The sequence below is a fragment of the Ictidomys tridecemlineatus genome, chromosome 13 (assembly GCF_052094955.1).
Source record: "Ictidomys tridecemlineatus isolate mIctTri1 chromosome 13, mIctTri1.hap1, whole genome shotgun sequence".
Taxonomy (NCBI): domain Eukaryota; kingdom Metazoa; phylum Chordata; class Mammalia; order Rodentia; family Sciuridae; genus Ictidomys; species Ictidomys tridecemlineatus.
The window spans coordinates 60773012-60845100 of NC_135489.1; the positions used below are offsets into that span (position 1 = coordinate 60773012).

Genomic DNA, 72089 nt, shown 5'->3' on the forward strand with positions numbered 1-72089 from the left:
AAAGGAATGATCAAAAAAGAAGATATAATGATAAGAAGTATTTATGCCCAAAGTGTTGATGCACTTAATTACATGAAACAAACACTTCTTTAGTACAAGTCTAGTTAGACCCCAATACAATGATATTGGGTGATTTGAATATACCCCTCCTACAATAGATAGGTCATCCAGACATAAAATCAATGCATACAATTGTGATTTATACAATACTATAAATCAAATGAGTGCATAATATGTCTATATAATATTTCATCCAACAACAGCTGAATTTTTGTTCTTCAGGAACTCGTGGTATTTTTCCCAAAATAGGCCATATTTGAGGAAAATAAGCAAATCTTGATAGAAACAAAAAAAATTTATATTGTCCTTGGTACCTTATCAGGTCATAATGAAATGAAATTCGAACTCAATAGCAGGAAAAAAGTATAGAAACCACATAAAAACATGGGTATTTAACGATTATCTTTTAAATGAATGGGTCATAGAAAAATGAGATCAGAAATAAATAAAATCTAGAATAGATAATAAATAAAATCAAGAATAGAGATACAACATACTAAAATCTCTGTGACACTATGAAGGCAGTTTTAAGAGGAGAACATTTAGCATTAAGTGCCTATATACATACACACATGTACACATACACAATAACAGCACACAAAAAAAAAATCAGAATGATCCCAAATGAACAATCTAATGCTACATGTCAAAGTCCTAGAAATACAGGAACAAACTAATACCAAAACCAATGGAAAACAGAAAATAATAAAAATCAGAGCCAAAATCAATGAAATAGAGAATTTAAAAAATACAAAGGATCAATGGACTAAAGAATTGGTTCTTTGAAAAGATAAATAAGATTAATAAACCTCTAGCCAATTTACCTGAAAGAAAGAAAAGACGCAAATCAACAAAATTAGAGATAAAAAAAGAGAGATCATCACAGACATGTCTAAAATTCAGAGGACCTTTAAGGTCTATTTTAAAAACTTATATTCAATAAATTGGAAGATCTAGAAAATATTTACAAATTTCTAGACACATATGTCCTTCTCAAATTGAACCAAAGAGATATAGGAAATATAAACAGATCAATAGCAAGCAATGTGATTAAAGCAGCAATTAAAAGTTATTGAACAAAGAAAAGTCCACCTGAGTTCTATCAGACTCTTAAATAACTAATGTCAATTCTCCTCATATTCTTATATGTAATAAAAAACAAGAATACTCTCAAACTCATATTATGAAGGCAGTATCATCCTGATACCAAAAGCACAAAAACACACATCAAGGAAAGAAAAATACAGACCAAGATCCCTGATGAACATACGTGGAAAAATATTAGTAAAACATTAGCAAACCATGTTCAAAAACACATTAAGAAGATTATATACCATGATTAAATTAGACTCATCCAAAGGATGCAATATTGGTTCAATATGCATAAATCAATGTAATTCATCACATAGACTCAAGAACAAAAATTGCACAATCATCTCTACAGATGCAGAAAAAGCCTTTGGCAAAATTAACCACCCAGTTATGTAAAAAGCATTGAAGAAATTAGGGATAGAAGGAAATTACCTAAATATCATAAAGTCTATATATGACAAATCCAAACCTAATTTAAAAACTGAAAGCTTTTCCTCTAAAATCAGGAACAAGACAAGGATGTCTACTCTCACCACTCCTATTCATTATAGTTCTTGAAATTCTAGCCAGAGCAATGAGGCAAGAGAAGAAAATTAAAGGGATGCAACTAGGAAATAAAGAAGTCAAACTATTTCTGTTTGCTGGTGACATGATCCTATACACAGAGGACAGCCCCCCTGCAAATATATATATATATATATTTTCCCCCCTACCGGAAGATGTCTACATCTTCCATTTAAATACAAATAAATCAACAAATTCAGCAAATCAGCAGGATTAACATACAAAAAAAATCAATAGCTTTCCTATGTGTCAATGATTAACCTACCCAGAAAAAAATCAAGGAAACTGGGCTGAGGAGGTGGCTCAAGCAGTAACACGCTCACCTGGCATGCATGGGGCACTGGGTTAGATCCTCAGCACCACATAAAAATAAAATAAAGATGTTGTGTCCACCAAAAACTAAAAAATAAATATTAAAAAAACAAGGAAACTACTTCATTCACTGTAGCCTCAAAAAAAAATACTTATGAATAAATGTAACAAAGTAAAATACCTCTACAATGAAAATGGTAAAATCCCTCTACAATGAAAATTATAAAATACTGAAGAAATAAATTAAAGAAAACCTTAGAAGATGTAAAAACTGAACATGTTTTAGGGTAGGTAAAATTAAAATAATCAAAAAGACTATATCTCCAAAAGCAATCTAGAGATACATATCAAATACCAATGTTAATCCTTACAGAACCAGAAAAAAAGTGTTCTAAAATTTTTATGCAAGAACAAAAGGCTCAGAATAGCCAAAGCAATCCTGAGCAACAAAAGCAAGGTTGGAGGCATCACAATAACTGATCTCAAATTATATTACAGAACTATAATTACAAAATCAGTATTGGCATAAAAATAAATATGAAGATTAAGCTGGGTGGGGTGGCACACTCCTATAATCCCAGCATTTTAGGAGGCTGTGACAGAAGGATGGGGAGTTCAAAGCCAGCCTCAGCAAAAGCCAGGCCCTAAGCAACTCAGTAAGACCTTGCCTCTAATTATAATACAAAATAGGGCTGGGGATGTGGCTTGTGGTTCAGTGCCCCTGAGTTTCATCCCTGGTATCCCCACCCAAAAAAAAAAATGAAATAAATACAAAGATCAATGGAATAGACTAGAGGACACATAGACAAACACACCAGACATAAACACAGTCATCATTTGACCAAGTTGCCAAAAACATACATTGGAAAAAAACAAAACTCTTTTAACAAATGGTGATGGGAAAACTATGTATCTATTTGTAGAAAAATGAAACTAGATCCCTATGCCTCCTGCTCCACAAAAAATCAACTCCAAGTGGATTAAAAAAAAAATAAAAACATAGGAATTAGACCAGGAGCATTAAAACTCCTAGAAGAAAAAATAGGTTCAAGGAAAGAAAAGTACACACCAAGATCCCTGATTGCAAAAATACTAGTAAAACATTAGCAAACCATGTTCAAAAACACATTAAGAAGATTGTACACCATGATTAAGTTAGATTCATTCAAAGGATGCAATATTGGTTCAATATCCTTAATAAGACTCCTAAAGCTCAAGAGATAAAAACAAGTATCAATGTGCAATGTCATTGAATTTAAAAGCTTCTGCACAGCAAAGGGAGTGCCCTCTAACCCACCGGATGCTTCAGCGAAGAAAACATGAGATTCCAGCAGCCGACTACACCATGGCTCAGCAAAGGAATTCATTAAGAGTGTAAAGAAAGAGTGTACAGAATGGGAGAAAATCTTTGCCAGTCACTCTTCTGACAGGGGGTTAATATCCAGAGTATATAAAAACTGAAAAGGATTTGGGTCCTACATATGGGGGAGGGTCTTTGAATAACCACATTTTTCTTTTTCTTTGTCCACACACCCCAGGCGGTAAACTGGCCTGAAACTCCAAACAACGTGGGCTGAGATCATGGCTACATCTTCCGGCTGCCCGCTGTGGGAACTAGGCCTCACTGAAGCTGGGGTCTTCCCTGAGGGTCTTTGTGGCCAAGAGCCATGGCTTGGCCGCAGTGTCCTGTGTTCTTCCCTGAAGCATCGGGTGGGTTAGAGGGCACTCCCGCCTGCCCAAAGCTCAGCTTTTTTATGGGCACCTACTCAGCTGTCTCAAGAGCAGCTTGAGGCTAAAGAAAAAACAAGATCTCGGAGGTCATGGCAGACCTCACTGGTCTCCTCCCAAAGAGAAGCCCCACCTGGATACAGGTACTGAAAAGAATGGATATCTCAGTTGTTAGAGAATTTTGGAAATGGAAGTTTTTTTCCTGAGATCCATGTGGTGCAGTATCCATTGGATATGAGACCAAAGGGAAAAAATGTCAAATGCCCTGGCCATTCAGGTGGATCCTGAGGAAAAATTAAATATGATGCAATTGCTCAAAAATGACAGTCAAAAGACAAGGTCATTTATAGCAAATTCACTGACCTGGTTTAAAGAAGGTTATGAATATAGATGATCCAGAAAAGACCTGCTGAAGAAGATATTAAAGAGATAACAGAAAAGTCAAGGGTAGCCTTAGAGAAATCAGTAAGCAAAAAGTTTGCCGCAGCCATGCCAATACCAGCAGCTGATAAACTGGCTCCTGCTCAGGACATCCCCTACACACCATCTCAGCAGGGAGTAGCTTTCAACTCTGGAGCTAAACAGATGGTTATTTGAATGATAGAAATGCAGAATGACCCAATGGTACCTTCAAGATTCAAGGTTAATAAGAAAATTCCCTACACCTGTCTTGCATTCTTCCTACACCTGTCATGCATTCTCCTAGTCAAAAGGTTACTGTGAAGGAACAACAAGAGTGGCAGATTCCTCCTTGTACTTCCAACTGGAAAAATGCAAAGGATTATAAAATTTCATTTGATAAATGTCTAGCTGCTGATGGAAGAGGACTTCGGACAGTAAACATAACAGAGAATTTTGCCAAACTGGCCAAAGTGCTCAATGTTGCTGATCGGAAGGTTCATGAAGCTGTGGAAATGGAAGCACAAGTAGCAAAAGATGGCTCAAAAAAAAAAAAAAAAAAAAAAAAAAGGAGAACTAAGAAGGAAAACTTTTTTAAAAATGGCCCCAAAAACCAGAGAGAAGAGAGCAGGATCAAGACCTGTGTGGAAAAAGAGGATAGTTAGGCACATGAGAGAGATGAAATCGGTCATGGTAGACAATAAGAGAAACTGCATGACTGGAATATTCTTAGGGCAGCTTCTAATAAGAGGTCAAAGCTGTAGAGAAATGAGAATAGAAATATCAGTGAAGTCATTACTCTTGGTGTTCCTAGTCCTTGGAATTCTAATGAAGTGCATTATAACCAAGAGCTTTTCAACCAATCCAAGGGTATGGACAGTGAATTCCTAGGTGCAGAGAATGAAATTTACAATGTTTATGATCAAGCCTGGAGAGGTGGTAAAGATATGGCCCAGAGTATTTATAGGCTCAGTAAAAATCTGGACAAAAACATGTTTGGTAATGACCTAGAAACCAGAATAAAAACCAACAGATTTGTTCCTGACAAGTTTTCTGGTTCAAACCTTAGAGAGGTCAAGAAGACCAGTTCAGTTGAAAGAAAATCTTTTGGGTTTTGGCAAGTTTTTGGAAGAAGCCAAACAGCATGGTGGCTGTGAGGATTGAAATTACTACTTTGAATTATTTAGCTTTTTTAAACAATGGGTTGTGTTTGTGCTTCTTCTACCTTTCAATTCTTACAGAACATACTGCCTCCACACAGTATTAAGACCATTTTGTATGATGCTAGTAGTCTGGGGTAATATTTTACATAAGAACAACTGCTTATAAATAGGTTACCCCAACCATGATGAGAAGGTTGTGCTTACCTAATGAATTTTGCAGCTATTGTGATATTTTAGTTTGGAGTGGGGAAAGTCAGGTCTTGCTTAGTACAACTATTTGTTTCAAATAAAAACATTGAGACCCCAAAACAAACAAACAAAAAAACCCTCAAAACACTTAACACCAATAAATAAATAAAATGTTTTTAAAAACCCACTAAAAGATGGGCAAAAAGATTTAATTAGATATTTTCTAAAGAAGAAATACAAATGAACAAAAAACATATGGAAAAAAATGTTCAACATTTTTAGCAAAATCAAACTACACTAAGAGCTGCCGGTTGCAGTGGCACACGCCTGTAAAACCAGTGACTTGGGAGGCTGAGACAGGAAGATCGCAAGTTCAAAGCAGCCTCCGCAAAAGCAAAGTGCTAAGTAACTCAGTAAGACCCTGTCTCTAAATAAAATACAAAATAGGGTTGGGGATGTGGCTCAGTGGTCAAGTGCCCCAAGTTTAATCCCCAGTACAAAAAAAAAATTAAACTAAGATTTCATCTCACCTCAGAATGGCAATCATCGAGTTAATGATAATTGCTGGCAATTGTGTGGGAAGAAAGGTACACATACATTATTGGTGGACTGCATATTAGTACCACCACTTTGGAAATGAGTATGGAGATTTCTCAAATGAGCACAAATGAATTCACCCTATAATCCAGATATTCCACTCCTAGTTATTTAGCCAAAAGAATTAAAATCAGCATACTATAGGATAAATACATACCAATGCTTACAGCATGTGATATTAATGTGAGATCTGATGTGCAATGCCCTGGATTCCATGCCAGTAGTGTGCTCGTGCACACATGTGTGTATATACACACACAGAAAAAGAACAAAATTTTTAAAGTGCCACTCACCCCATTGGCATCTTCTCTCTTTAAGAACTCAGTTTCCACATGACCAACTTCCCATTTCTACTCTTCCCTCAGCATTTTTTCTCCAGTGTTTCCTCATGGTACCCAGTTGTCTTTGACTCTTGGAGGCAAACCTCTGGATCCCTGCCTAGAAAGGAGTAGAAAATGTTAATGTTAACCGAGGGCACAGAGAAGCGGGAATGTTGGTACTAGGACACTCTGACTCACTTCCTTCCCAGGTTCCCTGGACTCCTACTCCATATTCAGACCCAGGCTCTAAGTAGGGTGGGCCCAGTAGGAGGCTTACATTAGGTGCCCCTCTCACAGGAGGATCCAAATAGCTCAAGAATGAATGTTCTACAATCCCACTTGGACTGATGTGTATTGGAGTGAGTGTAAATACTTATCCTACAGATGAAAGATGTTCTCTCATGGCCAGCCTAGGTGGCTGTTAAAAAATGATTGGATAAAGAAATGTGGTATATGTACACTCACACACACACGCACACACACACACACACACACCACTACACACATACACACACAGGTTTTACTCATCCATAAAGAAAAATGAAGCTTTGTCATATGCTGGTAAATGAATGCAACTGGAGAATGTCAGGCTAAGAGAAAAAAATCAGACTCAGAAAGTCAAAGGTCAAATGTTTTCTCTCATATGTGGAAGCTAGAAAGAAAAAAAAATTAATGATCTCACAAAAATAAAAGGGGATCAGTAGAGTAGAGGTTGGAGGAGTGATGAAAGGGGAAGAGCTGGGGAATAAAGTTGACTCAAATATAATATGTTCATCTATGCATCTATCACAATTTTATAAATAACTTTAATGCATAAATTAAAAAAATAAATAGAAGACCAATAGAGTCTAGGAAGGGGATCAGGAGGAGGAAGGAGGGAAGGGAAGGGGGAAGTACTGTGGATTGAAGGAGAACAAACTATGTTACATGCATTTATGAACATGTCACAATGAACCTCACTGTTATGTATAACCATAAGGCACTAATAAAAACACCCCCAAACAGGAGAAAAGTTTTATTTTGTCTTATAATTTCAGAATTTTAATCCATGGTACTTGGCTTTATTGTTTCTGAGCCTGTGATGAGGCAGAATATCATAATGTGGACGGAGTGACCAAGGAAAACTGCTCACATTATGGAAGCCAGAAAGCAAAGGGCAAATAAGCTGCTGGGGACAAGATACAGTCTTCCAAGGCATGTTCCCATGGACCCACTTACTCCAACTAGACCCTACTCCCTATGGTCTCCAACTCATTCCAGTAATGCCATCAATTTGTGAATCTATTGGTGGAATAATCAGCCAATGGTGTCAAAGCCTTCATTATCCAACCACTTTCTCTGAATACTGCTTTGTTGGGGACCAAGTATTCAACAGATGAGCCTTAAGGGAACATTCCAGATCCAAACTATAACAAAGGACTTAACAAAGGACTTAGAGGAAACTTACCCAGAACATGAGAACATATTGATTATCACGTTGATTAAAGCTCTTTTATTATATCAACACATTTGGAGATTCTGATTTTGTTGTCTAAGGGAAAAAAAAAAACGGATACATGGATTTTCTTTGAACACCCTCTAATTTGTTTGAATTTGTTTGTGGCTGAAGCACATAATTGCCCAAACTTCTTTCTTAGATGATACATATGTTCAAAACAGGTCAAAACATTAAGCTTTTGCCCATTCTACCATTGTACAAGCTATAAAAGCTTGCTGGCAGCTTAGAGGGCCCTATTTAATAGCTTGTTTGAAAAATGAATAAAAATCCATATAAAACAAATATCCAAATAGTTTCCATAGGAACACAGATAAGTGTGACCCCACCTTCTAGTCTTCCATGTTTCTGGCACCTGTGTCAAACCTGCACTTACAAAGACATTTCAAATATAGCAGTAATTAAGTAACATGGTCCCCCCAGATCCCTTGACTTAAACTAACCTTGCAGTTAACATCTACAGAGTGGCATTTATAGCTACTAGTGGAGGCACACGCTGCTGCTGCCAAATGAGATTTCATGCTGTTTTCCTGAGCATAAGGCACAGGCAGAGTGCTGATGTCCTGCATGCATTGTCATGTTGGTCCTGACATCACATAATAGATTGTTGGCCTCTCGAATCTATTGAAAGTAGAAGCAGTGGCAACAGTATATGAGCCCATGTTTTAAGAAAACATCTAATTGCCCACATGCATTTCAGGCAGGTCACAGTGCTGGACAATCCATTGAAGGCTATCACATGTCAGTCCCCTATACTGGATTAATGATACTTCTCATCTGGTTTAGGTCTCTTCTGCAGCAGGGGCTTTATACGTGCATAATCATAAAGGATGCAATTAAATGATCTGTGAATACTCCATCATTCACATAATACTTAAAGGTGTATTTACTTGACTCATATTCATCATCGGAGCCTATCTGTTCCTTTAACATGATTTTTGGCAATGAGATTATCTGCAAGAGTGAAAGCTGAAGCAATATAATAACTGCCTGGCTCAGCTATGTTCCTCACTCCAGAATCCAACAGAAAGTATTTGTCCAGTGCTCGGATGATCACACTGGAAATCTCTTCAAACTTAAGCTTCACATCCTCACATCCAGGAAAGCCTCTACCAATATCAAGCATATACACACTAAAACCAACCTCAGCTCCCATGTCAAAGACACAGTGGGCATCAGAGATGGCCTGAACTAAGATCTCAGGATCAGTGCACCCACTCCTCACGTGAAAGCTGACACCAATGACATCAATATTTAATTCTTTAGCTAGTTCCAAAAGAAGTCTGCTGGTTTTGGAGTGTGGCACCAAATTTAACACTGAGGTGACAGACTGCTTTGGAATCATCAGAGCTGATCTGCAAACCAACTTTGCCTTTAGATGCACCCTGGCTACTTTCATCAACTCAACTTCTCAGTCAAAAGTCATCATTTGGGCTCAATACTGGCAGCACATTTAATTTGAGAAGATTGTTTACAAGGATTTGCATAGGTAATTCTCACTGTGCAGTCTTTCTAGTACAGTCAAATCCTGTCCCAATGGCAGGTAAGATCTTCCCTATGGCTCTGTTATCATTGCATTTGACTGCATGAAAGGGGGTGGCATGAGGAAGAGCTTTTAACCATCGTAGATATTTCTTTAGAATGTCTCCAAGGTCTGCAACATAAAAGGCACCCTTATCATCAGAAGAAGACACTCATTAATTTTGTGGTTCAGAATGTCCTTGACAGTAAAGCCTTCCTCAAGGAAGTGGCAGTGGAACTCTTCATTAGTAAAGCCGTTCACGGATTCTCCATTTGCCTCCGAAATGCAACAAAATGGAAAACTAAGAGATGAAATTTAAAATTTAAAGAAATTATTCCCAGCTTCTTACAAAGGTAATTCTCCAGGATTTCCAAATCCCGTGTCCTTGGACCAGCAGTGGAAATGTTCTGCCCGCCCCCTACCCCCAGACTTAGGCAAGGAGAAGGAGCGCCCAGCTCCTGTACCTGTCACGGATAGCAGAGGGACACAGATAGGCACAGGAGCACAGAGCTTGGAGGAGCCAAAGGCCACCAGGAACTTCCCGCCAGCAACACGCTCCAAGACCGCAGCCGGCGTGGCTTGGAGCAGTTGGGTGCCACAAGGTCCCCTTGGCCCGGCTGGCACTGCGAAGACACCTGGGCTCCAGGGAAGTGGCTCGCCAAGGTCACGGCCCTGGAGGGCTCCGCCACCGCGAGTCCCCGCCTCTCAAGTGTCCCTGGCAGGCAGAGCAGACGGATGCTGGCGCGGACCGCTGGACACTTCCCGCCGCTCACTCACTTCAGAGCGCCTGGGCGGCAGGCCCCAAGGAGATGCCACAGCCTACCCCTGCTGCGGGGAGCGGGAGTAGGGAGCGGGACTTGGCCTCCCGCCGCCGCCGCTGCACATCTGCAGCCTGGCTCCCCGCCTGCCAGAGTTACTGGCCCAAGGTGGTTACTAGAAAATTAAGCATATCTTTAGATTTCCTTGTCCTTTTCTGGCATCCTTTGTGGATTTTTTAAATGGCAACCTCTTACCTCTGCTGTCATTATTGTGGTTTTTATAGTTCCTGTCTAAGAATGTTTAGCAATTCTAGATATTGGCTTATTATCTTTTTTAGATTGATTTATTATCTTTTAGTTTCAAAACACTAAAGTATGCCTCAAATACATTGTACTATGCCCATTAATGTCTCTAGTAACACTTGGTTGTTGATTAAACTTGTATTTTGGTGTGTTTATAATGTTTTCTGGATTCACAGATTGGCATTGTATTCTCATTTTTCTTCTTTTGACCTTTAATCTTTCTGGAGTTCAATTCTATATCCAACAAACTGAATAAATAAATTAACAAAAGAGAAAAAAACACAAATCTTCTGTACAAGTCTTCTATAGTAAACCCATGTAGAAGAAAGGCAGGGAGTAGAAAATCACCATTGGAACCTCATGACAACATTGCTGCTGGCCACATCTATTGACTTACTTTCTTTCAGTAAGCGGATAGAACCAAGGGGGTGCTTAACTGCTGAGCCTCATGCCCAGCTATTTTTATGTTTTATTTAGATACAGGGTCTCACTAAGTTGCTCAGGGCTTTACTAAGTTGTTGAGTCTGGCTTTGAACTTGTGAACCTCCTTCTTCAGCTTCTGAGCCATTGGGATTACAGGCATGGGCCACCACACCTAGCATGTCTTTTTGTATCATGCTCCCCTGATGTAATTGGATGAAGATGGTATATTATCTCAGTGACATTCTTCCAAAAAATCGAAATTCCTCTGCAAACCTCAGTCTATCTTGAGAATAATTTGAGTGACATTTTGCAAACAACCTGACCAATATTTTTCAAAGGGTTAGATTAAAAACAACAAGGAGAAATTTTTAAATTTTTATTTTTAATTGTAGATGGATACAATACTTTTTAAAAATTTATTTATGTGGTACTGAGAATTGAACCCAGTGCCTCACATGTGCTAGGCAAGTGCTCTGGCACCAAGCCACAACCCCAGCCCCAACCCAGGAGAAATTAATGAGTGGTCAGATTGAAGAAACTTGAGGAGACATGATGATGAAATGCAATGTGTTGTCTTAAGTGGCATCCTGGAACAACAACAAGAAACAAGGCATTAGTGGGAAAATTTAGTAAATGTGAAAGTTTAGCTAATGACGATGCACAGATGTTAATTCTTTGTACTGAAAACAGTACTGTGTGACATAAGAGAGTATGGGTAAAGAATATGTGAGAACTCTCTGTACCATATTTGCAACTTTTCTGCAAACCTAAATTTATTTCAAAATAATTTATTGTTTAAAAAGTCAATACTTTAGATATCATACAAGAAACCTCAGGGGAATTTGCCTTAAAAACGTAGAGGGCATTTTCAAGATTGATAAATTTGACTAAATAATATTTCAACCAAAATTTAGCTAAATATACAATAGCCCACGCAGGATTCAAGATTTCAGTAGGCCTCCCCTGTGGATCAGATACTGCCAGAGCCTAGCCCTTGGTGCAGGACCACCCCTTCCTACCAGCAGACTACTGTGGGAGGTCAAGTCCAGTGGCCCAGACCCACCCACTCCAACTTACGCAGGTCCCAGACCTAGGATGCAGTAGCATTCATCCAGGGACACCAGCATCATCTGGAAGCCCAACATCAAGTTGCAGTACTGACAATCTGCACAGGTACTACAAGAATATAGGGAAAAAAACTGTAATATCTCAGATCCACACTGCAAGAATGGAAGACACATAGACAACATGAAAAAAAATCAAGGAAGGAAAGTGCCCCAAACAAACCAGGATACTATAATAACAGAACCTATGAACAGTAAAGTTGATGAAATATCAGAGAAGGAGTTCAGAAGGTTCATAATTAAAATGTTCTGTGAATTAAAGAATGAACTAAATGAGCAAATACAAGCAAAAATGGATCACTCCAACAATGAGAGAAGAGAGCAAATACAGGTAGCAAAAGATTACTTCAAGAGAAAGATAGAGACCCTGAAAAAAATAGTCAGAAATTTTTGAAATAAAGGATATAATAAATCAAATAAAAAACTCAATAGAAAGCATAACCAACAGACTAGATAACTTGGAAGAAAGAACATAAGATAATGAAGACAAAATATACAATCTGGAAAATAAAGTTGATCACACAGTGCAGAAAGTGAGGAAACCAAGAACAGAACATCCAAGAATTATGGGACAGCATCAAAAGGCCAAATCTAAGACTTATTGGGATACAAGAAGGCATACAGTTTCAAACCAAAGAATGCACAATCTCCTCAATGAGATAATACCAGAAAATTTCCCAAGCATGAAGAACGAATGGAAAAACCAAATACAAGAGGTTTGCAGGACACCAAATGTACAATATTACAACAGGTCTACACCAAGACATATTATAATGAAAATGCCTAGCATACAGAATAAGGATAGAATCTTAAAAGCTGCAAAAGAGAGGAATCAGATCACATTTAGGGGGAAATCAATTCATATCTCAGCAGATTTCTCAACCCAAACCCTCAAAGCCAGGAGATCGTGGAACAACATATACCAATCTCTGAAAGAAAATGTATGCCAACCAAGAATCTTATATCTAGCAAAACTAAACTTTAGATTTGATGATGAAATAAAAACCTTCCATGATAAACAAAAATTAAAAGAATTTACAACTAGAAAGCCTGCACTATAGAACATCCTCAGCAAAAGATTCCAAGAAGAGGAAGTGAAAAACAATGATGAAAATCAGCAAAGGGAGGGATTACACTATAGGAAAATATAATCAGAGGAGAAACCAAGTCACAGGCTATAAACAGGCTGCCCACTACTCTTCTCCACTGGCAAATTGAGAGAATAGAGCACTTCTTGCTCAACATGTGTTTTTGCAACTCCTGCACCAGCTTAATTCTTTCTCTCTCTTCTACTGCTTTTTCTGAACTAAGCTTGTCAGCTTTGTCTCTCTTTTCTCCATGTCTTATCCCTCTCCCCAGACCTGCCCTGATGCTGCAGATACTGCCCTTTGTGTAACAAATTCTTTTCTGTTTTTTGTTTCTAGTAACCAAAATTTTCAAATCCCTACAATGCTCTGATAGCTCAGTATTCTGAATCGGTTCATTCTCTCTCTCACCCACCTCTCCATTATGCAGTTTTCTCACTGCTTTGATTCCAAACTGTGGAGTTGAAACCTGTAGCCTCCCTCACTTTCACCATCTTGATCCAGTCCTGTAGAGAGTTTTGAAAGGATTCTCTAAGGCCTGCATCTTCAAAGAAATTTGAGACTCATTTGCCTGCATGCACACATTGTTTCCATTTAAACTTATCTGTTAAATATTGATCATTTCCAAGTCTTGATTTGTGAAAGCAACCAGGGAGCTTGGATGCCTGAAACATGAACTACCTGCTGGACATGTGAACCAGAAGCATGTGGAGGGAGTAGGACATCAGTGGTTGGAAATCAGGCAGCTAGAAAAGAACTGAACTATAGAAGGGTCTCATATAACATTGAAATCAGAGATTTTCTTCTATGTGGGCTGGAAAATGTTAAGCCAAGAGAATGTTACTAGAGAATTACCAGAATAAAGGTAAGAAGTGAATTTTTAAAAACCATTTAGCTATGAAGAATTTGTGAGAGAGTTAAGTGAGCATAAGGCACAATGTATTTACATAGAAGAAATAATACTTTGGTTACAATTTAAATCCTAAAAGCCCTCTTCAAAGGCCCATATATTAAAAACTTGGTCCCCAAGTTGGCATATTTGAAAGGTGGTAGAATGTGGAAGTAATGGGGCCTTTTGAGAGGTCTTTAAATATTTGGAGTGTGCCCTAAAAAGGATTATAGGACCCTGATCTCTTCCTCTTCCGTGTTCTGTTTTTATTTCCAGGTCATGAGGTGACCTGTTTTGTTCTACCACCTACTCCCATCAGTATGTGCTAACTCATCACAGTCCAAAACAATGACATCTATGGGTCAGGCATCTATGAAACTGTGAGCCAAAAAAAACCCTGTTTTACTCTTTTGGTACAGGAAATTGAACTCAGGGATGCTTAATCACTGAGCCACACCCCCCAGCCTTTTTAAAATTTTGAGACAGATCTCGCCTAGTTGCTTAGGTTCCTTGTTAAGTTGTCATGTTACCTTATGTTCCTCCTGCCTAGGCCTCCCAAATTGTTGGGATTACAGACATGTACCACTGCACCTGTTTAGCCCTCGGCCAGTATAGGCTTCATAAATGAAGGTTCACAGTGTGAGAAACCTCTAGGGAGTTTTGAATTAAAGAGACTCTAATTACCTTTAAACCAGCTCCAGGAAGGCTTTTCCTAGCTCCAGCCTCCAGCCACCTATTATGGTAGCAAGGTTTACTGAAGAGGCTAGCAAGAGAGAGAGAACATGCTAGGGAGTGGACTTTTATTGGGGAACAAAAATTTCTGGGGAAAATCCCATCCAATGAAGATTAAGGGGGGCAGTGTCCCAAGGTCAAGGGTGATGATTGGGTCTTCTGGGTAGTGGCCAGTCACGCCTTCACACGGACAAGCCCTCGGACCTGAGAAGGATGGGGAAAGCTCTGGACACAAGATGTGCCTAAGCGCCTCTCGCCCAGCCAGCGAGGTAACTCATATCACATGCGATGATGGCCTTCCACACATCTGACCAAAAGAAACTTTTGATCATGATAAATTGTACTACCTTGAGTATTTGTTTAGTAACATAAAGCTAACAGAAGTACTGTGCGTAAAAATGTCTTTTACCTGTCCCTGTCATCCTTTATTTTTTTCTCAATGTTTTTCTTGAGTCAATGATTTTCAGGATGACTTCCAGAGCCAAAAGACTCCTGCAGTTTGCCTTTCGGTCATGGAGTGGGCATGGATGATACAGACTTTTCACCTGATTCAGCTAGAAAAGTTCCATGTTTATTTCCTTTTATATATATTTTTTTTTTGGTTTTGAAGAGTTTTTTTCAAACTAAAAAAAACAGTCAGACACAACCACTGACTCTAGATGGTCCCATTCTATTTCATTCTTCCAGTTACACAAGTGATACTGAGGATCAAAAATTTGTGTTTGTGCTACAGAGAAAGATTTCTGATTCTTCAGTTCTTCTTAGGAAATTATTTTATGAAGGAATGAGATGATGGTTTGAACATGGAGAGAGGGGTTGAAAAATGATCGGTTCTTTCCCATCATGGTGAATCTGTTCCTCAGAGATGACTTATAAAATTGCTTTTCTTCCTGCCCAACTAACCTTTTTTTGATTTTACACTGATAGAGAGCAAATGAATGCATTCTTCCAATGAGTCAGGTGGGAGTTTCCAGAAATAAAGACCACTCTTCAGCAGCTGCTCCCAGGAAACAGCTTATTGCTTTTGTGTCTGTCAGTGATCCATTCCTTGAGTACCAATTACTATCTATTTTTGTTTGTAACACTGCACTAAAGGCATAAGGGATTAATGGATGAGGCACACATCTGTGCAGTTCATTTGTGAGTTTTGCTGCCTGTGAGCAACTCCATATCAGTTTCATGGATCAATACTGAGATGTACTCAATTATCAGAATGTACTTTTTAAACCAATCAACTTTCAAGTAGTGCACATTTGGGAGGAAAGTCTTCACCATGACATCATGGGTTCCCCTTCACAAGAAAAAGAATACTGGAACTCAATATACAAAATGGATATTTAAAATAAACACATATATCTTGTAGTATAAAAGATATGCCTGCTATTTAAAAAAAAAACATTTGAGGTAGAGGTGAAAATTTTCAACATAGGTTAGATGCAAGTTATATAGTTTATCTACCAGAAGATTATCTATGTTATTATTAACATAATCAATAGTATATAACATAATTAATATAATTCAATATTGCTTGTGACTTCTTTCAACATAGAAGCATGGAAATTTGTACAGAAAATAAACAAACAAGCAGTATTGAAAATTATAACCATAACCATAAAAACTCACATTTATTGAGCTCTAGTTATGTGTGTGTGTGTTTGTGTGTGTGTGTGTGTGTGCTTTGTTTTTTGTTTTTGTACCTGAGACTGAACCCAGGGGAGCTTAACCACTGCTACATCATCAGCCCTTTTAAAATATTTTATTTAGAAACCGGGTCTTGCTAAGTCTAAAGCTTAGGTCCTTGATAAGATGCTAAAGGTGGCTTTGAACTCCCAATCCTCCTTGTCTCAGCTTCCTGTGCCACTGGGATTACAGTCATATGTCATCATGCCCAGCCAGAGTGGCTTTTGAATAGCCAAATATACACAGCAAAATAACTATGTGCAAGAGCAACTGGTAAGTAGTGGTATACAGGCATGAGATAGGGATATGAATAGCAAGTAAGAGACATATAAGTCAAAAGATGGCTCTGAGGTTTAACAGAGGGAACTAGAGGGTGATCCAGCAGCTGCAGCAAGGTACAAAGCAAAAAGAAGTGATTGGAAAATTAGGTTTGTGTCACACAGATGTCTGAGCTGATGCCAACTTTGGGGAGATGACATGAAACATTTCTAAGTTTGTCTTTTTAAGAGGAAGCAGTTCATTTTCTAATTGGCCAAATCAAATTCTATTCTTAAGAATTTTAATGGAAACAAATTCTCACTCACTTAGTACAGCATGGCCTATGGAACATATTGAATAAATTTGCTAACATGTTCAATTTATATTTAATTTGCAGTATCTCATTCACTACAAGTCCCTGAAGACTTCTCAGTTCTTTATTAAATTATATCTGCAGGGGGCTGGAGATGTGGCTCAAGCGGTAGCGCGCTTGCCTAGCATGCATGCGGCCCGGGTTCGATCCTCAGCACCACATACCAACAAAGATGTTGTGTCTGCCAAGAACTAAAAAAATAAATACTAAAATTTCTCTCTCCTCTCTCTCTCTCCTCTCTCACTCTCTCCTTAAAAAAAATTATATTTGCATAACTGAGTCAATAATTTAGATGTGCTTTTAATTTAAGGTCTTATCTGTAATGATTCTTTTGTCTTACATTATTGCTTTTTATGGCAATAATGGCCTATGGCATATTGTACCACTAACTTTTTACTTCTCATTACTCTATATCCAAACTTAATTCAAGAAAATCTAGCTAGAATTAACTTCTGGATCAGCACATTTTATTTTGAGGAGGTGAGGAATATGTCAAAAAAGAGTTTCTCCACAAGGGAGAAATAAAGGTAAGATTGACCAAGACATGACTGCAGCCCAGTTCTCAAGGTCACTTCTAAGCCTTGTTCTCTCTGTGAATCTAACTCCTAAGTATTTTTCTGTCATTTACCAAGGAAAATTCAACCTTCACTTTTTGATATGACCTTCAGTCCATGAGTAGTGAGTGATTTTGGTGAAATTCCTAATATTTTTTCTTGGTCCAGCTTTCTACAAACATTTGCTTTCTTCCTTGGGGAAGGGAAACATGAAAGATCAAGATCCATTTCCCTTTGTCTTCCTTCCTGCAGAGATTTCTGATGGCACACATTGCCCGATGGGGGAAAGCAGGGAGTAAGTAAACTCTCCCTCAATTTCATTTTGTGAATTAATAAAAGTTACTAATTCTCAGGGAAGTTTAACCAAATTATTTCATAATTTCAAAAAAATGAAAACAATACTGATGTTAATCAACAGGTGAATGAATTAAGAAACTGAGATAGCCACACAATGAAACTTAGATTTCAACACAATATTCTTTTCATTGATGAAAAGAATAAACTATTGATTCATGCAACATAGATGGAACAAAATCCAGATACTGAATGTGACCTATTCCATGATTCCACTTGTACACATTCTGAACATGGAAATACTACAGTAATTATCAGGACTTGGGACCTGGGGAGGGCGTGATGACAGAAGCAAAGCCCAGTAGAAGTTTATAGTAATGGAACCATTAAATACCATGACTTGGTTGTAGATACATTGTCCTGTGCCTTTGTTAAAATCCACATAAAATGCACAGCCAATCTATGTTATCTCTTAAATGTTCCATGTTAATTCTAAATAAAGATTCATGTGATGCAGGAATGACTAAAAAGGCATATAAAGAATAACAAATGAACCTAATCCTATCACTGATAAACCACAGAACTACACAGGTGAGGAAGAAAGGAATCAACCTAAGTAACTTAATTTTTTTTTTTGGACTGGCTAGTATAAGACCCAAGACAAAAGGTAATGAGAATAAATAATGATATTGCTGGTTCTTTTCAATATATGTAGTTGCTTTATATAAAGAGTACAGAACTTTGTCAGAAAGAGGAAAAGTGAGCATTCTATGGAACAATACAGAAACATAAAAATGGTCAGGTAAAATGTGTAAATCCTTTTACAAATAGTAGAGCAAGCATATATTTTTGGAAAACTTCAAATGATTTTATTTATTGCTCTGAATAAAATTGTCTCCAATTTTAAGAAGACATCAAAATGAGGATATACCTTTGAATTCAATGAGGATACACTTTTGAATTTGAACTTTTTTTTTTTTTGACAAGAGAATTTGACTTCTATAAGGAGTCATCCCAGATACTGCTGTCTGTTGAAGAGAGGTCGCTCTAGAGCTGTGCTACCCATAGGCCACCTGTGACCATTTAAATTTAGCTTACTTAAAAGTCAGCAAAATAAATATCTCAGTTGAGTTTTGTCATCCACATTTCAAATGCTCAATAGCCACTTGCAGCTAGAAGCCACCATGTTGAACAACGCTCTCAGGAAATTTCCATGATGGCAGAAATGCATATTGCAGTCATTAGTGAAGATTATTTTCTAGATTTACTTAATGCTATGTGTCCTATACTTATGCTAAAACCTACTGAGGTAAATATAGTATATAAATCATAAATATTGCTTTTATGAAGGAGTTGGTAGGTGAAATTAATATATACCATATAACATAAAAAATATCTTCATGTATATTTTATTCATATAAAATAAACATTTATTGCCTCTAAATTGCACATGATTGGTGTTTATACATTACTTCGTGTTTCACTTAAGAGTTATGTAATATTTGTAAAGCAGGAGGGGAGTGCTTTAAAATGCAAATAAATAAAGAACTGGGCCAAAACCAGAATATTAAAAAAAACATAAAATGTAAATAACAAACATTGAAGAGGAAAACTTTTACTCACAAATAAAACTACGACATGATGGTCAGCTAATAAACTCATTAATCTCGAGACATTTTATCTCCAAAATTTTCTTTGCAGAGTAAAAATGAGATTTTGTTTTCATATGACTTATTAGAGACAGGTGAAACAGTTCATATGTATAAAAAAATAGTCAAAACTACCAAGCTAACAGTCACATGAAAACCCTTCTGATTCTATATCTATAGTTGGTTCCATCCATCTTTGGAGTGTGTGAACTCAGTCAGTATCAAATGCACTTAATGACAATCACTGGCAGGTCTTGTGCCCATCAGAGATTCATGATAAAGAAACCTGAGGAACCAAATTTTCTTTCACCATTTCCAGTCTTATTTTCCTTGGCAAATTCTGGACTACAATTATGTAGGTCATTAGGACACAAATCATGCATTGTATCTTCAAACAGTTAGGGTAACTGTTAAAACAGAAAAGCCTGAATCTGTGTGGCTTCACATAATAGTTGATTATTTCTAATAATTCACGTCAATCATTGAGATTTAGCAATTAGACGATAACCAAAACTTGGGTTCCCTGGGAACACAACACCCTTTGGGAGCTATCTACTCTTTTGAATTTTGCATTATTATTTCTGCCATTTTTTTTAAAATTTGTTCCATAACAAGTCTATGTCTTTATAGGAGTAGCCCACCTACATGGAAGATATTTTTAAAGTTTTTGAAATTATTGTTTATTTTTCCAAGTGAACAATATATGAGTCTTCCTCAAATCAAATACAAGTTTTTATGTATATTTTGTATATTTGTCAAAATAAACCAGCTTTTTATCACAGCTTATTAAAAAAATGTATTATTTAGAATGTAATTTTTCTGGATTCTGGGCACATAGTCAATAATTACAGAATGATGAGACTATTGAGAACGTTCTGCTCATTTTCTCTATGCTTCTGCAAAAAGGAAGCAACTGTTTAGTGCTGATGTGCACAGTACAATAGAGCTTGTATGTAAATGGGCCCAAAAGACCACCTGATTGCTGAACCTATGCTTGCTACACTAATGGGTAGGAGGAAATGTGTGAAAATATTTATCTCCTTAAAGTGTCTTTTATCAGTGGTAAAACTAAGATTAAATATTGTCAATGGTTTAAAAACCTCTTTGAAAATAAAAATAAATAGTATTTAAAGTGAATTTGAATTTTTCTGAAAGCAAGAATTGGAAAGTTACAATTGCCTCAAAACTTTGTAGTTATTCATTTCTTTCAGGTGCTTCAGATTTCTTGATGAATGCAAAAGTTAACCTTTTCCAACAAAGTCCACTGTTGAGAGGAACATGTATTGCATAAAAATTTTTCCTACTATAGAAAAGTATTCTATAAGGTAAAAATGTAAATTACTCCATACATGTTTTCCCAGATATCTTTAAAACTGTGTACAGCAAACAACTCAATGAAAAGACCAAACACCACATATAATTATCTAACAGTTGGTCCAGCTGTCAAAAACCATGAGCGTCAACCTGCTATAGTCAGAAAGTGCTGACCACAGAATGTTCTAGACACCATGGTTCAAGGTATGGAATGAGAAACACATTGAATTACATGAAGCAAATATAAACCTAGATCAGCATTCATTATACGTATGTTACAGACAAAATCAGGAACACTGCACAGAGATTAATGACTCCTAATTTCTGCTTAATTCTCCCAACCAGGGGTGCTGTGAGTTCACCCTGGTTCTCAGGTTCAGTTTCTATTGTTCCTTTCACCTGGGCATGGAAGACACTGCTGGTGTGCATGGCTTCCCTGTGCTAAGGACTTCTTATAAGAAGAACCCAGGATTCTGCCCTAAGCTTTCTTTGGACAAAGAACATGTTTAGACATTACCCAGGGCAGACACTTGCAGATGGACTCCTCATCCATCCCTCAGTGACAAAGCTGGTGGTGCATATCCCCAGCTTCCTTGTCCTTCAGGTGGGACATTAAGGCATGACTGTTCTTTCAGCAAGTCCTGTGGAATGGCCCAGTTTCCTGCTAATTGTACCTGCTGAGAACTTCCTTCCATCCCCAGGCTCCCTGAGAAATCCTGCTGATGTTCTCTGGGATCACTGCCAGAATACCCCATTTGCCCTCACATGCTGCCATGTACTTGTGAGAACACTGCCCAGTAAGGGCCACTCTTTCCCTGGAAGAGCTAGCTAACGCAGCTGCCTCATGGGTCGGAGCACTTCGTCTCTGGCCAGTTCCAGTTGAGTCTTTCAAAGGGAGAATCCTTTTGTGTTCTTGACATATCTAAAGAAAACGGGCTGAATAAACTGTGGTTGGTGATGAACTTTATCAACACCCAGCACATGTGACCAGCATTATTGAGCCAGAATAACTGAGAATCAAATAGTGTTGGAGTGTGTGGAGAGGATAAAGGTGTAAATACTTTCTACTGATTGCAGCTTGGTGAGTCACAGCCCACCTCACTCCCCCACAATTCATTCTGTTTGCTGTGGTGAAACAACAACCAGTTCATTAGTGTCCCACTGCTGGCTAGACTTATCCTAACCAGGGCACTGCTGGGGCTTCTCAGAGGGCAGACTCCCACCTGCTCAGGTTTTAAATAATGAAAACAAACATTTTTTTTTCCTGTTAGCTGGAGATTTGATGGATTTTCTTCTAGTAACTACAAAGACTCATGATTTTTTCACATTTCATGGCATACAAATGTGTCTCTACAGAGATGGCAAGCTATTGGTATTATTGACCGATCTCTGTTATTTGTGCTGTTTGCTTTCAATTAAACTGTAGTTTAATAATCAGAGGCTATGATACACAAAGCAGGTTAACTCTATTTGGTCCCACATCATTTTTCTCATACTGTAATAGAGATACTTGGAGTTGTGAGTCTCATATTTTCCTCTTAACATCCTATTTTCTCCCATTTGGATGAGCTGATTTCTAATTTTTTAGTTACTTTAGAGAATGTCTGTTATCTTCCAAAGTCACATGCAAATGTCTAGTAATCATTTGTCTCCATCCCAACCAAACCAATCAGTGGTCATTAAGGTTTAATAAAAGACTTGATCAATTTCTTGTATGAGTGAATGGATGAATTAATAATGGAAGAATTATTTTTCCCTAAAGTGAGCTCTGACATAATCAAGTTGTATTAAATCAATTTCTTTGTACTCCAGGGTGTGTATTTCTTGTAGTCTACTCTTCATTTAATCTGTATAGGTGATTAAAACTTGTTAAATAAATATAAATTTTTCTATGCCATTTTAAACCATGCGGTGAACTCTTTATTGCAAAATAGTACTACAAACATAACAAAAAAATAGGATATTATTTCACATTATAGAATTCCTCTTGCTTGCTAGGCAAAGAAAAGTAATTCTGGTTTTTTTTTTTTAACCACACCTCATGAGGGATCTGTAAGTAATTTATTTATAAACACAGAAAAATATCTGGCTGGAAAGCTGTGAGGGGTATAATGTCACAGACACTTTTGAATTGAAGCCTGTGTCCATGAAAGAAATGAAGTAGAGAGACTACCAGAACTCTTTTAAAAATACAGGGCACTTTTTGAGGAAAAAGAAGTATGTTTTTGTTTGGCTTTTTTTTTTTTTTTGCTTTTAAAAACCAAGTAGTTACAGATCACTAGAAAAATATGGATCGCTGCATTTTGTGACAAAAAGATAGGTTCAGTGTTAGAAATTAAAGCTGAAGCCCTACCAAACAATCTGGGAGGTCCCTTCTGCCCCTGAGCATATCCTAGCACAGCATGGGGGCACCCTGCCAACAACTGGAAAAGTGTTCCAGATCAACACCACAAAAGATGTAATTTTAAAGGTGTTAGAAAGCTACAGAAAACAGACAGACTAGGAAAAGCACAATTTTCAACTAGTATGGTCATCCCAGGGCAAGCTAAGAGTAACTGTTCTTTCCCAGAGTTTTTGCCAGTTCTCGGCACTGGCTGAGGAGCAGATCATGGTCCAGCCAAGGTAGGGAAGAGAAAGTGGACAAAACTTTCAACACAGGAATAGAGTCATAGCTGATGGTCCCAAATAAAGTCTTCTTTTTTTTTTTTTTTTTTTTTTTTTTTGCTACTAGGGATTAAGCACTTAACCACTGAACTACATCCCAGCCTTTTAAAAGTCTTTTTGTTTGTTTGTTTGTTTTTTTGTTTTTGAGACAGAGTCTTACTAAGTTGCTTAGGGCCTTGTTAATTGGCTGAGAATGGCTTTGAACTTGACATCCTGATGCCTCAGTCTCCTGAGCTGCTGGGATTACATGCTGAGCTACCATGCCCAACTGTCTTACCATTTTGACAGGTGTCAAGAATATATTTTTTTAATATGGGTTTTCCTCAGAAGAATTTGGCAAATTCTGCACAAAAGGAAAAAGATCTGAGGCAAAACCTTCTCAAAGGCAGAGCAAGACTTCAGGATTTTAGGCAGTGATGACCTGCTATTGCAGGTGCCTGAGATGAGAGCCCTGAAGGGAGGTGTGATATGACACAAAGGATCTGTCCTTGCTTGACCTGAGGATACCTGCTGCATTTGGCAGAAGGCCCCTGGGTTGGCAGAAGGGATGTCTGTCTGGAAGTAAAGTGACAATTGTGGAAACTTGAAGGGCTTCAGACACATAACGGGTCTTCCACTGGTGACAATTATGAGATTTTTTGAAGCTGTTGAATGGTGGTCTCAAGATTTAATTTAAAAAGATGTGGATCTTCAGTCATCATTTAGAGACATCCTCCAAATGCTAGTGAATCTCAGGAACACAGGTAAACCAGAGGTGGACAGAACATCATTTTGATAAAGATCATTTACCTATGTGCAACAATTTGCATCTTCTATATCAAAGGTGAGATTTCTTCCTGTCTTTGGAATACCTTTGGTGGATTTCCCATGATGTGCACTGCAGGCTAATTTAATGCTCATTCAATAATAAATTAGGTTTATTAGTCTTCAACTTTTGTGGAGAGGTTTTCTGGCTTGTCAGACGATTTTATTTTTAAGTATTTTCCTAATGCTGGATGTAGGGAAATCAGCCCCTGCCATTTATGCCTCAATAAAGGAAAGAAAACCTCAATAGTAAAATTTATCTTTGACACTCTTTGAGAAAATACCTGGCACATTGTCAAAATGCAAGGTGGTGAAGAGGTGAGATAACATAACTGATAACCAAGAGAAAAAGCAGCATTAGAAACAGTCACAGAGGAACCAGCTATGGACTGTGATAGAGGAGAACTTTAACACAACTGATCTATAGGTTCAAGAATCAGAGAAGAAATAGAAGATTTTTATGAGTACTAGAATTTACACAAATCAAATAGATACTCTAGAAATGAAAAAATCCATTATCTGAAATTATAACAGATGACTTTAATAACAGATTCTACTGAATTATTGAAAATGAAGGCAGATTTATGGAAAATATCTAAAATGGAACATAGAGAAAATAAGGAGAGAGGGGTAAAAAACAAAATCATAAAAGACATGCAGGAAATACTCAACATTTCTAAGAGATATGTGTCTGGACTTAGAATAAGAAAGAAGAAAGACATAAAGGCAGAAACAATACTTAAAAAATTTAAAGAAATACTAGCCAAGAGAGTTCAAGAACAGATGAGCAGCTCCATGCAGAGAGTTCTAGCAAGACTTAAGTGGGATTCAAAATTATTAATACCTTAAAACTTAATACTTATTAGAAATTCTTTTGTCAAAAAATACTTAATGCATTAATATTCTTAGAAGTAGATTTTGTCAAAAATCAATGACAAAATTCATAAAAGCAGAATGAAAATAATTATTCAATACATTGATATATCTCTGTGATCACTTGATCAAATCATTTAAAATATAATTTCAAATAGAACTGCCATTCATTAACCTATTAGAAAGTCAGAAATACAGACTTCCAAAAGACATTTCTCCTAATGAGTAAGACATTTGTGAGTTTGTTTCACCCATATGGATATGGACCTAAAAGCAGGATCTAAGATGCAAAAGTGATTCTTTAGAAAGAGAAAGTAAAAATTTAAAGCAAAGATGTTGATGTTGTTAGATGAAAAAAAAAATAAATGTTATGCACAACCTAAGGTGGAGGCAGAGGCTGAATCTCCTGAGAGATTGGAGAGTTAGAGCTTTAGAGTATTTTATCTCTGATTTATTTTGCAATGCACCACTATAATTTATGCATTTTAAATTTACCCCAGAAGAATACCTCCTTAAATTATGTATGGATAAATGTGTACTTTCAAGGAAAAGAGTTCCATGTAGCTCATTTTAGATTTGGAATTATGAAAATATAAACTCTCTAAAGGCCATTGACTAAATCTTCTATACATTACCCAGTCTCAGTAGCAGAGATGTCTCACTCCTTTCCTTTCCTCAAAATTTGGCATCCACATTTAAAAATGTGGATATAAACCTGAGTTATATTCATTTTTTCAGAAAAATGAGGGGTCTGCTGTAAATAAACTACAATCACTGTATGAGACACATGTCCTCACCATGACATCCTAAAAGTCAAATTGGCAAGGTCAAAATTAGTTGGTTGACAGAAGCAGTGACAAAACTCAAAATAAGGTGCCACCTCCCCCTTGAACTTGAGAGGCTTCATCCTTCCCTGAATTCTAAGTAACTGGACATAATATACCAACTTAAGAGCCCCTGACATGACTCTGAAATGCAGAGAGCTCTCTCCCCCCACCTACCTCACCACAAAACCCATTTTCCAATTTATTCTTTTTTTTATTTATCAGAAAACATTATTTTATTTCTCATCATTGACAGCATGAAATATGCTAATTTCAATACAAAACCCATATAAAATTATTTCTCCTTTTTTAAATTTGTTTTTTACATACACAGAACCCTAAGATGTATTTTAACATATTATGTTAAAATTGCAAGCCATTCCAATTTTTATCCAATTTTTGTGCGGATACAGTGGTCATGTGTTCATATGATCATAGAAAAATCATGTGCATTTCATTCTACTGTCTTTCCTATTCCCACCCCCCTCCCTTTCATTCCCTTTTGTCCAATTCAGTGAACTTCTATACTTCCCCTCCCTTGTTATGGGTTAGCATCCACATCTCAGAGAGAACATTTGGCCTTTAGTTTTTTTGAGACTGGTTTATATCACTTAGCATGATAGCTTCAGTTCCATCAATTAGCAAGCAAATGTTCATTCTCCATGAGGCTGAGTAATATTCCATTGTGTGTGTGTGTGTGTGTGTGTGTGTGTATATATATATATACTTTCTGTTGAAGGGCACCTAAGTTGTTCCAACAATATGAATTGTTAATATTACTCTATTACACACTTAAAATGCTAAGATGTTATTTTAAAGGAATTACTATTTGATTTTCTTTTTTTGCTTTTAATTTTTTTAAATGATTTTATTTATTTATTTTGCATTATATTTCTTAACACACCATTATACAATAATTCCAATTTATTCTCTCTTTAGCAAACTTTTCAATTTCTGGATCTCCTTTAAGATATTTTCCATGTCCATGGAAATGTCCTCAAACTCTTGAATCCCCTTAAAAAAATGTTTGTGGAAGTGAGAAGCATTATTTTCCATCATAGAAATGGCAAGAGTCAGGCAGAATACAATTGAAAATCTGCCTATGTATCTTACTACTTACATGACTTTAGGCAATTACTTATTTTCTTGAGCCTCATATTCTAAATCTGCAATAAAAGTATAAGACCTCTAAACCTGTGTGTTTATGGTGGGGATTAATTAAGATAGTACTTACAAAGCTTTTCATATGTAATTTATATGGGATAAGTAAACATTTGTATTCTTGCAAGATGGATTTTTAATTATGATTTGTTATATATGACAGCAGAATGCATTACAATTCATATTACACACATAGAGCACAAGTTTTCATCATTCATTAACTTTTTATATAAATATATCTTCTTTTGTGTTTGCATTCTAAACGCTTCACTGTTCATATGCCAGTTTCTGAATTTTAGCTCACCAATTCTATTGCTGCATTCCTGGGCTCTCATGTCTTACCCTGGAATCAATGAGCTCTTTGGACTATTTAGTTGATTCAGTACCAGGTTTCAGTGGGTCTTGTAAAGACATGTCTGTTTTATAATGACTTCTGAGTTATGGGAAGGTCAATGATTCAAAACAGGACTGCCATTCAAGGATACTTATTTTACTCACAGGCTTATGAGCAAAAGGGCATGCCTCACTAGGAGCCACTAAAGAGTCCCTTAGGATTAGGTATCCATGCAAAGAAAGAGAGGGGAATTATGGCCAAGTATGAGAAGGAATAGATGAAGCAGAATAAGCTGATTTAGGAAAAATTTTAATAATGCCAGTGGGCTTTGGGGCACAAGGGCTATCACCAGTAGTCTGGTACTTGACCCTGGGGTGAAAAAGGAAATAGTAGCCCAGAGTGTGAGAACCCAGAAACGGAGGAGGTGGGTTACGGACTAAATTGTGTCCTCAAGAAGAGGAATGGAACACCTTCTGGCCATGACCTCAAAGTGGGTCAAGACAATGTTTTAGAAACTCTATCATGTGTATCAATGAGAGAGACAGGGGTCTCATGACATGATACAGGTAGCTCCTTGTGTGAAGGTAGGTTGCTGAGACATGGAACTCTGAGGATTTTGTGTAGTTGTAGCCTGGGGTCCTCTGGCTGACCCTTCACTTGGGAGGACATTGGTCCACAGTCTTATTACAATGTGCCACATAGTCATGTAATATCATTCATTTCATGGGCTAGAGAAAATAGCAGCAGTGTGAAGAAAGGATACAGGTAGATCTTTACCTCAGAGGATATATGAATTTCTCTCTGGATATTACATGGCTGGAACACTCAAAAGAAGCACAAGAGGTTAGAAGCATGATTTATAAAATTCTCAGGCAAAAGTACTTGCTCATGAGGATGGAACTATGTTGATATGATGGTGTCATTCCTAAATGTTAGGCAGCAAGCTGTTGTCTGTGTAACTCCCCAGCAACAGGATCAACAAAACTGCATTGATGAGTGGACTCTTAATCACACTGCAAGGAGCCATATATGGTGACCATTCCAAAGTAGCATGTAATTGCCTGTACGATTTAGCTTTGACACTCTAAAATAGGCCGATGAAAGTGAATGATAGCAGGGGAAATTCAAACATCTGAAACCCTTTATATTAGTCCTCCAGGGCCTACCTATTTGTGAGGTACAATAGTCAATGAAATGGTTTAATTTTCATTTTTTTCTAAATCAGAAGAAAAATGCAACTGTCATAATAATGAATATAATAATAATAATAATAATAATAAATAATCAGGCCTGAGTTATATTTGTATTTTTGCTGATGCAGTGATAAAGTATAATCTGTAATATTATTTAATGAAAAAAATGTCCACATGGCAAAATTACCTATTAAGTTAGAGAGAATAATGTATTCCCCAAAGCTGTTTGTGTGCTAGTTCAGGAATCTGTGACTCTAGTAAAAGGGACTTTGCACAGAAAGTTAAGAATCTTAAGGTAGGATAAAAATAGTGAATTATCCAGGGTGGTTCAATGTGATCGCAAGAGTCCTTATAAGACAGAAACATGTCAGAAAGAAGAGAAGTGTAGTGACTTGCTTTGAAGGTGGAAGATCTGGTCATAAGCCAAGGATAGCAGGTGGACTCTGAAAAAGGTGAGAAACAGGTCCTTCCCTGGAGCCTCCAAAAGGAAGGCAGCCTTGTGGACATCTTGATTGAACATCAGAAAACTGGCTTCAGGATTCTGAACACTAAAACTGTAATATAAAAAATTTGTTTTAAGTCACTAAGTTCATGGCAATATGGTGGAGCACTTTAGGAAATTTACACACCTCTGAAGTTATAAAGCAGTCCTCTCATCATCCTGGGTAAATCCCTTAAACAACCTGACTTGTATTTCCTCCTCTGCCTAACAAGGAGATTGAGTATGCAGGTATCACTCACAAAGTTAGATTATTTCAGTGGTTATACATGTAGAATAAACTAAATGCTCCAGTCAGAGTTAGAAGAAGGAAATCATGCATCTGTGACAACCTGGTCATAGCCTGATCAAAATGTGTTCAGAAAATAAGGTGAAAAAGAATCATACAGTCCCCTTCAAAGCCCTTACAGACTTGAAAATGACAATGTCAGATTATTGAAACCAGAAACAAACTTTGAAAAAGTTCATATTATATTGCATAATTATGTTTACCAATGCAAGTATTTAGAGTATAATTGCTATTTGTATATAGAAAATGAATTATGAGACCAGGCAGAATACTTGGCATCATACATAGACTCTGGAAGAAATTGTTTTGAAAGAGAGTGCTCTTGTTTTGGATCAAAGATCTTGAATTATTTTGAAACCATATCCTTTAAATTTTTTTTGGCATAGGAGCATTTGAAGCCCATCTGGTTTCACTTGATAAAATGAGAAGTGTTTGCTTACTAAAACATATATTTAAATATATGTTTATATTTAAATATGTACTTAAGGGACTGGAGTTGTGGCTCAGTAGTAGAGCTCTTGCCTAGCATGTGTAAGGTACTGGGTATGATTCTCAGCATTGCAATATAAATAAATAAAATAAAGATCCATTGACAACTAACTAACTAACTATATCTATCTATCTATCTATCTATATATATATTCATTCATTTTTTTTCATTTTTTTATTGGTTGTTCAAAACATTACAAAGCTTTTGACATATCATGTTTCATACATTAGAATCAAGCCATTTTTACCCCAAATACAGATTCATTGTACCCCTTTAGGGAAGAAAGATCGTTTCAGTTTCCACTGTAATCTCACTTTTTCTCAGAATCAAGATTACACTGGGTTTTTGTCTTGACAAAACCAAAGGACAAAGCACTCAGTGCATCAGGCTCTGTAATTGCCACATGAACATCCGTGATGCAGTCAGACGGCAAGCTGAGCACAATACATATTCATTCACAAGTAACTCAAACATCATCCTTTCATCAGAGAAAAAAAACAGTGGAATGTATAATTGTTCTCTTTTACTCATACTTAAGTCATACATGGAGGTAAAAAAAATAAAAGACGCAAGCTGAAAATATTTAATTTGCTTAAAAGAAAACAATCCTCAATGTCAAAACAGTTCTCAAAACTTGAAATTCAGGGCTGTGAAATCTTTAAAAATAGCATCTTAAGTATCTCCCTCTTTTTTTTTTAAAATAATCCAAGAACTACAGAAGAATGGATACAGCTGGTTTAAGTATTTGTCAAACATTTTTCTGCTAAATATATTATGCTGTAAGTAAATTTAATCCATGGAATCCTAATTAATTTGCACTTGAATTATAATCATAGACATAATACATATTTGACAGTCAAGATGACTTTCAGAGGTTGATAAAATTCTACTTTATATTATTGCACTAACAGTCAAAAGTAAATAGGCATAACAGTGATAGAAGGTATTTTGTTAAGAGCAATGACATGCTTAAGTCAAATGTCTTCATAAATTTTATAATTTTGCTTACAAATTTTCACTGATTTGGAGATTCTTTACTTAGATTTTCAGCCCTAGGACATTTATAACAGAATCAGAAAAAATAGGAGGTTAATTTTAGTATTTAGGAAAACTTGGTGGTGGGGGTGGTAGAAGGGGCTTAGGCCAGGAGATCTAGTGAGAGGAGGGAAGGGAGAAGGACAAAGAGAAGAAGGAGGAGGAAGAGAAGGCTTCACCACATTGCCTTCTTAAAGGAAAGAACTTACAAGGAGGTGAGGATGAGGAAGAAGGCAAACAGACTGCATGCCCGACAGACTGGGAAGGCATGCTTCCACAGGTTCAGAAGAACTTAAGCTACTCTGAAAGACAAGGTCTTGTAAGGCTGCCCTAGAGGAAGAAGGAAGTCTCTGCCAGCTGGCTCAGGCAGAGAATGGCAGTTGAGAATGGCCAACTTTCCGGATGAACTTCACTGGGTAGGGTGACTCCATGGACCAAAGCCTGTGGTTGAGTTCGTGCTGCTAGGAGTAGGACCTGACTTTGTTGCAGGACTTCTGAGGGCAGGGTTGGCCGGGATGCACTGGTGCAAACAGGAACAGATGAAGCGCCACCTCTGCGAAGATCAGGGCCTGGCCGGGTGGCACCGCTCCTAGGATTAGTGCCTAGTGCAGATACTGGACGTTGACGAGCAGGGGATGCACTGCTGAGAACAGGACTTGGACTGCGGCAAGGCTGCGGAGGGCCGAGTTCAGAGGCACGATTCTGAAGAACAGGACCTGACGGGTTGGCACTGCTGCGGAGATCAGGGCTGGTTCTGATCTCAGAGAAGATGTCGGCAGAGGCATCTACCACCGCGCAGTAGAAGCCCCAGGACGCAGGTAGCACCCTGTGGGCTTTGCAGCCTGGTCACGGCCAGGCAGCTTCCTACAATGGTTGTTGTCCAGGGTCTTGGTCTGGGCCTGAGGTTGCTCCTGGACGCTGGTCTTGGGTTCTTCACGTCTAAGGCTGCGCTGGTGGTCGACCAGCTTTGCTGGCACACTGTCCAGGATCTTCACACGCAATGGAAAGGAAAGCAAAGGTAGCAGAACCTGCTGGGCTGCTCTGCCCCAAACAGAGCCTCATTGCTTGGGGAAGTTGGGACCAAAGCAACAGGGTCTTGATAGATCATCCCACAGACATGGCCAGAGGCGAAGAGGGCCTCATTCTTTTGCCCTATAGGCACCTCCACCCTGATGGCGCTTTGGCTTCTTTTCTCCAGGTGACAAAACCAGAGACAAAAACGGAGGGCTTGGGGCTGGGGATGTGGCTCAAGCGGTAGCGTGCTTGCCTGGCATGCCTGCGGCCCGGGTTCGATCCTCAGCACCACATACAAACAAAGATGTTGTGTCCGCCGAAAACTAAAAAAATAATAAATATTAAAATTCTCAAAAAATAAAAATAAAAACACGAGGGCTTGGAAACAAAACTCTGTGGCGGCTAGCGCCACCACCTGGGTCCAGTCAGTTATTAAAGTGTTCTTAAATTCTGATCTTTGAGCTTGCGTGTAGTGAAGAAGGTGAGGGGAGTGGAAGTTTCAGTTTCACTCACTGCCCATGATATATTTATTGTTTAAAGTCAATCAAGTTTCATATATTGAGAAGTGCATAGATTCTGCATTACATAAAAAAGTATTTGTAGATTTCCTATATGCCTGGCACTGTGTGATTTAAGTGGCATAGTTGCAAAAAAAAAAAAAAACTCTTCAATTAATGTTTAATTCCAGCTCTGCCATTGACTGTGGATTTCAGACAACGGAGGTGTACCCTGTTAATCTTAGAAAAGAATTGGACAAAGTCCAGTGATGCTGGGATTGGGACCAATGGTAGAAAGTTGTTTCTGGCTTGGTGTATAGAATTTATTTATTTATTTATTTATTTATTTATTTATTTATGTATTAAAGAGAGAGAAAAATTTTTAATATTTATTTATTTATTTAGTTTTCGGTGGACACAACATCTTTATTTCATTTTTTTATATGGTGCTGAGGGTTGAACGCAGCGCCCTGCGCTACCACTTGAGCCACATCCCCAGCCCAAGTATATATATTTTAATGTTGAAAAATAATTGCATTGGGTTAATCAAACATACCTATATTTATGGATCTTTAAGTGTGTGCAAGAATGTATGTGAATTCTGGGTGTTCAGGACTCATAAGTAGTTCCACTACTTAGGAAATCATATTGTGTGCCCTTAAAATTTTGAAACCAAATAGGAGTCAAGTAAGACAATGACAGTCAATAGGAAAAGATTGTTCTTGTAGAGTTTAATAAACATCTGGACAAAACCTTACAAACATCAGACAGATCCGGAAATTTAAATACTGTTCCAACAAATTTTTCATACATTCTAAAGTAAGAAATTGGCAAAGCAGTTGCATTAATTTTTGTCTGTATTAATAATACATAAAAGTTTTCCTGAACTTGAAAAATTCCATCTTCAGGGACATTTGGCTTTTCCATGAACCCAAAGTACTTTCCATGGAAGCTTTGTGGGAGAGACTAGGGTTTCCAGGACCCAGAAGGTATCTTCATTGATTTTATGTCTTATCTGTTCATCACCTTAGCTGCCTACAATACAAACCTTCAGATGTTGCTTATGATACTGGAATTCCAGTTCATTCAGTCAGATGACTATGTGGGGTATGATCTCCCCCACCCCATTTTTTCCTTCACTTTTGTTATTGTTTCTTGTTTTTTTGTTTTTGTTTTTGTAGGGTGTGGTTTTTTGTTTGGCTTGGTTTTATTTATTCATTTTTTAAATTTAATTTAATCAATTTGGGGGGCAGTACTGAGATTGATCTCAGGGTCTCATGCATAATAAACACCTGCTCCACCACTATGCTATATCTTCAGCCCCATATTTTATAAACTCTAGAAAAACATAAGCTTAAGAATGACAAAAATGAAATAATGTCTTGCCTTTTTAGACTTGATTTTGAAAGAAACACACATATGTGAATCCATTGTCAATCCAAGCATACTTCTTATAGATAATTATTATTTTTGTCTTCGAAAATTTGTATTTTCTATCAATTCCTAAGAAAATAATCCCAAATTCTCTTCAGAAGGATAAAAAATCTTGTAAACATTTTCTAAATCTTGAAATCTTCCCCCCACCCCAGGGATGAACCATTGAACTGCATCCCCAGCCCTTTTTATTTTTTATTTTGAGACAGGGTCTCACTAAGTTGCTTAGGACCTCTCTCAGTTGCTGAGGCTGGTTTTGAATTCACAATCCTCATCCTTCAGCTTTCAAAATTGCTGGGATTATAGGTGTGCACCACTGTGTCTGACACCTGAAATCTTAAATTTACTAAACATGAGTGTGTTTCATATACTTGCCCTCTTAAAAGAAGACATCATATTTAAGAGTAGAAACAAGAAGTGGGCAAGGATATTTAAAGGACTTCCTGAGGTCGTAGTATTAATAGTAAGTTAAATGTACATAGAGCCTATTGATAAGCATGGTGTCAGGACTCTCAATTAATCTACATTAATGTTGTGGAAGTTACAAACATTATCATTCCCATTTTTTGAGGAGTATAAAAGTTATGCTTATTCACTATGCTATATTTATTGCATTCCCTTAGAAAAATGGAGAGCTGTTTATGTACCCAATTTGCACATATAAAAATTTATACAAATTATGTGTAGCACATAAAGGCCTCTGGTACAGCTAAAATCCTGACACTACCATTTGGGTATACCTACTTCAGGGTCTCCAGTTTATCAAGTCTGTTTCATAGAAAATAAAAACTGAATTATACTCAGTCTTGCTTTTAACACTTAGAAATTATTTTAAAATATATTAAAATAAAATTTTCATTTACTCTAAAAGTCAAAAAATACTATAAACTGGGAGTGAATACACATTGTTACCAATTTAAACAGTATGACAAATTCACACTTTATTGTAGTTGGGTCTTTCTAAATTAAAAAAAAATCACCTTAGTTCTAACATTATGTTTATAAATTGTGGCTGTTTTGGAAGGTTAATGTCAGAACCTCCCAAAACAAATAACCTATTGTTCCCATTTTATAACTGAGGAAACTCAAGCACATTGAGATTATAAGACTTGACAAAGTAAAAGCTGCTGGAAAGTTAATTTTAAAGGAAAATGTTTTGGTGCTTTTTGACTTTTGACATTGTTTATCTGTGTTATTTTCATGATCAGACTTTAAATATTTCAATTTAATAGAGACACATTTTATTCAGTAAAAAGTATCTTTAACTCTGTCCCCAAATATCAATAAAACAAAGTTGCAAAGCTTTGCTTCCAAAGCTTAATGCAAAGTTTGACTCCAGAAAAATAATACGATATTTTAAATTAGTGATTGTGGTATTTGGCAAAAGATTTTAGGAGCTTTAACTAACTAAATTCTGCTCTGAAATCTTAGCCTATCATTTTAATGCATATTTAAGTGGAATCACCATGGTGGATGGGCATGCCTATACTTAAAAAACTATTTATTTAATTCCTTCAATTTTATTAAACAGATTTAAAATTAACTTTAAGTAATATCTGATAAAATAAAGGATCAACATAAACTGGATTAATTCCCCCTTGTTCTTTTTCTTTTACACTTCAAGGAGATTTATCTTCATGGGAAAACATTATATATAGGACTTTTTTTCTTGGCTAGAGTTCCATCCAAACCATCAAACTGTGGACTATAGACCTGAAAGGATTCATGCAAAATCTTCCTATTTTTCAAATAATTATAATAATTCAAATTATTTCTTCTGATCAACATTATCTTCTAAACGTATATTATTTCTGATATATATTAGTTATTTATTAGGGACACTACATGACTTAATATATTCCAGTTTGTAGGATGAAGCATGGATTTAAATAATTGAACATGGGTTTCAATTCATCTTTTTAAATATAGTGTGCACACATTTTTAAAAAGAGTTGTGCGTTATTGACTTTACATGATCATATTTTTTGGAAAGGTGAGCATTGAGCCTAATGAGGATAAAGGTTTAGAAATAGACATTGACTAACACATAATTATACATGTACACATTTTGAAAATAATTTCTTCTGTTTTTTCAAACATTATGTATGTGTTTTTGTCCTGGAAATAATTCCTACAGGCATTACTTTTTAGAATTTAGATTCAATGTGTTAGGAAAATAATTTAGTTAATTTTTTGTTGTTTATTTTTAGTCACCTCATGTTAATATTTATGAATGATGAGAAAAAAGTACATGAAATTTTATATCTTGCCTTATATGGACTTTCTGTGCACGAATACAATGAATGTTAGCCTGTAGAGATCATTCAAACATACAAGGAAAGCACAATATGTATGCACTATATTAAGGAAATCCATCCATTCCCTATAAAACGTACAGAATTGGTCTGTGTGCAGTAATATCTCTTAACGTGGGCCTTTGAAATTCAATTCTGTATACAGATATTTTGAAGACAATAAGTTTTAAGAATATGACCAGAATTTAGAATACTAAGTGGTTTAGATAAATGTTCCCAAAAGGTCTGTATGTTAACGGCTCATTCCGCAGGCAGTACTTTCAGGAAGCAAGATGGACCCTTATGGGGAGGGGCTTTGTGAGAAGTCCTTAGGTCTCTGGAGCATGCTATTCCAGGGAATAGTGGGACTCTAACCTTTTCATCTTCCTCTTTTTCTTTTGTTTCTTGACCAAGATGTGAGCAACTTTACTCCAGAATGAGGTCCCATTATTGCCATTGGGCACCCACACCACGAAGACAGTGTATACACTTGATCAGCAGAATGAAATTGTGGGCTAAAACAAACTGGTTTTCTTCACAATACAATTATCTCAAGTATTTTGTTAATCTGATGGGAAAATAACACAAATATAAAAATTCTATATTTTTAGGTGGTTAAATACCTTTGGTATAAATTACACTAAAAGCTTAGATATATAAAGTGCCCTTTGAGATAACGAAGAGTATCTCCTCCTGGTGACATTACTGCCAAAGGCTATTTCTTTCAAAGTCCAAATGATTGGTTGGTGCTCAAAACTCAGAGTCTAAAACCATCCACATGAGATGCTTCAAGTTTAGGTCAAATATCCTAGGATCTTAGGTTTCGTACTAATTACAGAGTTGGGGAAATTCATCTTTTTTATTGCCTTCAGTGAAGACAGGTGAGTTGGCAGCTTGATGAAGGATGCTGTACACTTTAGCCTTTCTGTGCATGTGATTTGGGGAAAAGGGGTTCTTATAACTTTTTGTGTGTTTATGTGTTATGCTAGGGATCTAACCAGAACCTCAAATATGCTAGGAAAATGCTATGCCACTGAGTTGTGCCCCCAGTCCTTGGAACTGCTTGTACTAAATAACAAATACTTAAAACTTTATTCCAAATCCACATTTTATACTCTTTCCATGTCACCACTGCTGATATTAAATAATATTGCTCTGACATTCTAACAGTCATCTAGAAGGAAAACATTTTTATGCCTCCTGGTCTTAGCTTCTGTAATTCTCCTGAACCTTCACTAAACTCTGTTAAAGACTGATGTTTATTTCAGATTTTATATTTTTAATCATCATTGTCTTTCTGGCAAAAAATCATATGTGAGGATCTCAGAATATACATCATGCATTTCAGCAAAATAAAAACTATTAAATGCTATTCATTCAAGTTAACAGCACAGAACTAGGCCATTTGATTTTTTTATCAGATTGAGATATGATTCACATACCACAAAATTCATCCATTTAGAGACTACAATGCAATAGTTTTTAATACACCACCAATACCAAAGTCACATTTAGAACTTGAAACCTCATGCCCTTTAGCTCACAAGCTCATACCCTGTTTCCTAAGCCCCCTACCCTAAGTTATCACTAATATTCTTAAATTTCTGAATCTTGCATGAATACTTTGATATAAATCTACAACTCCCTTGGCTAATACTTTTCAAGTAAAAGATTACATTTGAACAATTGTAGGTTTACGGAAATATTGAATGGAAAGAATAGAATTCCCTTATGCCTCTTTCAAAACCTCCAGGTTCCCCTACTTACATTAGTGTGGGGCATTTGTTATAATTGATTATTCAGTGTTAATACATTCCTAATAAATCAAGCTTGCATAGAGTTCACTGTTTTGTCCTATGAGTTTGACAAAAGGATAATGATATGTATTCCATGTCATTACATGGAATACATTATCATATGCTATCATATAGTATATATGGGATGGTTTCATCATACCATTACAGTATCATATGGTATGGTTTCATCACCTTAAAATCCTGTGCCCCAGCTATTCATCACTACTACTGCCCCTGAGACCTTTCTGCTCAGGGCTGTTTTTATTGTATCCACAATTTTATCTTTTCCTGAATGAAGGACAATTAGAATTATACAGTATATATGGTTTTTAAGATTGCTTTAATTTAGTTTACAATTTGCATTTAAGGCTCCTCCATGTCTTTTCATTAATTGTTTATTTCTTTTTAATATTTAATATTGGATGATGTTCTGCTATATGGATGCACTATGGTTTGTTTATACATAAATCAACTGAATGACATTTTGGTTTCTCCCAATTCTTAGTAATTATGAAGAAATTTGCTATAAACATGCACGTGCCGGATTTTCTGTAGAAATAAGTTGTGAACATATTTGGATAAGATGAAAAACTATGATTGTTGGATTATATGTTAAGTGTCTGAGTGAAAATAATTCAAAAATAACAAAAATCTTTATTCCAGATTCAATTAATGTATTAAAATTTTGACCATTTGGGGTGGGGGTGAATCTTCCAAAAATTACCTGTTACTCTGACACACACTTCACTTACCTGGAATATACTCTCACATTCAGTTTTGTGGGATATCTGTGCTAGATTCCTGACATTGAATTAAAACTATTGTCATGTTATTATTGCTATCTTTTCGTTCTGAAAAGTCTACTATGACCAAAGTCACAGTCTTTTCATTTATATAATCTTGTAATTTTTGGTTCACTTAAATTCTTATGAGGGAAAAACAATGAAAAAAAAAGCTGTAAGCTTTTAAAACAGTGACTCTTATATTCACACCCTGCAACTGTGTTGGGAGGATGTACTGAGCCAGAGTCATGCTGTGTTGTCTCTTAGGTGTTGCATTGAAAGCAGCAAAGCATTTGTGTGCATGTTATCTGACAGTTTCATCTGATTTTTCCAGGAAAATACAAACACTTCTGCATTTCAACTAAACTTACGGCATATGAGGTCCTTAGGTAAAAGGGCGCACATCTTTTGCTATTTTTTCCCTGCCCTGTTAAAATGTAGTCATACGTATATATCCTCAGGGGTTTGGTTCCAGAACCCCCACCTTTGAAAACACCAGAATGCATACAAGCTTAAACTCTATTTAAGTACTGTAGAATGTGCATATAACCTATACATCCTCCAGAATATTTTAATTTATCATCTCTAGATTGCATAAAATACTTAAGACATTGTAAATATTATGTGAATGGTTGTTGTATTATTTGGAGAATAAAGACAAAATAAATCTGTATATGTTCAGTATAGATGCAATTTTAAAATATATTTTTTTTCCAAAACCACCCTAAGATACCACTCACTCCAGTAAGATTGGCAGCCACTATGAAGTCAAACAACAACAAGTGCTGGCGAGGATGTGGAGAAAAGGGTACACTTGTGCATTGCTGGTGGGACTGCAAATTGGTGCAGCCAATTTGGAAAACAGTTTGGAGATTCCTGGAAAAGCTGGGAATGGAACCACCATTTGACCCTGCTATTGCCCTTCTTGGACTATTCCCTGAAGACCTTAAAAGAGCATACTACAGGGATACTGCCACATCGATGTTCATAGCAGCACAATTCACAATAGCTAGACTGTGGAACCAACCCCTATGCCCTTCAATAGATGAATGGATAAAAAAAAAATGTGACATTTATACACTATGGAATATTACGCAGCACTAAAAAATGACAAAATCATGGAATTTGCAGGGAAATGGATGGCACTAGAGCAGATTATGCTTAGTGAAGCTAGCCAATCCCTAAAAAACAAATACCAAATGTCTTCTTTGATATAATGAGAGCAACTATGAACAGAGTAGGGAGGAAGAGCAGGAAAAAAAGAGATTAACTTTAAACAGAGACATGAGATAGGAGAGAAAGGGAGAGAAAAGGGAAATTGCATGGAAATGAAGGGAGACCCTCATTGCTATACAAAATTACATATAAGAGGTTGTGAGGGGAATGGGAAAATAAACAAGGAGAGTAATCAATTACAGTGGATGGGGTAGAGAGAGAAGATGGGAGGGGAGGGGAGGGGGGATAGTAGAGGATAGGAAAGGTAGCAGAATACAACAGTTACTAATAGGGCATTATGTAAAAATGTGGATGTGTAACTAATGTGATTCTGCAATCTGCATTTGGGGTAAAAATTGGGAGTTCATAACCCACTTCAATCTAATGTATGAAATATGATATGTCAAGAGCTTTGTAATGTTGTGAACAACCAATAAAAAAAAGATGGAAGGGAATGATCAACTTTAATTTCCATTGACTATTAACTCAAATGGTCAAATATAGGTTTTCTAAGAAAAATGAATATAAGATGTACTTAAGGAATACATTTGTTATTGGTTCATGTTAATGTTTTTTGCCACTGGATGGGTGTTTCCTTCCTGGGAGGTGCATTTATATTTTCAGTATAAAGATTTCATAGAAAAATTAAAAAAATAAAATAAAATATATTTTTTTATTTACTATAGGTAGAATACAGAACACAAGACCTGTGGCTATGGTTAACTGAGAGTTCTTCCGGGGTCTTCCATGTTCACTCTTGCACTGAACATGGAGAGTATTTTGGGGCAAAGAAAAGCTAATGCCAAAGGAGATGAAATAAAGGATACTTGTAAAGTGGGTACTTTATGTGGTTTCCTTCACTTTTACTTCATAACAAAACAAGTAAAATTTGTTTTTATAGTTAAAAATGCTAAGATTCAAAAAACAGATTATTAATACGGCAGTATGTTATTAACATACAAAAGTCGATAGCAATGCTATGTATGTATGTTACATATATGTGTAACATATATACAATAGCAGAAACAGTGAGAATGCATTATCTTGATCATGCACTGGCCCAAGCTCCATGTCCTCCTGCAGCTCTGCAATCACAAGGGAAGAAGAAATCACTAAGCTCATCACTGACAATGGCTCCGGCATGTACAATGCTGGTTTTGCTGGCAATGATGCCCCCAGGGCTGTGTTCCCCTCTATTATCGGGCGTCTCCACCACTAGGGTATGATGGTGGACAGGCCCAGAGCAAGCTCAGCATCCTGACCCTGAAGTACTCCATGGAGCACAGCATTGTCACCAACTGGAATGACATGGAAAAGATCTGGCACCACACCTTCTACTATGAGCTGCATATGGCCCATGAGGAGCACGGGGTGCTGTTGACTGAGGCCCCCCTGAACCTCAAGGCCAACAGAGAGAAGATGACTCAGATCATGTTAGAGACCTTCAACACACTGGCATATATGTGGCCATCCAGTTCGTGCTGTCCCTGTATGCCTCTGGGTGCACCACTGACATTGTTATGAACTCTGGTAACTGGGTCGCCCCCATAATGCTCATCTGTGAGGGCTATGCCCTTCCCCATACCATCCTGCGTCTGGACCTGGCTGGCCAGGACCTGACAGGCTACCTCATGAAGATTCTGACAGAACATAGCTATAGCTTCACCACCACAGCAGAGCAGGAGATCATGTGTTACATCAAGGAAAAGCTGTGCTATGTTGTCCTGGACTTCAAGGAGTTGGCTACTGCTTCATCCTCTTCCTCCCTGAGAAGAGCTATGAGCTGCCCCACAGGAAGGTGATCACCATTGGTAATGAGTGGTCCTGGTGTCCAGAGGCAGTCTTCCAGCCCTCTTTCCTGGGTATGGAATCCTCTGGCATTCAACTCCATCATGAAGTGTGATATCAACATCTTCAATGACCTCTATGCCAACACTGTGCTGTCTGGTGGCTCCACCATTTATCCAGGCATCACTGACAGGATGCAGAAGATCACAGCCTGGCACCCAGCACCATGAAGATCAAGGTTATTGCTCCCCCTGAGCACAAGTACTCTGTGTGGATTGGCAGCTCCATCCTGCCCTCACATTCTACTTTCCAGCAGATGTGGATGAATAAGCAGGAGTACACTGAGTTAGGCCCTCCCATTTTCCACCGCAAATGCTTCTAGATGGACTGAGCAGGTTCTGGGCACCTACTGCATAAAGGATTCTTGGTTACTGTTGTTGTTGTTACTTTTCACATTTATTTAACACATGTAAAGCCAAATAGGAAACCATTTTCCTTTTTCTTTCATTAAAAACAAAGAGTTTTGACTGGCTAATACCGAATTCAAATAATTTATATATGAGGAGAACAAATCTAAATTACTTCCATTTGGAAAAAAACAAAAAACCAGCGTATTCATTTCTATCTATTCAAGTCAGAGGCCCCATTATTTTGACAATATTATGTAGTTTAAAATACAGAAGAAGAAACATCTCCTTATAAGAAATCTGGACAATGCAAAAGTACATAGCATTTAACATAAGGCACATTTCCAAAAGAAAAATGATATGTAAGCTGTAATAAAATTACATTTGTTTGGGGTAAAGCAATGAGGTTTACAGTGTAAGAACATTGAGCAGTTGTAGGTAATTCTAACCTACTGCTATCAGTAGCCTCTTCAAGAATTAAGAGCAATTTTTACAACAGAACAGTTTGTTTTCTTGGAAGTGACACTAATTAACATCAGTGAAGGAAAAATCATTGGTTGCTTCAAGCTCTCATAAAATGAATCAGTTATTGCACAGTAAATACCTCATAAAGGTCAGTGTTGTAAGAAGCTAGTCTGAAGAAGTGTTATTTATAAACTGGTTATGTCTGGAATTCTTCAAGTTTTATAATTAATTCTACATAGAGAATCAATTGGAAAAATATCAACATACAAATAAATATTAGGCCTTTCCAAATTGCTACAGTTTTGAGAGATTAAAAAAATAAATAATCAGCAAAGTGCCTAGTTTCTATGTATATTTTTTGAAAAGATATACAGAGGGGAAACACATAGCACATTGTATATAGTAGCCCAGCTCAGCAGACAGTATCTTCTGAAGTACAGATAACACCTCCACCAGTGTATATCATTGATAACACAAATAGACATAACTGTAGGATCCATGCCAACCTAAAAATTTCACTTAATGATTATCTTGCTTAGGATTAGATGCTGTACTTGAAGATACTGCTGCTAAAAGTCAACTTACAATTTCCCTTCTGATTTACCCAACAATTGACTCTTTAATCTCCTACATGACTTGCTGCAACTCGGTCTGCTCCACATTTCTATGCATTTCTTCAGGCATTAGGGGGAGTTTTCCAGACCCTTCTTCCACTTCAGAGTTAGGTCCCTACAACCCATGAGGCTTCTTCTTTGGCTACTCCAACTTCTTCAGAACTCTCCAACTCTGGAGGCATCTGCACAGAGTTGGAAGGCACTCCAATTCTTCTGTTAGCATGAGAGGGACCAGAACACACAGAGGATGACTCTGATTATCTACCACAACCTGCACAAGCAGTGGAGTCAGGGTCGCTCCGCATTAATTGTGCTGGCAACTGAAAGATCACACAAACACAGAAATACCTTTTTCGGGGGTCAGGGGTGGCTCTGAGACCTAAGCTCCCACACTGGAGGGAAAGAGGAGCAAAGGAGGCAAGAGGCAAGAGAGCGAGCACACCCTAAACCCCTGTTTTCATTTCAATTTGATAGAAAATTCTACCCAAATAAGGCAAAGGATTGTGTTACAGCAAACATGGGGGTGTAGCCCAATCCCAGAGCTGTACTTTCTTGCCAAGAGAAGGTGAAGCCCACCTGCCTCGCACTGTGTGCAATGCTAGTTCCACAGCCCCATTACTCAAGGCTAAGGGGGAGTGCTCAGCTCCTGTTCAGGACAGCCCCCCACCCCAACCCTGACAACTGATGTTGTGTAGGAGAAAACTGATTCTGAGCTTTCTCCAGGAAGGAGTTCATATCCCACTTCTCTAAGTTCCAGGCCCAATTCAGACTTCAAGTACGACTGTTCTCATATCAGTTCAGTGACTGGTTCCATGGAGAAGTATGACTGTTCTCATATCAGTTCAGTGACTGGTTCCAAGTGGAGAAGGAAATGACCAGTTATCAGCACTTCTACTGCCACACATTCCCACAAGTGCTGAGGAGTAGAAAGGAGAAGACACCTGCACAGCCTGAAGCTGTCCATTCAGGTCCAACAAGCAGTCCTGAAGTTCCATTCGGATTGAATTTCTCAAATCCTGCAGCTGATCAACTTCATATCTTTCCTCCTCAGTCATGTGGTGATAAAAACCTTGGTTTGCTGATGCAGCAATGCCAACTCTAAATCCATCATTTGTGTTCTAAACAAATTCAGGCTTCGCCTCATTACTTGAAGCTCCTGAAAAGTATTTTCATAAAGATGTAGAACAGATGATTTCTAAGTACTACATGGAAGCGCAGCAAAAGCAGGTCTTCTCATCACAGGGTACCATGAAAGATTCTGCAGTGAGTTTCTAATATCATGCAACACTCTTTGAAACTGCATTTCTATGGCAGAAGGAGGATTCACAGAGCACACTCAGTAAGGATAGGCAACGTATCTGGGTGAGTAAGGACACCTGACAGGGGAGGCAAAGGCACCGCGGATGGTACCTGAGATGTTGGGAAAACTGTGTATGCTCAGAGTTCTCATGTGCTCACACAGGGGCCTTTCCTGCCCCTGAGAGTAGACAGAGTGCAGGGAGAGGTGGACTGAGATATCCATGCTGGGATGAATTGTGAACAGGCAGGAGTCCTTCCATGATGGCATTCCTCCAACCTAGTCACCTCACTCTGGGTGGCTTCTTCTTTCTTCACAGATGATGAAGAGATGAAAAATGGTAGATTTAACCAAAGACTGACTGCATACTCAGTCATGCTCAGTCACCTCTTTACCCCCTCTATTCCTCTTCGGGTGTGTATTTATTAGCTTAAGGAAGGTGGACTGTCACTGGTCTCTTTCCCTGGAGACAACTGGACATTGACAGAGGACACAACCCTTACTGAGCTCAATAAAGTTGTTGGTAAAGACTGCGACCTCCTTGGAGGATAGCCAGCTTTTGCAAGCAAGTATCTTTGTTTTAAAAAAGATCTTTTGATTTTATCAGGTTACACCCTACTCTTTGATTAGACAGAGTTACAAACTTTCATTTGAGCTCTTTGCAAAGCTATATTAAATCTGTCCACAGAAGAAGGAGCCCCTACTGTATTTTCAGAGCTCCTATCACTGCATTTTGCTTCAATGAAAGCCAGCAGTTTCAGAATATGGTATGTGGTGTACTGGGCAAATTCACATCACTTTTACCACTTGTTTCCCTCATGAGCTCTATTGTCTGTGCTGAAGACAAAATCTCTTCTGTTTTGGTACTTTCAGCAATGTGATCCTCTGGACTACAGGTGGAGTGCATATTTCCGGTATTCTCGACAGTCCCGCATTCAGCAACTGTTGCTGCCCTGGCTCTTCCTTCCTGAAGAGGGGTAAGAGATTCCTCTTCTGACTCATTGAAATAAGGTTGATCTTGCGCTATTGATGTAACAAGGTCCTCACCAAATGATGTGACTGTTGTCTCACTGTCACAACTATCAGCACTATTCCCCATGGCTTGCAGGGACTCATGAGTGGAATCTTTGGCAAAACCATTGCTATCAGAACGCTGACTTGCAAGAACATAGCAGATGATCTCTTTTGGACTTAGAGAGACCTAGCTCATAAGTGGACAGAACATGAGAAGCTTCTCCCTCTATACTCTGAACATCTTCCATTTCAAAGGAGTCCTTCTGCTATGTCATTATATTTCTTATGAATGGGATCATCAATGGTGCACAAGGCTCTTTTTTAAGTGCAGACATAGGGGCATTTTCCAGCTCACTGTGTTTGGACATGTTAAAATCACCACCTGAATCAGATTCTACAACAGACTCCTCAGGCAATATAATCTCATGACTTTGAGTCTCTTTATTCTGTTCACTCTCACGTTTTTTGATTAAAATTTCTATTTGTTTCATCAGAAAATCTATCAGTGTCAGCATTCTCCAAAACCCCTAAGGAAATACCTGAGGCTTCTTCTTTAACTGTAGCTAACATAGAAGATGAGTCTTTCTTTTTTACGACTTTTTGAGATTTTTTATCATTTTTATTGCCACTTTCTTCAATCATTGAAACATTTGGCCTCTTTGCTTTTTCAACTGCTGGAGAAGGACTGCTACCTTCTCCTTTCTCTGTTTTATCAAAAATTTAGTTTTGATAGTGTTTTCATTAAATGATTTGCATTGTTACTTACACTTAAAGACGAGGCAAGTCTATCTCCTCGGTAGAGGTCACTGAGGACATATTTCCAATTCTCTGAAGGGGAGTCCCAGAGACTTGAGAGTATAAAGAAGAAAAAATATAAAATAGAAAACACATTTGCCTTAATAGTAAGCATGTCATTGGTTGCATTTGAGCACTCAAAAATACTTTAATATTGGGGCTGAGGTTGTGGCTCAGTGGAAGAGCACTCACCTGGCATGCGTGAGGCACTGGGTTCCATCCTCAATACTACATAAAAAATAAAGGTATTTTGTCTACCTATAACTAAAAAATAAATTTTAAAAATGCTTTAATATCTATCCCTTGTGGCAAATGATGAAAGAATTTAAAAATCTGGAAGGAATTTTAGAAGCAATGTCTGGTTCATCTCATCCGAATCCAAGTTTATAAAGAATTTCTTCAGGCTCTTCCTCACAAAGTTCCAATAATTCTGAAACTCTTGAGACTGTCCCACTGCTCTTCCCACACCCACATTTCACATTTCTCCTCTTCTGATGAAACTGGAATCTTCTCTCTTTGGCCAAGATGTTATTGCCGTTTTCAATTTGAGTATCACTTTCATGGAGGTGGTTGGCTTCAGTTCCCAGTGATAAATCATCTTCAAACTTCCTCCATTTCTTCGCTGGGTGTGGTGGCTCCTGCCTGTGATCCCATCGGTTCAGGAGGCTGATGGTTCAAAACCAGCCTCAGCAATTTAGCAAGGTCCTAAGCAACTCAGTGATACCCTGTCTCCAAATAAAATACAAAAAAGAGGCTGGGAATATGGTTTAGTGATTGATGCCCCTGAGTTGAAGCCCAGGTACCAACAAAACAAAACAACAACAAAACCTCCTCCATTTCTCACAAATACACCCTTCAGGTTATCGCGCTTTGCTCATCTGGTGAGGCTCTCAAAGGTATAAGTCAGTCCTTTTGCCATATGGCAAAAAAAAATCTTCTTCAATTTTCCTCTCCCTGCTGGTGCCGGCAGCTTCGCACCAGGAAGGTCCTCCCCGTCGTCCTCGTCCTCAGTCCTCATCCCGCGTCGTCGTTTCTGTGGACAGATACTCGGTCTCCAACACCTTCCAGAGGACTTGATCCAGGCTTTCCTCCTGGGAAGCTCCACTCCATTTCCTCCTCTGCCTCTGCGGGTGCCGCCAGGGGTAAGTTCATGGCCACACCCGGGGGCTCTGCTGCCCTAGCCTGAGCCTAGCAAGACAGAGCGGTGGCTTCAAGGACCCCCGCCCCTGTCGTCTGCGCCAGGCCCGGCTGGCGGCCAGAGGAGTGGGAGTGGGCGCCAAAGGAGGAGAGGAGTGGGAGGGAGGGAGGAAAGGAAGGGGAGAGAGGGGGCGGTGGGCCAGCCAGCGGCACACTACAAGCAGGCGGCAGGCCCGCGGCCTGGGAGCGCAAGTGGCAGTAGCTAACTCTGCAGGACCTGAGCGGAGCGCTGGGGCCCCTGCCCGGCAGGACCCTGGCAGCCAGCCTTCGCACGTCTGTGCGCCCCTCCCTCAGAGGGGATTTTGAAGTATAAATTTGCCCTGGCAAAAGTATACACCCTCATGCTAGCCTCATGAAACTGGAATAAGCCTTGGTAAAGAAATTTTTCTTTGAAGCTTGTATCTGATGTCAGCACTGGATGGTAGAACGTGTTGCCGATTTGGACCTTGTATTCAAGTTAATTGTTCCCTTGATATATGTTTAACGCCCTGGGCATGTCTTTGATTTAAGCCCTTAGTCCATGTGGCTTGGTCACCTGGTGCCTGAGGTGAAAGCATGCATACAGGAGAGAAGTTGGTGGCTTAGCGAATCTGAGACCACAGCAGTGATCTCTGCAGGGTACTGATGTGTCCGCTGACAGATTGTTCTAGGATTGCTTGGGCTGGCAAGAATTCCTGGATTAGTTCTCACTTCTCGCTGGTCTAACCGGGTGGGAAAGTCCCAGCCTTAGGACCTAGTTTCCATTCTTACCAACGTTTTCCCGCCGGCCCACCATTGGTTATTACTTGCCTTGAGTTAGAAACGGTTTGCATTTACACCTGTAAATTTATTCATTTTAAATTATATAAGTTTTTTTGTGTGTATATATATTTAAATATTTACAAGATGACAATTTTTTGGTTTTCTACTGTTATATGAGTTTCCTCAATATATAAAACCTACAAAGATTACATATTGAAAGAGAAAAGACAGTGACCAAAGGGACAAAGGAAAATTTAGAGACATTTCAAAACATATGTAATGTTGCTAGATGTCAAAAGTTGTGGGAGGAAGAGAAATATTCAATATGTTAAACTAGAAAATGAGCTATAAGTAGGAAAAATAGGTGTAATCTTCTAATTCATACCATATACAAAGTCAATGCCAGCTTAAGTGACTGCCTATCTGCCCTGGAGTTGAGTACCAAAACTGCTATCTGCAGTATAACATTATAAGTTCAACCATATTAAAATGAAGCACTCCTATCATTGAGACATATTTTAAAAAAAGTGATCAGCCACCAGACACTGGAAGGAGATATAACACATGTAACAATGCTAAATAACTATTCAGTATTTGTAGAGAGCATGTAGAAATGTATAAGAAAATCATACCCCAATGGAAACATGATCCAATGACAGGAACAACCATTTCTTAGAAGAGGAAGTTTCTGGGGCTGGGGATGTGGCTCAAGCGGTGGCCACTCGCCTGGAGTGCTTGCAGCCCGGGTTCCATCTTCAGCACCACATATAAACAAAGATGTTGTGTCCACCGAAAACTGAAAAATAAATATTAAAAAATTCTCTAAAAAAAGAAGAGGAAATATCTATGATCTATAAAAATAAATGGATATACTTGGCATCTTATTAGTATTCAGGGAAATGAAAATAAAAGAAAAATTAAACACTAATTACACACATTGATTAGCTGAACTTAGAGCATGGCTGTTTTATGTTTTAGAGCAGAACAATTATTATAACTTCCATTCTCTATTTAGAGTCAAGATTGGTATTTGTTTAGCTGATAAAGTTGGATTTTTTTTCACTTACCTGCAAAATGAGGCTTTCAGGGAGAGCAGGAAAAGTTTTCTTAGTGTGGCCAAGCATAACTGGAGAGAACAAGGCAAAGTGGTTGGCTTAGGCTGTTCATAATGCTTAGGGCTGAAATTCTGACAGAGGTTCTCAGGTGTGGATCAAAGGTCCCACTACCACCAAAGGAGGGAGCACTGAGTTTGTTTATGAGCTTGCCTTGCTATGTAGCACAAGGAGCTGAAGGAAAACTGAGGCTTAAAAGTTTTCAGCACTCATACATTGAAATAATGGAATCCCATTCTTTATTATAATACTCCCTTATGTTTGACACATGATCAAAATGTGCCAGGTTTTACTTAATGTGATTTTGATCTTGTTTGAGTGAACTGTTATGATGCTCTAAGAATTTTGAAAATGATAAAAGAGGTTGAGGTTCATTGAACACCTCATTTAAGAACTCAATATTGCTGGACACAGCAGTGCATACCTGTAATCCCAGTGGCTCAGGAGGCTGAAGCAGGAAGATCACAAGTTCAAAGCCAGTTTCAGCAAGTTAGAGAGGCCCTAAGCAACTTAAGCAACTTAGTGAGAACCTATCTCTAAGTAAAATAAAAAAGAGCTCACTTTATTTAATCATTCTCAGTGAAACAAGAGATTCTCAGAGTTCTTTATCCCATGGAAGGATCCTTGAGAAGGGAATTGGGTTATTGGCTAGAACAGACAGCCAGACTGTTTTCAATAGACAACGAGTCCATAAAGTGTACAGATATGTCTGGTTGTTGGCCAGGGTATCTAGAATTAAAATGCTTTCAGTTTGGCCAACTTTATTGACCTGCTATCAGTGACATTTTGAATAAGGGGTAAAAAACAGCAGTTCTCCACTGAGCTCCATTGCATGCAATAGAGGAGATGCAATTTATTAAGAATGCAAATTCCAGCTGCTGCTCATTCAGTTTGTCTCAAAAGATCAACTCTTAAGGTACTCAAGAAGACTGGGTAAGGGGTGACACCCTCTAGCACTATGGCATGTGGCAAGGGACGGAGCACAGAATGGATGTTCCCTCTTATAGGGGGAACACTTCCAGGGCCCATGTTGGGTTGCATCCTGTAGCAAGAGGCTTGGTGTCTGTGACATAATTGTAGGTTGCTCCTTCTGTGACCCTATGCATAATGGGCAGCAGGGGCAGGAGGATCACACACACCAGGCACTAAGAGATTCACTGGTTCCATCAGAACCCAGAAAGTGGCAGTACTTGCTGCTCTGATGGCATTATAGCACAGGGCTAAGAAGGGAGGGTTTTCAAATTAGCAGCTCCCAGACAATTCAGCACCATCAAGATGGTCCACATAATACAGAATACATGAGATGAGGTTTCCAGAACTTCTGCATTGAAGGACTCTAGGAGCACTAGCTGGAGCACCACTGTATTGTAGCTGAGACTCTTGTTGGAGAAAGCCTCACTCAAAGTAGGCTTAGTTTAAGCAACAGCACATATATGCTTAAGCAAAACTTGTAAATGAGCAATGGGTGCCTGGGAACCTAAACAAAATCCTAAGGGATGTTTCTGCTTTTTCACAGTGTCAGGAATGGAGCAACATTGGTTTACCAAATAATTTTCAGGAATTTGGCCAAGCAGATGGGGCCCAGTGCTGTGTGAAGCTAGAATCCACTCTCTTCATGAGCTCCTTTTTGAATATTTATTTGTATGTCCTAAGTGAGCATGTCAAATGAATCCCTGTAATGAGGCAGTCATCATGATGATGTAATGGCAGTGCTCTTTGAGAAACCTCAGTGCATTAAGGTCTTGCTTGGCAGATCCCAAGGCAGCTGAGGGACGCTGAGGTGAGCAGATATGTTGTGTCCTCATAAACACAGGGGAAAAGGTAGCTGAGGGGCTGTTGAAATAAGATGGAACAGAATGTATTCACCAAATCTATAACAGCAAAATAATTATTATTTTGGTTGATGGGGGGAGTAATTTTCCTAATTTTGTGTATAAGAGACTTAATGGGTAGAGCCATGGCTTTAAGGCTCCGATAGCCTTTCCAAGTTTAGTAACAGGACATATTCATATTGGACACTGGGGATCACCCTTGAAGACTATATTTTATTTACATTATGCAACATCAACTCTTTTGTCTGGGACAACTGGACAATAATGTGCATTTTCTCAAGTTGATTCAAACATGCCAAAATCATAACCATAGTTTAATTCTGATTTATTACTCATAGGGTCAATGTGTCCATTACATACTTTAGGAAAAAAAAAAGTATATGCTGACTATGGGTAATTTGGGTAAGGCAATGATTAATTCTAATGATTAAAATGCAAGATGCTTGTTCTCTATTTTGTACTTCAGTAATTTTCTCTAAGATAATAGGTACTACCTTTTTTAATTTAGTGGGATCCCTGTATATAACTATTCTACTCAAGCCTCAGTATTGGCTAAAATCATGAATGTTTCCAGTTGGTACATTTGCAAAGGCTCAAAAGTCAATCAGTTCCCTCTCTTATTTGGTTAGTTAGTTAGTTATTTGCAATTGGACGCAATACCTTTATTTTATTTATTTATTTTTATGTGGTGCTGAGAATCAAACCCAAGGCCTCACACATGCTAGGCAAGTGTTCTACCACTGAGTCACAATCCCAGCCCCGCCCCTCCCTCCCTCTCTTTTTTTCTTTCTTTCTTTCTTCTTTCTTTCTTTTTTCTTTTTTTGGTGTAATAATTCTTTTAATAAAAATTAGATTTCCAGTAGTGTTAAATTGTAGGTTACTATTTCCATTTTTTATTTCTTCCTTCTATATCCAGATTTTTCTCCCTCTCTCTTTTTCTTCCTCTTTCACATTTCCTTCTTATGATTCAAGAGCATTGATGCTGCTCACATTTATAAGTATCTTCTTCCAGGACACCTCACCTGATGGCTAGTGACCTCCTGCACTAGTGATCATGGTTGAATTAATCCTCAGGCCATATCATAGGGTGCCATGAATGTTTTTTCTTATGATCTTGAGGATCAGGAACTTTTTCCTGTCAAAAATCCAGGACTTAGGAAGAGTCCTATTGAGCAAACTGCTTTTAGGAGTGCTGGAATAAAGACATTCAAAGTAATGCACAAATACGTCCAGCTGAGACAAGACCTAATGTCTTTGCAAGGAGGGCCCCCTTCCCTAAATTTCAAGTATTAATTCTGCCTTAGAAAAGTTAAATCTATAGTGAAGGCTCTGTGGAACTCAGCAGATGCAGGAGGAAATGGTGCAGCTTGCAGGGAGGCCCTGACTCAAGCAGCAGCACAGTACAGAGAGCTCATGGCCATCCACAGCCCAAAAGTCAGGTGTTGCTGTTGCACAGTCTGTTGTGTTAACCACAGTCTGTTGTGTTAACCACACTAGTCCCAGTGGTCAATGCCACATACTCACCAAGAGGGTAAGGAAGGAGGCTTCCTGGAGAGAGCAAGGAAGGTTTCCCAAGCTGGTGCAAATTGCCTTAAGGGAAGGGGAAAGAGAATTAGGGTTTACATGGAGTCTTGGGCTGGGGTTGGTATGAATTTTTTCATCGGTGCCTTGAATTTCCTACCTGTACCAAGGGATGGAGCAGCTGCTTCCTCATGGATTCATCCAGATGTGGGTCAGAAAGGGAGTGAGAGATGGGGCTTAAAACCATAAACATGGAAAAGCAGTCAAACAGGAGAAGATGGAGTCAGACTCTACTATCCCCTCCATTGTCACAAATGCTTGCTATACACAAAGCACATGGGGAGCCATATGAAAAAGCACTGGTGGCAGTGAAAAGAGCATGCATCCAAATGCCACAAATGAGAAATGGATATTAAAGTGTAGAATATTCTCTCAGTGGAATATAACACAGCTGTGGAGACAAATATACTACAGATCTGCCCAACAAAGTGAACAAATCCTAATAAATATTAATCCTAATATTGCTGAGTAAAAAATGAGCCAGATGACATTCATTATTACAACTTTTGTAGAATCAAGAACAAATGAAACAATATATTACATACACAAATTCCTTATGAGGAAAAATATATTTTAATTCATGAATTCTAGAGTAACTTAACAGTCTTTCATTAATTATGCTCTTTTGTATTTCAATATTAGTTTAATATCTGTATTTTAAATATAATAATAAACAATGTTAATATTTATGCATAATATTATTTGTATTATAATGATTTAGTTTAACTTTTTGTGGTGCTGGGTATGAAACTCAGGGATTCCCTCATGCCAGGCAAGGGCTCTACTACTGAGCTAACCCCCAATTACATTTTAAAGAAATATTAAAATCTCCATAAAATATTATATTGGCCAATAAATCTCCCAAAATAAAACAGGTTAAGAATCATATCAGGTTACTGTACCACTAACCACTGGGACTAGTGTAATCAACACAAAATATCTGTTCAATCAAAGGGAAATCTAAATAGTTCTAATATGATTAATAGAAGTCGAGTTAAGCTAAAGTTTCCTAATAAAAAGAAAACAGGTTCTGAGAGATTCAGTTACTGATTTTAAGTACCAGAGGCAAGACCAAAAGTAGTCTGCAGGGTCAACCTGGCCATCTCCGCTGTCCCCAGCTTCAGGGGCCCTGTTTTCTGTACAGTCCTACCAGGTCATTCACCAGAAACATCGGCATGATATTAATGTTTATATTCATGGAAGCAATAGCACAGCTTAAAACCCCTTGATATCATTGTCTTTTCTGTCATGGTCCTACTTCATGGTGAGAAGTTAGATTTTTCCATGTCCCATAGTAAAGCAAATGCTTGGGTCAGAATCCCTAAAGCCACACCCTGGAGACAAGGGGGGCAGCTCTTCCTGTCATGGTATTCACCCATGCAAACCAGCAGAGAGAGAAAACCAAAACAGAGGCACCATTAACAATGAAATTCCCACAGCCTGACTTTAATTTACATTCTCAGAGTCCAATTATCACACTGAGAGATAAGGATGATTTTATGCCAGCTATATAGAAAGGTGAGGAGAGAATTTGAAGACTCCTGAGAATGGAATTGTTTTTCTATGTCTTGTTTTATAGATGTTTATTTAGCCAATAAAAATAACACAATAAGAACACCTTTTGTTTTTGTAATTATAACTCTGTCTCTTCCCATTGTGGAGGGTTTTTTCCTACTGAATGAGTATATTATAAATATTTTTAGATACTAAAGTGGAACACAAGCTTAGAGTAAATAACATGTCCTTTTCTTTTGTTTTGTTAATTTGTTAGTAGGAAAGAAAATTTTTCTCTGATGACACTTGAAATAAAAATAAATAGTGAATTAAATATATAATAATATTGATTCTGTAACTATTGTGTTTTATATTTGTACAATCGCCTGAAAAGCCACAATGACATTTAAAACTCTCTTACTAGCTTATTTCAACAGATGTCGATTTACATTCTGGAGTATGCTTACTATATTCATAATATGCCATGTATAATCAAACACCAGGATTAGCCTGACTTTGTCAGAAGAATTTATGGTAACATCAAATCTTGCTTCTTTGTTCCGCGTTTTCCCCTCCTCTCTCATCTGTTCTGGTAGCCCAGCTTTGTGATTCCTTGTCTGGACTGTCTAATGCAGAAGAAGCTAGCAGCCAGCATTAAACAGCAATTCTGGAGCCTTAATGGAGAAAGGAGGTGCAGAGACCAGGGCAGGGGATTCTTCTAGTGGTGAAAGGTTCAGCAATGTCCAAGAAGGAACAAGGACATCTGCACTGGAATTGACCACAGCAGGTTCCTTGCATGTTATTGTAACCTGGCCTGAGTCAGGTGGAGAGAGGTACGAGAATGAATAGGGACCATCTTCTTCCAGCTGGCCCAGAACTGGCATCTAATGTGAGCGGATTCATAGAAAATATAACAAAATGTTGTCATATTTCCTGTACCTTTAAGTCTCAGAATAGAGATCAACATCTGTTATACAGCCCATAACAGTTTAAATTATGAGTTCCAGCATTATTTCTACACTACCTGTGTGTGCTTCAATTTTCTAACATGTCAGTTTCCTTCTGCTTCATCTCAGTCATCACTGCCATCATCACAACCTCTGAATTATGTTCACCAGATTTGGAGCCATGTCTAAAATCTTCTTTTTAAATATTTGGATTTTCAACTATATATTCTATCCTTCCCATGCATGGTCTTTGTATCCCTATCCCAACTAGTCCACCTGTGGAGAAGCTGGACCTAAGACTTTGTAACTGTTCTTCAGCAGTTCTTGTTTTCCCCCCTCCCCTTTTCCTTCAAGTTAGACTTCTTCATGCAAAGTAGAATTTCTTTCTGGAATGTGCCATCAATTTCTTATCTTTTCTCCCTCCAGAGATTTGCCTCCCCAAACTCAACCCTACCTGACACCTTAACCCATGGTGCTGTGGAGATAAAGACCAACCTGTTGAAAAACTCATTTGGAGCTTGATACAGCATAGGAGTCAGTCACCAGCACTTGCATTGAGGGGGACTCAAGGGCAACCAGAGGTGTGGGAGAACTTCATTGTGTGGTGAAGGAAAGGCTCTGCTGAACCTTGATGGAGGCTGCTGGCTACAGGAAGCTGCAGATATCTAACTAGAATCTTCTGTGTTTGGTTATGGATACATATTTGGCCTTCTCTAGTTGGTCTTACATTGGAAGTAGGGTCAACATGTAGGGAAATTGAAGTTCTGGCCATTTGAAGCCAACTGTTACAGAAGTGACTGCTTGCCCTCATGATTTGGTGCTAGAGTTAAAAGTCTGATCTCTACAAGTCTGGCCTACAGCAGGCTGCTTCCCAGGGCTGAGTATCTTAAGAGGGGACTATTGGCTGGGCAGGTGGCTGCAGGCTGTGGGTGAGAGTTATGTATTAACACCTGGTCTGGTCATTGTCTGCCTGTGTATTAGTTCAATGTTTCCATGAATCTCCATTCCTCTGGTTTCCTTCATCAGCTGCTCTGACAAGTGTCTGCCTGGCTGTCTTTTCTCTGAATGCTGAAATATCCTGTGGGTGAGTCCTGGGTCTTGAACTTCCTTCCTTTGCCTCTGAATGCACCATTTACTTGATCTCCAATAACCCTGTAACTTTCAGTAGAGTTTAATATCTTGGTGCCCCACAATCCTGTACTTGCAAACAATGCCTGAATTTAGTTCCACAGCTCCAGATTTGCCTAGAGCTCCAGAGTCATATATGCACCTGCTGGTCGTCTATCAGGTCAAACCTGCCCTCCAAGGCACTTTCAGTATTTAACTCTCAGAGAACCCATGACCCTTGGAACTTTCATTAGTTAGAAAACATCAGTGATTTTGGAAGCAACGTGGAAGTTGCAAGGGAATGCCCCATGCCCTGCACATGTCCCTGAAAAGCCAGTGAGCCTTAACAAATTCATTCTGTCTCTATGGTACACCTGCTGCTCCCTGCTCAGAGCTTAGCTTGCTTCTAGGGTCACATTTCTCATGAGCTGTGCAGGTGGAGAAGAAGGTGAAAGGTAACTCAGGACTAGATAGAGCTAGGAATGGAGATAAGTTGGCTCCACATCAAGAAAATCATATTTTATTGTATATCTTTAAGTAGGCACGCATGTGAAAATGCTTATTTTAATCAAAACTAAGGTGATGACCTTTTTGAGGGAATCTAATTTAGAAACAGCCTCAATCTATTCTAAAAATATTTTTCTATAAAAATAAGTCTCTAGAATGAGATTATCTCTAAGTAATGTCGATTTCTAAACATAGAAGAGAAACAGGCACACACCTCTTAAGCAGGCTGACTCCCCACTTGGGGTTCATTTCCTTACTCAGATTTTGACTTTCCAAATTCAAATTAATAACTGAAAGCACAGTTCAAATTCCCTTAGTCTTTCTAGATCTTTATGTCATCACTGCATCTCTCCCTAATTGTACCCCAAATGTCACCTGGTTTGTATTTAGAATACTTATGAAACATACATGTTTATGTCAGTTTGACATAAACTGGACTGAATTCAGGATTGTTGTCTTATTCATCTTTGGACCTGGCACAGTTGTGTCAAAACATTAAGTAGAATCCATTCCTTTAAATGGAATAACAAACAGTCCTTACTAATCTAAAATTGATTTTCACAAGCCTACAATTACTAAATGAGTCTGAGACGCAAAAGGGAGAGGGAGCATGAGAGGAATTGACTAACACTAGATAGGGCAGAAGGGTGCGAAGGGAAGGGAGGGGGCAGGGGTTAGCAATGATGGAGAAATGTGATGGACATCATTATCCAAAGTCCATGTATGAAGACATGAATCGTTGTGTACCTACTTTATATACAGAGATATGAAAAATTGTTCTATATGTATAATAAGAATTGTGATGTATTCCGCTGTCATGTATTTAAAAAATGAAACCAATTAAAAATAGAAGTAAAAAATTTACAAGTATCTTTTTGTTATCCCTCTCTTCTCAGCTATGCTTTGCTTGACACCAGGTCAAGTGTTTGATTCATTCTTTTTGATAGTGAAATGATGACAAAATCCAGGAAACGGAGCAACTGAAATGCAAACTGATTGCAAAGGAAACAGTCCTTTCAAAAGAGAAAGATTAGACCTCTTAGTGAAGAAGTGGCTGAGGCAGGGGAGGAGGAAAAGCAATGATGGGGCAGTGGCAGCCCTGCACAGGCAGCCTCCTGGGAGAGCAGCCTCCTGGGAGACAAGGGGTGCACAGCGGTGGTCATTCTACCCACAGCAGTGTGAACAGCCAGGGCTGGGCATGGGGTGCATGGTTCAGCGTTCATGAAATGGAGATCCATAGGCTCTGAGTTTCCAGGACAGTCTTTCTCAATTTCAGCTGGCTGTCCTGTTATCAAAGGGACCCACAGAGAGTTGGACTTGCCTGTGGAAGGTCATATCCCGAAAGTGTGATGCTATAAAGCAAACACAAGCCTCCATATTTTTATATTTTTAATACAGAAGCTCAACATAGATACCAGAGTTGGCTCTTATGAAAGCAATGAAGTTAGAGAAAAGACAGGAGCAATGCTGACTGAAAAAAGCACCAGTTTTCTGACATGCTGTGTTCATTCAAGTGGCCCTTACTTTCCATAAATAATGTGGTCTATTGACTGCTCACATTTGCTTTTTTCAAGGTATAATTTTCTAAAATTAAACTCATGACTTCATGCCATTGATTTAACTATAACCAGGATTTAGCTTCCTAATGGACTTAAATTGGAGTATTTTATCACATCACCTCCCTGTATACCAAAGAGGAGAGTTTCCTAGACACTGTGCTGATTTTCTTCCCAAGGCATTGGCTAATTCAATGAGCTTCGTGGTCTCCCCTGACTGTTATGATTCTGAAAACTTTGTTTTCAGTGGACAAGGCGGTTTTCCTGGGTGTTGGACTTGCTTTTGCACAGCAGCTTCATTGTCAGGGCATCTGGGGCTAAGAGAGTCTGTGGCGTTCCTTAAGGCATGTCACAATATGCTTGAAGGAATTACTGCTTTCCTCAGAGACACCTTAATGTGTGTCCTGTTAATATGCTAAAGAAATGACAGGCCCCAAACAAAAATGTTCTGCGTGAGTTCTAGGTCCCTGGATAGCATGGGAAAGGGTAAAGGAGGGTGCTTTGAACTGCAGTCCTGCTCTTCACTCTTCCTAGCTGGGCCTGCTTTCAATTGTGCCTGTGGCACAAAGAATGAGCAGAATTAGTTATCTGATCCATTTCAGTGTGGCTTATGAATTCAATGTCTTTTTTTAAAGCAAAGAAGACAACTGGGAATGTTTCACTGAAAAAGTACCCTTTAACAAGATTACTTTGGAAATTGAAACTCAGGAAAAACAGTAGTGCTCATCAGCTTGATAGGTAACAGACTTGAGAGGTGGGAACAAGAGGTTAAAGGGAAAATTCTATAAACAAGATCTCCTGTGCTGACCCCTACATGCTTTCTGTTAAAAAGCAATTTATCTGTAGTTCTGCCTGGCTTAAGTCAATAGGATATGTTATAGTCTGGGGCAAACAACCTGTTACCTGCTAGAGAAATGTAGGCCCAAAGAGAAGCTTCTCCTTGACAAAAAGAAGAACATAAGTTACCCTGGGAAGGGTGGTTACAAACTTTACACATGCCAGATTCCAGAGTCAGAGAAATATGATAATTAGAACCAGTCAGAGTGGGTCAAAGTGACCAGATTTGCCTTGAATCAATGAGGATGTTAAATCTCCCCTTCATGGGGTAAGACTATGCAGAGTGAGGACTTGAAAATCTGATGCCATCAAGAGGTGGACCTGGCAGGACTCTCTGCAAACTTCCCTGGGAACCCCAATAACACTGGATGCTAAGAGGTGTATACTGTCCCTCTCCTCTCTGAGAACACTCTCTCTCTCCCTTGAGAGTGTCTCCTTCTTTCCTTTTGCTTAGCCCTTCTAATAAACTCATGCCTTCTACCAAGCATGAGAACCTGGAACCTAGGACAGCCCTAGCTGCATTAGTTCCACAGTGGGCCCTTGTTCTGTAACAACCTAGTATTTTTACTTCCCCCTCCCCATGATATTCGTATCTAATTCAGGGTCTTCTGCAAGCTGAGAAGGCTCTCTACCACTGAGCCACACCACAACCCTACATTTTTTTAACATAAATTTCACTTCTAATAGATTTTTTGAGTTGTAATTGACAGGCAATAAACTACATATTTTACAAGTGTATGGTTTGAGAACTTTTAAAATAAATAGATTTGTATGGTCAACCAAATCAAGGAAAATGCCTGGATCCCTGCTGGCTGCATATGGCCTTCCTGCCCACATAAGAAATAAGCAAACAATGTAAAAAGGAAAAATGAATTCTACGTAGTTGATCAAATTAAGTTGTTTCTCTGTTGTTACCACAGAAGTTGTTACAATTCATAGAAAGTAAAGGCAGGTAATTTTCATGTGTACACTGAGCAGGGCTATATTTAGCCCACCCCTTCCTGCCTAGCCAGCACAGGGATTAGGTGTTTTTTTTTTAGTTTTCATTCTCAGCATGAGCAAGTTTTCAGGAAGTTGCTATTAATTTTAAATGGGCTCTGGTTCAGAATCATACAGCATGCATTATTATTTTAGTCAGGTTTCCTTCATCCTGCATCATTATTTTGTGATTTATCCATGTACTTGCACTTAACTCTAATGTACTTTTTTACTGGGGAGTTACTTTAATTCACCATTTGTTTATAGTTTTGCTTATTCCCAGTTCAGGCTTATTGCCAATAAATTCTTACAACCATCCCTCCTTTAAACCTTGGTTATTCTAGTAGGTTTGTAGTTGTATCCATTGTGAATTTTGCTTGCCTTTTCCTCCTGACTATGAGGCCAAGCACCCTTTCAATGCTGACATGTATTTTTATTTATTTTCTTCTGTAAAGTATCTATTCAAATCCCTTGCAGCTTTTTAAAATATAGGAATCAAACGATTCCTATTATTGGGTTCTGACAGTTCTTCATATATAATTTTGTTATTGGCAAGTATTTTCTCCAGTCCATGGCTACTGTTTTTATTCTCTTAATCAAATGCTTCTGTCAAAGAGCAGAATCATTAATTTTGGTAAATTCCAATTTATGGAATTACTTTATTTTATGTTTTATGATCTTGGAGTCTTATATAAGAAATATTTGCTTAATTCAAGATCACAAAAAAATCCATGTTTCTTCTAGAATTAATATTGTTTTAGCTTTAATATTTATTTTGAGCCAATTTCTGTAAGAAGTTTGAGGTATGACTCAAATTTTTAATTATTTTTTGTTTGTTTGGTTGGTTAGTTAACTTTTTGCCCTTTTTTTTCAATACAAACCACATTGTTCCAGTACCACCAATTGTACTTTTGAACACAATTCCTTCACTAAATGCATTTGCTAAAATGCATTTACCTTTTAATAAGCTTCAAAAACAAAGAGTATAATCTTCCAATATAATTTTTTTCCATAGTAGTTTTAAGTGTTCTCAATCTTTTCCTTTTCTATGTGATTTATAGAATCAGCTTGTAAATCCTGCAACCGTCTGCTGTGTTTATTTTTCTATTTATTTAGATGTTTAATTTCCCTCAGTCATGTGTTGCAGTTTTCAATGTACAGATCTTGTGTGTGTTTTGTAAAAGCCCTACATATTTTATATTTTTGATGCTTTCTTGAATGACATAATTTTTATTCCTATTTATGAAAGTTCACTACTACCATATTGTAAAATTGATTTTTATGTGTATGTTGATCTTGATTCCTGTAAATTGCTAAATACACTTATTGCTTTTAGAAGTTTTTAAAATACTTAATCTGAGGAACTGCACTTGTAGCTCAGTGGTAGAATGCTTACCTAGCATGTGTGAGGCACTGGGTTTGATTCTCAGCACCACATGTAAATAAATAAATAAAATAAAGGTTCATTGACAACTAAAAATAAATTAATAAATAAATGAAACAGTGAAAAAAGAAAAGATCAGGGCTGGAGTTGTGGCTAAGCAGTAGAGTGCTCGCTTAGCACATGAAAGGCCCTGGGTTTGATCCTCAGCACCATATAAAAATAAATAAATAAAATAAAGATATTGTGTCCAACTACAACTAAAAAATAAAAATTTTTAAAAAAAGATCATGGGGGTGGGACTCACTAGGGATCATTTTGTCCTATTCTTCTCTTGTAATGCCCTTTCCTGATTTTTTTAAATAAAAATACTGAGCTCATTAAATGAGCTGAAAAACAGTCCCTCTTCTTCAGCTTTCTTTAGAATTTTGTGTAGAATTGCATCACATCTTCCTTTAATAATTGGAATTCAATATTGCTGCCTCTGAAATTGGATTTCTCTTCATGAGTGAGCTTTTGTTGTTTATAACTTTCGAAGAATTTATTCATTTTATCATAGTTATCAAATGTATTGGCATAAAGTAATTCATAATATTTCCTGGTACTTCTTTTTTAACTTTTCTTTTTTTAAGAGGAGTAAACTGGATATTGAACCCAGAGGCGCTTAACCACTGAGTCACATCCCTAGTCCTTTTCAATTTTTATTTCAAAACAGGGTCTTACTAAGTTGCTTAGGGCTTCATTGAATTACAGCAGTTGGTCTCAAACTTTCCATTCCCCTGTCTCAGTCTCCTGAGCCGCTGGGATTACAAGCATGTGCTTGGCTTTTCTTTTAATATCTGTAGAATATTTAGAGATAAAATATTTCTCATTCTTGATATTGGTGATTTGTGTCCATTCTTAAATTTCCTTGTCATTCTTCTAGAGATTTATCAAGATTACTATATTTCTTCAAGAGCCAAATTTGTTTTTATAGATTTCCTCCATTTTTGGAAGTGTTTTATTTAATTAATTTATATGCTGATATTTCTTTTTTCTTTAACTTCATTCATTTCTGGTTTGTTTTCATTTTCTGCTGTGTAAAGGTAGAAACTGAGAACTCTGCTCAGAGCACTTCTTTGCTGACAGGTGCACATGGTCCTATAAACATTCATTGAGTAGTGCATTAATGGCACCTCACAATTTTTGACATGATGTGTTTTCTTTTTCATGATTTGAAAACACTTTCTAATTTCCTTATTAATTTTGTTTTGTCTTATGGATTATTTAGATATCTGTTATTTACTTCAATTATTTACATATTTTCTGGTAATCTTTTTGTTACAGATTTAAAAATAATCAGTGAACAATTTTCATTACAGCTTTATAAATACAAACTAGTTAGATAGATAATACATGTAGTGACATGTATCCACATGTACCCACATACTTTCTCCTATGATTTCTATTTTTCATTAGTGTGGTATATTTGCTGCAATTAATGACCCCAAATTGGCACTACATTATTAGCTATACTCCATAACTTATATTGTTTCACTCTGAGTTACACAGTTATGTGGGTTTTGACAAACACATAATGATATATGTATCCACCACTACAGTTTTCAATAGAATGGACTCACCACCCTAAAAGCCCCTATGCTTCACCTATTCATTCTTCCCTCCTCTCTTCCTAAGTTCCTAGTAACCACTGATTTTCTCTCTCTGTACAGATTTGCCTTTCCAAAATGTCATATTGTTGGAATAACTTTCCGTTCAAAACTAGTAGCTACAAGCAGCTCAGAGTACTAGGAAAACCTGCACTTGAACAGGCCTGAGAGGAACACCTGCAGGACAGGGCGCTCTGCTTAGAGAGCCCTCTGTGAAACCACATCCTCAGGTTAGTGTTGCCAAGCTACCAGACTACCAGGTCAGGAAACTGAGGGTCAGGTGCTTCAGGGTATGAAATCCCCCAACTCATAAAGTCCCCCTCCCTTAGGGACAAAGACCCTTCCAGACTTCCTTCCATCATGACAGCAATATTTAGTGCTTCCTCACAGTGCGGTTACATTAGGCATAAGATGATTGGCTTATAGATGTTACGATGCTTATGTGTGATTGGCAGGCACGCCCTACCTGAACCCTATAAGAACTGTATGCATTCCAAAAATAAACGCCTGGAGGCTGACTGAGGTTGTCACCTGCCAGCTCTCTCGAGCTCCTGATGTCTATGGTTGATTTGATACCGAATCTCTACCCCCTGCAACTGAGGTAGCAGAGTGACCATTGACCACACCAGTGACCAGGAATGCATACATCATATAGTTGGAACTTTCAAGTATTCATTTTCAGATAACCATCTTTCATTTACCAGTATACATTTATGATCCCTCCATGTCTTTTTATGGATTGATACCTCAATTATTTTTATTGCTGAATAATATTCTGTTGTAAGAATGAAGTACAATGTGTTCATACATTAACTAGTTAAAAGACTTCTAAGCTAGTTCCCATTTTTGGTGATTATGAACAAACCTTCCATAAATATTCATGTGCAGGCTTTTGTGTGAGAATAAATTTTTGACTCATTAGGACAAACATTTAGGCATAAAATTGCTGGATTGTAAAGTAAAACTATGTTTATCTTTGCAAGAAACCTCAGAATCGTATTCCAAAGTGAATGCACCATTTTGCATTCTGACCAAACACAAAGTTCTTTTACTTCACATCCTTACTGGTATTTGATATTGTCATTTAAAAAAAAACTAGTCATTTTAATTGTGGCATAGAGGCATCATTATGAAAATCCCTAATGACACCTGGTATTCTGTAGTTTTTCATAAGCTTTTGTTCCATGTGTAGATTTCCTTTGGTAAAATGGTTTCAGGTTTTTTTAAATCCATTTACTAGTTGGGTTGTTTTCTTATTATTATATTTTTGGAGTTTTTTAAATATTTTGGATGCAGGCCTTAATAAGATATTTGTTTTTCAAATATCTTCTCCAAGTCTGTAGTTTGTTTCTTCATTCTCTTAACATTTTCTTTTTTAGAGCATAAGTTATTATTTGATTGAGTATTTGAGATGGGTCTCACTATGTTGCCCAGGCTTGTTTTAAACTTCTGGACTCATGTGCTCCTATTACCTCAACCTCCCATGTTATTACAAGTTTTTAATTTTATGAAAGTCCCAATTTACCAGTATTTTCTTTCATTGATTATAGTTTGGTATTGAATTTTTAAAAATCACTGTTTCAAGGGCTGGGGCTATAATTCAGAGGCAGATCACTAGCCTAGCATATGAGAGGCTCTGGGTTCAATTCAATTTTTTATAAATGTCTTAGAGTTTTATGTTTAAATTTAGGTCTACAATTTTAACTCATAGAAATAGAGAATAAAATGATTGTTAGCAGATACTGGCATCAAAACAGACATGTACACAGTGGAATATCATAGAAGACACAGAGATAAATCCACAAATGAACAGTCATCTGATCTCTGACAAGATGTCAAAAGATACATTAAAGAAAAGACACCCTTTTAACACATGGTGTTGAGAACACTGAATAATATATGTAAAAGAATAAAATGAGACCCTTATTATATATTTCTTTTTATACTCTGTCTATTATTTTGAAATAAAAAATATTAAGATAATTCAAATGCATGTTTGTTGTAAAAATTTCATATGAGAATATACAAAACAGAAAAACCAAATACTTGTAAGTACCCCAGGGACTCAATTTCTTTATAGACCTAGCACAGCAAAAAGGCTTTGGAAAAATGCATGACTTTCCAGACCTGTTGTTATAACATAAAATAGTCTTCTATTTATCCATTATTGGCAGTGGTGCTCTGGAAGGAACCCAGTGCCTCACCTGCTAGGTGAGTGCTCTACCATTGCATTCCACCCCCAGCCTTACTTTCCTATTTACTGTCTTACAGATCATTCCATATTATGGCACTGCAGTGTCATCTCTTTCTTCTTAATGGTTGTATACTATTCTGCAGGATTGATGCACTAGACTTTCTTTAACTGGTCATCTCTCTACTGATGGCTGGTTAACAATGATATTGTGCATCCTTTTGTGCACACCTCTGGTCTCATCTCTGTCAAAGAGCTGTACACAGATTGATGACTCTGTATATGCTACTTTGCCTTAAAGTCCTCTCTGGACATGTCTTCTTTTCTGTTTAAAAGTTATTGATATAAAGTTTTCTGAACAATACATTTGATTTTTTAGAGCAGACAAATCCAGTGAAATGACAGCTGATATATCATTATCTATACTTTATGGATCCTTATATGTGCATCTACTTCAGTGTCTCTAACATAGTTGACATTTGATAAGTGCTTTTTGGATAAATGGGGAAAAATTAATTAGACACAGGTACAAAGTGGAACAGTTCACATCCCAAAGTTCCTAGAGTTAGAAATCAGGACTTAAACTGGTTAGTGAATCAACAAGATTCCATTTGATTCCACATTTTGTATCTCAGAGCTAGAAGCAAGGAGATATTTCATTAAAGTTCCTTAGTTTGGTAAAGTTGCAGAATGAAAATTATTTCTTCACCACTGAAAGCTTCTCAAAGAACTCAATGAAATGAAGGAAAAAAGAAAAACACAAGACTAAAAACTGCACAGCAATTGGGAAGACTAAAGTATGAAGTTGTAGGCATATTTGCATTCACCCAGGCTTTCTAGAATTATATTAAATGCATTTTAATGTAAACATTTATGCCAAATATATCTCCTCCCTCCACTCATTCTCTACAAATTACAACCTTGATGGGAAGCTGAATAGGCAAAGGAGCACATTTGTTCAGGCTTGGTATGGTGCACTTCTTCCAAGCAAAGATCTGGGAACATGGCAATTCTGCCCCTAAAGTTCAGAGGTGATCTGACCCAGTTTAGTACCACTAGCTTTGCAAAAGATCAGATGAGGGTAAAGTGAAAGTGAGGCCTACCCCTTAGACCACTGCATACAATGATACAGTGCTTGTACGATTCAAGAACAAACAGGGTGAAGTCAGGAGTTGGAGAATTTGAGGGGTAAAAGAAATAGAATAAGTACGAATGAATTTGTGAATCTGTTGAAAGGAAATGCTGTCTTAATTTTATAAGAATGTTGAAATTTCACTCTTACATTTCATAACGAAGGACCAGGCTTAATTAACAGTATGTCATTTATACCTATAAATACTCAAAGGCCAACAGATGAATATTCAGCTAGATTAATACCCACTCACTGGGCAATGAGGGTCAGGCCCTGCACCCAGCATTACATATATAACTGCACAAAAATAGCCATGGCAGCCACAGAGTTTACTTCCCATAAGTACATCATAAACAAGCTGCCAACTGAGCCTTCCTCTTGATGACCTTGAGATAAAATGGTCCTGGGCCCTCCCCCTACCATTGGTCAGTCAAGTCACTCACTGTTATCCAGTCATGCACTGACCACCATGGCTGTCCCCTGGCCTATAATCTCAGTCTATTCAAACCTGTTAGTAACAGTTCAGTTCTGTATTAAGTTGGCTAGAAAATAGCCTTCCAGGAAGTTTTTCCTCTTGCCTTCTTCCAAAATAGGAGAATTTCTATCTCAACATTTATGTTCCAGCCCACCTCTGGCCATCTGCATGAATGACACTGTCAGGCAGCAAGCAGGGGGATATGACACATCTAGCAGGGGACAGAGCACTCTGTAGGAGCCCTTGACACAAGCCTGGCATTTACCATGATAAGCAGCTAGAGGTCAGGACCAGAAAAGAATCTAACCTTTGAAATAGAAAAAAAAAAAAAAAAAAAAAAAAACCTGGATGCTAACAGCAATGGCAGAAGAGTATCTAATATTTTTAGATTGGTATATATTACATAACCCCAAATTTGTGGAAAAAATATTTATACAATATATATTTCTTTTTCACAGAAAGGATGCCTGAGCTGGAAGCCATGCTGACTTTCACAGGACCTGCCTGCTTTTTGTTGAAGGTCAACCTCAGTCCTTTCTCTCAGGTGTCTGTCTCCCAGGTTCCTTTGAATCTCTTTTTTGATCCGGTGCATGGAGGCTGTCAAGCTTCTGCATGTCTTCTCTAAGACCATTTCTAAGATCTTCATTGTTTCTTAGAAATTCCTTCACCACTTCCAGTCAATTTGAGATCTCTTCAGGCAACACCTCTTGTTCTTCTGCTTGAAGATACATCTCTTCAAATTCTTCCTTCAGTAATTCTATTTTTATTTCATTTACTTGGCTTGCACTCAGGTAACTTCCGGTTTCACATTTATACCCATCTTGCTGATCCTAGGGATGTGAACAGCCCAGTCAGATGTCAACTGTTCTATTCTATACTGTCATGCCACAATCTTTGCGATATTCTTGAATTCATTCAGAAAATTTTGGATCTTTATCTTGGAGTCATACAGATGATACTTTCATCTCTGAAAAGTGCATGATCTCATTGCGACACTTAATCACCTCTGTGACTTTCTTTCAATTAACCAAAAAGTGATCACAGGAGTTGATGAAATTTAAAAGAGCAGCTGCATCTTATTCCTTAAGTCCTCATTTGTCTGTTAGTTGTTGGGGCATGTAGGCCTTGGCTACCTCCCAAGCATCCATGGGCCAGAGGCCCAGCCAGCAGTTTCCCCAGTGCATGTATCCATTTCTGTTGTGATGTCTCAAAATCTCCTGTTTCAACTCCGCAAACACCTGACACTGTGGCTGAAACTGATGGGTACCACCTGCAACAGGTGGTGCTGGGGCCCAGGCCAGGGGCCAGGGTGAGCAGGCTGCAATGAAAGGACAGCATCTCACAGTGGATCGAGCCTTGCAGGCAGCTGTGCAGCAGCAGCAGGAAGTATCCTGCTTTCACCCAGTTCTTGTACTCTGAGAAATTCCTTTATTATAAATTTCAAAATAACTAAAAGAGAGTTTAAAATGTTTCACCACAAAAATATAATAGATCAGCAAAGGACTAAATAGACATATTAATGAGCTTGACTTTTTAAGAATTCCACACTGTGTGTGGTGTGTGTGCATGTGTGTATAAAATAATATGGCACCCCATTAGTATACACAGTTATTCTCAATTCAAAATGATGTTAATAAAAATTAGATCTAAGACACAGGTTGAGTTAATATTTATTGATTTATAGAAAGGAACAAGGGTTGTGATCGTATTATGGTTTGAATCTGGAATGTCCCCCAAAGGACTCATGTGCTGAAAGCATGGTCCCCAAAGCATCAAGGTGCAGAGGTGGAGCTTTTAGGCAATGACTGGATCATCAGTGCTCTGAACTCATCAGGGGATTAATCCAGTGATGGCCGAATGGATGTCTGGGAGGTGAGACCTATTTGAAGCAAGTAGGTCACTTAGAAGTTGACCTGGAGTTTTATCTTCTCCTCATCCACGTTCTCTCCCTCTCTTTCTCTGCTTTCTGGTTGCCCTGAACTGAACAGCTTTTCTTCACTAAGCCTTCCACCATGACGTTCTGTTTCACCTCAGGTTCAGGAAATGGAGCCAGGTAACCAAGGACTCAAACCTCTGAAACTGTGAGCCAAAATTAATCTTTCCTTCTCTAAGTGATTTGTGGTGGATACTTTAGTAACAGCAATGAAAAAATAATAACACAGATAGTATCTAAATTCCTTTTCTTTTGCTGCTGCTGCTTCTTCATTTATCCTTTTTCTCCCTCCTCCTATGTATAAATATACAATGACTTCATTCAATTTGGAAAGACTATCTTTCCTGCGTTGAATCACCTTTGCTTTTTTGCAAAAGAACAGTTAACCACATTTATGTGCTTTTATTTCTGGACTCTCTATTCTGTTCCACAGATCAATTTGCAAGTTCAACAACATTTTTCTTCTTCTCCAGTATTGTTGACTATTATGAGTCTTCTGCCTTTCTATATAAATTTTAGAATAAGTTCACCAACTTCCACAAAATAAGTTGTTGGTGCCTTCACTGGAATTGTATTGAATGTGTAGATCAAGTTGGAGAGAAGTGACCTCTTGACAACATTGATTTTTCTGATCTATGAGCATGGTATGGCTCTTCATTCATTTAATTCTCCATTTATTCTTTTCATCAGAGGTTTAAAACTTTCCTCATTTCCCCACCACATTTTTTTAAATATTTTTTTTAGTTGTAGATTGACACAATACTTTTATTTTATTTATTTATTTTTATTTGGTGTTGAGGATAGAACCCAATGCCTCACAAGTGCCAGGCCAGCACTTTACCACTGATCCACAACCCCAGACCTCCTTGACCACACTTACCAGGTTATGTTCCAAGTATTTTTTCCTTGATACTAGTGCAAATTATATTGGGTTTTTAATTTCATATTGCAATTGTTCATTGAGGATATATATAGGAAAGTAGTTGAATTTGTATAGTAACTTCATATCATGTAACATTATATAGTAACTTATTAATTATAGAAGTTTTTCTGGTTGAATCTAAGATTTCCAACATAGAAAGTCAAGTCATCTGTGAATAAAGAGCATTTAATTTATTTTTTCCAAATCTGTGTATCTTTCATTTTATTTTATTGTCTTTCTGCATTAGCTAAGAATACAGGAGCAGTAAGAGGAGGCATACATGCTGTCCTTTTGATCTTAGGAGCAAACACCCAGTTTTTCACAGTATGTATAAGATTGGCTGTTGGATTTTTTGCTTTGTTTTTGATAGATTTTTAGTCAAGTTGATGAATTTCCATTACATTCCTAGTTTCATGAAAGTCTTAGTTATGAATGAACATTGGAGTCTGCCAAATGCATTTTCTGGATCTGTTTATATGATCAAATGATTTTTCTTCTTTAGTCTGATTGATGAATTAATGACTTTAATTATATTTTGAATGTTGAGCCAGCCTTGCACACCTGGAGTAAATATCTCTTGGTCTTGCTGTAGAATTGCTATTCTGTATTGCTAGATTCTGTTTGCTAATACTTTGTTGAGGATTTTTTTTAAAAAATCTATGTTCATGAAAGATATTGGTCAGCACATATTTTTTCTATGTATGCCTTCATCTTGTTTTGGCATATAGCCCCATGGAATGATTTGGGAAATGTTCCCTATTCTTCCATTTTTCTGGGAGAGATGGTAAATAATTGTTATCATATCTTCCTTAAATTTTTGGTAAAATTCACAGTGAAATTTTTGTGCCTGGTGTGCTTTCTTCCTTGAAAGGCTGTTTATTATTCACCTGTTTCCATTCCAGATATAGAACCATACAAGATTATTTCTGCTTTTGTGAATGCTATAGACTGAGTTTGTATCCCTTTAAAATGTATTAGTTGAAACATTGTCTCCTATGTGATGGTATTAGGAGGAGGGGACTTTGCGAAGTTAAGGAATGGGATTAGTGCTTTGATAAAAGAGGCCACAGGGGTCCTCACCCCTTCTGCTATGTGAGAACACATCCTTCTATATTCCAGGAAGTGGATCCTCATTAGACACTGAACTGCTGATGGCTTGAATTGATTTTGAACCCACTCAGCCTCCAGTAAGATGAAAAATAAATTTCTGTGTCAATTCAAAAGAATATCAATCCACCTGGTTTGTGGTATTCTGTTATAGCATCATGAATATATGAAGATCCTGAGTTGGTAGTTTGTGTCTTTCATGTAATCAGAAATTTTCAAATTTATAAACATATATAATTTGCATGATATTCTTTTGTGAACCTTTTAAGGTCCTTGATATCAGTGGCCATGAACTTCTTTTTATTTCTGATATTAGTAGTTTTAAAATCATTTATGTCTCTTTCCTCTTCTCCTTCCTCTTCTTCCTGCCTCCTCCTTCTTCTCTCTTTGCTGTTTCCCCTTCTCTCCCAATTATCCTGGCATGGGTTTCTATCAATTTTGTTGATCTTTTCAAAAAATTAGCTTTGAATTTTGTGAACTTTTTGATATTGATTTCCTTTTTAAATTTTTCACTGATTTTTGTTCTAACTTTTTGTCTCTTTTTTTTCTGCTTTATTTAAGCTCTTTCTCTATTTTCCTAAGATGAATGCTTAAATTATCAATGATTTATCTTTCTTCTCTTTAATATAGGCATCCACTGCTAAAATCTTCCTTTTAAGTACTGTTTTCTCTACATTCCTCAAATTTTGGACAACTATCTTAATTTTCAAAATAATTCTGAATTTCTCTTGAATTCAGAATTGAATTTTTGAACTATTTGGCTCATATACTGTCTAGAAGTATGTTGTTCAATCTTCAATATTTGGGGAATTTTGTTGTATTATTCTACTATATTTTCTAATTTGCTCCATTGTTGTCTAGGGCATGTTTTATATGATCATTATTTTTTTAATTTGTTCAGTTACATTTTATATCCTAGCATGTGATCTATCTTCGTTAGAGTTCTATGTGATCT

At 37.7% G+C, this 72089-nt stretch overlaps 5 pseudogenes; 2 read left to right on the forward strand and 3 right to left on the reverse strand.

The window, feature by feature from the left end:
• Window positions 1-3271: 3271 nt before the first annotated feature.
• Window positions 3272-5319, forward strand: LOC101976599 (SNW domain-containing protein 1-like; annotated as a pseudogene).
• Window positions 5320-8494: 3175 nt separating this feature from the next.
• Window positions 8495-41425, reverse strand: LOC101976876 (uncharacterized; annotated as a pseudogene).
• On the forward strand, window positions 41426-42245 carry LOC144370135 (actin, cytoplasmic 3-like; annotated as a pseudogene).
• A 902-nt stretch (window positions 42246-43147) lies between these two features.
• Window positions 43148-47607, reverse strand: LOC101954630 (protein ITPRID2-like; annotated as a pseudogene).
• A 20092-nt stretch (window positions 47608-67699) lies between these two features.
• On the reverse strand, window positions 67700-69186 carry LOC144369652 (uncharacterized protein CXorf38 pseudogene; annotated as a pseudogene).
• Between the last annotated feature and the right edge of the window lie 2903 nt (window positions 69187-72089).